Here is a 72089-nt window from a genome sequence, read left to right as displayed (position 1 = left end):
CAGGGCCACATCAAGCCCTGTTTTGCCCCACTAATGTTTTTTTTAAAAGTAATTACAAAAGAATGTTTTTTGTTACAAAATTTCCCTTGTGAAAAGTGTGATACAAAAGTGCTCAAACAAGCTGAGCGACAGAAGCATATACATGTCGAAGATATACAACATTGTTTGTTACAAAATTACCCTTTCGAAAAGGGTGATACAAAATCGCTCAAATGAGCTGACATACAGAAGCATATACATGGCGAAGTATATGCAAACTACTACTAATACTACTACTACTACTGCTCATCCGAATCGTCATCCTCGTTATCGTCCTCGTCCTCGTCACGATGGTCTGATCCCTCATGAGTTGCACCTAATCTCTAGCCCTCATGAGTTGCGCTTGATCCTTGGCCCTCGTCGAAGCCATGTAAGCCTAATCCCTCATCATCACCCCTCATTTTCGCTGCAGTAGTGGTTTCTTTGCAATAGACTCCACCAATCTTTGGACCGATGAAAGTGATACTTTTGTTCTTCTCGAGCATTGTGAGCAGGTGCATACTAATGATTTAATTAATCGAAGCTTTCGTTTTCAAAGATCCATTAATACATGAACTTAAGCATAATTTCATATATATAATTGATGGCATTTGGCACCCATCTTTAATATAGGTGGTTTTTCATGCGGATCGTTTTGATCCAAGATGGTGGTACGTGATCCAAGTTGCACCACGAAGTAAGCAAATTTTTGAAGATAGAGATGTGGATATGGAGATGCCACTACCAATGCCGGATCTAATTGATCCAGATGGATCTAGCGAAGAAGATGAAGATCACAATATGAGCCAAGAGGAAGATGTGCATAATGGCATCGTACGGGAGGAAGATGGAGATCACGATATTGAGGAAGAAGATGATGATCATCAAGAATCACCACACTTTATTGAAGAAGATAATCAAGTCTTAGGTGAATGTACTATGCTAGAGTACGATGACGATATAGGAGATCAACTTAGTATAGAGTTAGAGATAGGCTTGTTTGGCGCGTTAGACTTGGCTCAGGATGAAGCCATTGATGTAAATGCTCTTCATTGATTTTTTTCATCTCAAACTTGGACATGAATATATGAGCTTCAAACTTGATGTACATGCTCTTGTACTTTTATTCTCTCAAAGGATCCAACATGTATCAAAAGGAAAAAAAATTTGTCATTGTGAAAAACTATCTTTAAAGGTCGATATGGGAAAAAACACTCTCTGTAAAACACTCGTAAAACATCGCTATAGGAAACTATCTCAGTGTCGCTCTATAACGAACAATCACAAGTCTAGTAAGTGTTGCTATATAGCGACTCCCTTTAAAGGTCGCCATATAGCGACACTTGTTTAAAGTCGCTATATAGCGACACTTAACTAATCCCGCTTTGATTATCGACGATTAGCACCCCACGCATGCTAAATGTCGATGCTTAAGTGTCGGAATAGGGCCCATGTGTAGTAGTGTATTAACACTAGTTTGGCAGCATAATAGGACATAAAAGCGTCTTTTTGAGGTTTTGGCAAAATAATCACAACTTGATGTAGATGCGCTTTGTGGTGATTTCCTCTCTTGAGCTTAAGGTAGACTCATAGTAACATTTTCTAAAAATATAACGAGCACAAAAAACTATTATATGTGATTACAAAATGCTCACAAATGTATGGTAACACATCATTTCATGCAAACAATAGTCAGATTTAAAACTATATTTAGCATGCTTGAAAATAAAAAAGATTTCAATGAGCTATAACTTTTTGCAAAGTGTTTATAAGTATATAAAACACATGAGTGAAAAAAAGTTATTAAAAAATCATTTTGGCAAGATTGATTCAGCAATTAACAAGAGTGGTTAGCCTAGTGGGTTGCATTGTAAGTCACATTTCATAAAGAAGCATCATTATATACTACACATAATAGCCACATAAGGAAAGTCACCACACCACAATAAAGGCTAAAATTGAAATAGACTATGTGCTCCTAATCTCAACTACCAAAACAAGTTCCATATCAAAACTCACTTTTATAGTTTTGAATTATCTCACATAAAAGTGTTATGCATATAACTTTTTTAAATTGGTATCAGTCATTCATGATTAGAGGAACCCTATAAGTATAATTTAAAGTCTTGAAGGTTCTTATGATACCCTTTAACTCTTGTACCTCGAATTTGTTGGGGTAGCAAGAAGGATTTAACAAGTGAAGCACAAGAGAGAGATTTTTCAAGAGAGATAGGCCCAATATATAGGCTCCAATTACATCCAGTAGTGACATCATATGTGAGCTCAGTAGAGCATCTAGATCCATAAATCTCTCAATCAATTCCATGATTCTCTCACTCACACACCACATACCTAGATTCACTCAATCACACATACTGACACCTAACCAGGCACAAGTTGTGTTCACACACTCACAACCATAGACCTTAGGACCCTAGGTATAATCCCATTACATCAATTTGTCCTTCAAAATTTAGCATGAATTACAACATAATGAACAATCAAAATATGGTTTGAATTTGGTGTTCTACATGATATTAGGTCCCCTTAAAACTCACGCTACTCCATAATATCCTATTCAAGACATATGCAAAGTATGGTTGAGTTTGGGACTTGTTATACATGTCAAAGAATTTGCAAAAGATCAAATTTCGCCTTGCTATCAGCATTCTCTAAAATTACGGTTGAGGCCATAAATCATAATAAGTATAATTGTGTAGCTCCAAAACAATCTAAACAATGTCATATGTGTTTTAGTTATCCTTAGACTCCAGAACTTACAAAATCTAAAAAAACTCATTCTAATGAAGAAGTATGTCCATTTTATCTAAAACCTGAGAAACAACTTGAGATTTTTGGTGTTAAGTTGACCTTAAGTCTTTCGGTAGAACTCAAAGTAATAGGTCCAAGCTCCAATCCATAATAATTCCAACTTTTTTCAGCATATAAGCTATCATGGTAGATAATAAAAACCCCAAAATAGCTTATGGATGCTTTTAAATAATTCTAGGAAGTCGCTAAGTTAACAGGACATAAAAGTGTCCTAGGACATTTTTATGTCCTTCTACCAAACTAGTATTAATCAATTGATTTCTTTTGGGAATATATCATACGTGGTCAAAGCCCAAGAAACACTCTAATTGTTTGAACTCCCAACTAGGGCATTTTTTGGGCCCCTCCTTGGATAATCCATATATATTTTGGAGGAAGGATCATGATCTTTTACATTATTTCTCATTTAGTAATGCCTAAAATAATGTAGTCTAGTTCGATTTTTGGAAATAACATTATAGCTGAATATTTGACTAAAATGAAAATTTATACCCATTTCTTGATAAGTTTTTCTAAAAAATCCTTGGGGATGCTGAAACTTTGCCAAATTTGCAAGATATCACAAAAAAAATGCATTGCCTTTAAGAGAAAGGTTGGTAAATAGTGGAGGTCCATGACTTTCAAAATATGTGGTGTCAGGATAGCAACAAAAGTAATACTATTCATTTAAATGCTAAATATCATATATAAGGGCCTTATTGGGCCTCTAAGACAAAATGAAATCAAATCAAAATCAAAACATGTAGAGATAGTACATCTAATGTTACTTGAAAGGCAAGCTTTGGAAATTAGCCTTCAAGAAATAGGTTTTAAGAGATGAATGCTCCAATCATTTTGTTACGCAATCTGAATCCTCGACAAGGACTGTCCAATGGGACCCGATTGATATGTAAAGAATTCCACGCGAAGGTATTAGAAGCTGAAATTATGACTAGTTCCAATGCTGGAGATAGAGTGTTCATTCCAAGGATTACTTTCCTTCCCAATAGCTTGAAACTTCCATTTGATATGAAAAGCAATTTCCTATTTAGCTACTAGCATTTGCCACCATGATAATAAACAAATTAGAAGGCCAAATGATGTCCATTATTGGCTTATATCTGGCAACACCAGTACTTGATCATGGGCAATTGTATGTGGCTTTTTCATGTGTTCGATCATCAAATTTTGTTAAGGTATTCCTTCCGAGATGATGCGTGTCAGCCAATGCTAATGATGGAGAGATGGTTTCTACCACCAATGTTGTATACAAGGAAGTTTTGCTATTGGCAACAACAACAAGCTAGAGTATGCTATTCTTCTTTCAAACACTCTTGAGACTTTTTTTGGTCACCAAATTCCATTCATATTGTCTTTATCATATTATATAGTGCATAGTATATTCTCTAAATATTATGGCTTAGCGATTCCAGTGGTTTTCTCCTCTGTATATACTTTGACATGGTGTATCTTTATTACAATGTGGTAGGATGAATGAATCATTCGCATTCACCACCACTGACTCAGTGGCAGCTAATATCATAGGGGCATATTTGTTTAATAGCTAGATGCTAACTTGACTTCATATTTGTTGAAACTTAGAATATACAGGTCCCAGGTATTGATCACCTCCAATGACACCACATTTATTGGTCAACTTACTGGAGATGACATCTTACCTTGGGTGAATAAACTATCTTTTTTGTCACATTTATTTTTTGTAAAAAGTGAGACTTATTTCAGCTACATATTAGTGCGTATGATTGATATTATTTTTTCTTATAGATTCGTTCCCAATTTGAATTTTTTGTTGGAACTCTAATTGAGACTATGTTTTTGGGGGATATATACACCAAGAATACTATCGTATTGTTCCTCGGTGAGTTGCGGGGGCCAATGGATCTTCATGTGTTTCTTGGGATACGAAGAGCGTGTCGGATGCCATGCATTTTTCCATGAGCAAAATAGAGATTACATGTACTAATTTTTACATCTTATCCATGCTCCTGCATGTAAGTATTCTAACTAAAGAGTTGCAAAAGTTTTTTGGTTTGACAAGTGTCATTCTTAACTTGATTTGTGTGCCTTGTATAGGTATGATATGGATTTCTGAGACTCCATAGTACAAACCCACGTGGGACTGCAGTAAATAGACGTTGGCTTTTTTAATTAGGACAATTTATTTTTTTTCCCCTTTATGGGTGGACCTCATATATGGCTCTGTTCCTTTGTTATCTCTCCAAATCGGTGACCTACTTTTTAGGGGGCAATTACACTAATTAGGATTTTGTGGTGTGGTTCCCCAAAGAGTTGCTAGAATCATTAGACCACATAGCACCTCTATGTCCCTTTTGGGATATGGGGACTATGTAGGCTTTAGGGTTTTCTCTCTGGAAAGCTTATGTACATATTAAATCTTCGCATATTCATACAGTGTTCTTGGATATATTATTTAAAGTACACTTATTCATAGAACACATTTTTTGTTAAAGTATAATTCTTGCATTTATATATTAGTTTGTTTATTGTGTTTCTTTTGCTATGTTGTTGGTATATAAGAGATCAACATAGAAGACTTGCCAACAGTGCTAGCTCTGACCATGACACACTTGATAAATTTGGTATGTTAGTAGTCTAATTTCAACCCTTTTCCTCATGCATAACAAACATCTCTCTCTCTCTCTCTCTCTCTCTCTCTCTCTCTCTCTCTCTCTCTCTCTCTCTCTCTCTCTCTGTGGGTGGGTGGGTGTCTGAGAGTTACCACAAGGGCAGCTTTGCTGTGTTGCATTTACCGTTTCCTTTAGAGAGAGCCTGCAAGTAGTGGTCGTGTTGGAAAAGCACGAGCCATCGCTAGCTTCGCAACTTGATTGATGGATTGCATCATGTGAGGATTCTCAGAAGGATCAATGAGTGTAGGAAATGTGCCTACTGTGCACCTTGAAATATAAAGCATGCCAAATTGCTTTCTGCCTCCTCTTCTCCCATTGCAAGAGGCTTAAGCGAAGTTATCAACTCAAGTAAGATGATACTGAAATTGTAAACAACACTCTTATCAGTTAACCAGAATGTCTGCACGCATTATGGATCTAAATATCCCAAGGTGCCATGTAATATGGTGGATAACGCGATTTGGCCATTGCGTTTTTGTGCAAATCTCCCATTCTGGGCATTTTTACCCTTTTCCAGGCCTTCGGGCGGTGGTTTTCGGTGTCTCTAGGGTCGATTTGGGGGTTTTGGCCCCCGCTCCAGACGCGCTGACGATGTCAGAATCATCAAATACTACACAAAAAATCAAGGATCTTATATATGCATTTAATGTAAAGCCTGAATACTAGACTGACATGTTTGCAGTAAGTATCTGTATTTTATGGCATTTTCCATATTTTGAGTGCTAACAAAAATAGGTAAATAGTGAATTTCTTAGAGGGCCCCAAAATGAGTTTTCTTCTTTCCTAATGCCAGATCACCCATAGATTCTTGTATTGGACCCTTGAATCCTGCATTTGAAAGCCCTAAGCCAACAAGGCGACTGAAATTGCCCCATAAATTGGGGAGCTCACAGTGAAAGAGGTTATTGCTTAGTTGCAAAATCCTCAAGTCGCACAGATTGCTTAGGGCAAGTGGCAATTTGTCCGAAAAATTGTTCCCGCTAATGTCCAACAACTGCATTGCATGAGCCGGAACGCTTTCGGTTAAGTTGTTACGGCTCAAATCTAGTTTCTCCAGCTCCCACATCCTTCCCAGAGTCACAGGCAACCTTCCGTCTAGTCTGTTCCAACTCAACTTGAGAAGTTTGAGTCTTTCCAGAGATCCCATGCTATCAAGAATAGCTCCCGTGAGTTGGTTCCGGCTTAGAACAAGCTGTTGGAGATTGGTTAGGCCACCCAACTCCAAAGGAATAGGCCCCCTCAGCCTGTTATCCACCAAGATGAGACGTTCAAGGTTGCTCAGCATGGAGGGTGAAGGCGAGGAAGACATGGAAGCTCAGTGGGAAAGCCTTTGCGAGCTTTGAATTGGATGGCTATAGTAGACTCCAAGCTTCTAGCTTGTGCTCCAAGAGGAAACGGTGGAGACAAAAAAGCAAAAATCGATTGCAATCTCTCCCACCAGATGGGTGTAGTGAAGAACTTGCCTGATTTTCGAAAAGCAATTGACAGAGCCAATTCCTATGCTTTTACTCAATTTTGGAAGCTTGTTTTAAGCCTTTGGATCAATCTTAAATCTAAGGGCCCAAGATCAGATACGTGGTTCAAGAAAGGCTCAAAAAAATCGAGCGAATCTACACCATTAGATTTTCATGAAGATGATTGTCTCTACTTGTGACAAGTGGTTTCATTAGAGCTCAAAAAACTAAAACTTGCATCTAAGCTGCCTACCTTAAAAAATTAATGTCATTAAAAATTCCCATTAATTGAAACACGAATTGCATACATATGTGGAGAGCCCATCTTTTTAATTTGGAGATTTACAATTTATACTTCACGTTTAACATGCCATAACCATCTATACTTCACCTTTAAGTTACTATGCCATAAGCAAGCCACACATGCCTTTATTTGAAATTCTATTTATTGAAATTAATTACATTGTACCATCTTGAGACCTGGGGGAGCGGGTCTCAAACCGATTGTAGACGGGTCAAGCTACCCGTATTCATATGTACTAGAGAGTAGAGGCTGGGTAGTGGTGATGAAATACGTGTATGAAGCTCTTTTGCAGGTGCCTTATTCATGAAATACGTAAACGAAGCTTACGATTTGTAGTAGAGAGCGGTGGAGTACGCAGTCTGGGTAATGGTGAGAAGGAGGAGGAGGGTGGCGGCCACAACTGAGGCTGCCAGCCATGGCGCCGACAGATATCTATGGCTGAATTCTGCGTAGAGCTCCCATAGCTTCTTGTATCTCATCCTCCTCCTCAGATGCCCTTTGATCCCCGCATACGCTTGCTTCAACGCTTCCGACTCGTACAGCGCTTGCAGATTCTTGCACATTCCGTTCCATAGCTCTGCCACCTCTTTGTCGTTGCGTAACGCATGCACCAGAACCCCGCTTGTGCGTAGTATCTGTACGTCTTCTTCTGTGTCAATCAGATCGTCCATCAATGCCAGGTAGCACCCGACCTCCGCCCTCTGCAACGCCACAATCTCATACGCTGCTAAGTTGCGCAGTAGCGACTCGCTCTCTGGAACGATCTTGATCTTCGGGAGATAGAGAGTTGAAGTCCGGTCGTCGAAACTGATCGATTGCACGGTCGCTCCTCTTGAGCTCTTGAAAACTATGCCCGCTCTCCGCAAATGCACTGCCGACTCCACAGCCGATGGTAATCCCGTCTGCAGCTCCACATCTACAGCCCACTGGTCCTGCTGTCGTATAGTCACCGACTTTGCGTATAGACGTCGGGAATTTTCTTCTTCGTCCTCTTTCGAGCCCATAGTTACAGCTGTGTAGAAGCAATCCAGCAGATGTGCATGATTTGTCTCCACATAGTGATGCCAGGAGCCGCTCGCTGGTGTAATGTCGTCAAAGTGAAAAGGATTGACACGACTGAGCATGGAATCGATACACCTTATAAAGTCCCCTTCTCCCGTTTCTGCTAAGCCACAGCTTGTAGCAACAACTCTTCTCAGCAGGAGCAGTGGAATTTGGTTCTCAAGCAGCAGTAGATCCCTCAGGATGCCGCTCACAAGGCGCTTGGGAATCTTCAGCTCGCTTGATACCCGTCGAGCAAACTCTGTGCGCTCTCCGGAAGTATTGCAACCTAAGTAGACTACGAAGCAGGCCACGAACGAGGCATCCAAAGCGAAAATGGCCGTCAGAGCGTCATTCTCATAGGTTGGGATTCTCTCGTATCGCATGATCAGGTCGTCTATGTTGCCGACGACTTTATTCGCAAATGTTTGGAAATCCTCCGGCCCCAGATTCTGCAGACCGAGCAGAACCTTTGCAGCCGAGATCCTGATGTAGCTCTCCGTAACGGAGGGTTGGAGCTTTCTACCCTTCTTGTAGGGGCCAACCGCTAACACGAGAGGATCATATGCCAAAGGACTTACCTCACGTAGCTGCCTTGGGACTCGAAAGATGGTGTGACCAACAATGTTATTGTAGCTGTCTTTTCGGCGGAGTTCGTCTTCAATAGATTTTAACCAGAGGTCCGCTTGATAGACACCAACGTGCTCTTCCATGCCAATTAACAAGAAATTTGCTCTTACGAAATCTTGAGGTATGCTTAAGCTATCAACAAGATAGAGCTCACGATGCCGAGGACAGGACTTCGATCGGATAGATAAGCCGAACATTAGCGGATGTTTGCAGACGCGTCCCTGAGTTTTGTACTTCAGTGAAGAACGACGGAACGCAGCAGAAATCATCAGCAATTCAGGCGAGAAACGAGTGCAAGCAAGGCTGTGGCGGAACGTAGGTGCTAAGGAAACGGTCAGGCCGAGAGGCCGATAAGGTAAGATGGGTGATTCTTAAGCATGCTTGAATCTCTAGCTTGAAGCCATTTCCAAACCCTTAATTGAACTTGCAGCAAGATGTAGAAGATGAATGGAGATTGTGAAGACTTCGATCACGTTTCCCATTAAAAGGTGCTTCTCATTGATCAGAATGCCATTTGATAGTTTATGAGACAACTTCGGAAAAAATGCTCCTCCAAAAAATATCGCAATCCTTTGTTTTGGGCAATGAGCTACCTTGTGCTTGTGAATGTTGAATTTGCTGATCTTGTCAACTACATTCCATTACGTTCCTTTTGATAGGCATGCCACCTTGTTGCAAATTCTCCTCTAGTTACTAGCTGTTTTCATCATGAATACAAAGGAACCAAGTGAAGTTCCTAGGTGGTATTCATTCCTCTCCCTTTACATATATTTTCACTTGATTGCGTATTTTCAAGTCAAAGTAGAGCACAAACTCCATGCATCTTCATTTACAACGGTTGAATCCAGCTGCATAGAGCATGTTTGTTCCATCTAACACTCGTTTTTATTTTAAATGCATCTCCATGAATCCTCTTTCCTTTAGGTATTTATAATATCCTCGCTTTGATCTTGGTTTGCCATGGATTGCAATATCATTTGCATCAAAGGAAAAGGCTAAGAAGCCCCTTGTGTTGTTAACATTTGCATACTCTTTAAAGTTTTAACTTCATGTGCATTAATGCCATTGACCTTGTTTACCCCTCATAAGACATTACTTTTGTAATTCATGTAAGCTTGAAGAACCATATCAATTCTCGTGCATCATCAGTTGGTCTAGCATAATCATCATGTCCCTTTGAACCATTATCCATAATATGCATTATCTTATTTATTAAAACATCACATGTTTCTCTCCTTTGAGAAATGGCATGCAACATCTCAACATGTTTCCTATCTCTAATGAGAATGCATTGTCAATGCTACAATCCTTAGTGACTTTTGCGATCTTCATGTTGGCAAAATGAAGTTCCTCTAGCTTATTCAAATTCTTACAAGTTTAATTCTGCCACACTTCATTACTAAATCAAAACATCTGCAAAATATTTCCAACTCCATAATTTTCTTCTCATAGACTTACGCTCATTGAATACCCTTTGGATAAATTTATTCTTTGTCCCACATAATATGTCTTGTTGAATGTAATGTTGCATTGCATCATTCTCCAAGGATTTCCATAATCTGGACACACCCACCCCCCCCCCCCCCACACACACTCACAGCGCACGCGCACGTGCGCACACACACACACACACACACACACACACACATGCACATGTGTGTGTGTGTACACTATGTTTGTGTGGCTGTATAGATGTTTGTATCCTATATAAGAGGGCGGGAAAATCAAAGGTGGGGAGTCTAGAAAGGGAAAAGACCACAAGTGGTGAGAATGAAGGATAAAAATACTTTAATTTGCCTTTTTTTCTTAATACTTTTGTGAATGGAAAAAGCTTAATGGTAGGAAAAATGTACATTCAATAGCTGTCGGTGTATACCTTACACATGCATTTGTTGGAAGTGTAGGCATTTTGTAATAGCTAAGACGTAAAGGTTAAGATAAAACAAAGATTATGATTTCCAACACTAGCTTCGCCACTGATGAGTTATTTACTCTAGCAAGAGAACAGGTGGCATATGCCCATTTGTTTATGGCCTTGTTTGACCATGAAACTGGCTGCTTAGGCCCTTATTGATGGGAAAGCATGATTTCTTGGGGAGTTTGAAGAACTGGCACTTTGAGGCCCATGAAATCCCTTATATTTGGCTTACTAGTTTGATCGACAGCATTGCTCTTGATGAGCAGCACCATATAGAGGTATTTTTTGGGTAGTGAACTATGGTATGTACATCCTCAGACACATACTAAAAATTATGCATGATATCTAGTTGTGGCAGTAAGATGGCATCTACTTGCATGTTTTGGACTCTGGCTACTGTAAGGTCCCTAAGCATGAGGATCTCCACTTGCTGTCCGATATCTGTAAATGCCTCACTTACTGGGACTACTACACCTCCTTGATCCTCTTACCCCTGCATTTGTAGAAGTTTGTCACATGAATAGACATCAATGAGTATCCATGTACTGTAGGCAGTATTTCTCCACAAAGATCCATTCCTCAGCACGACTTGTGAAAGTGCATGGTATGGAGTAGCCCCCCCGATCATATCTACTAGGGAATGTGCATGCCAATAGAATGCTGAACCCTTGGGAATGGGATAGGGAAATCCTGGAAACGGGAAGGGAACACTCTGTCACCAGACCCATCAACAAATATACTATATTTTATACTTTAGAAACCTTGAAAGTTGGGAAATTGAACTCAACATCCTTAGAGCCATACATTCCACATTTTCTATAAAAAGCTAACTCATCCTTCACCTTCAATGTCGGTACAGGCATCAGTATATATCGACGTTTTAACAGAAAAAAAAAATTGTGGGGCCAGATGGGGCTTATTTCAGTCCCATCCTACCCCACATATATATTTTTTCATTAGAATCATGATTAAATGTTACAAATGAGGTGTACATGTTACAATTTTGCAAAAAAGGTCTACAAAGTGGCAAAAGTAGTGCCGAAGTCGAGAATGGCAAATTTGTTGAAGTAATGCACTACAAAATGGCAAAAGTGCCAAACTCCAAGTGGTAATTTTGCCGAAGTAATGTGCTACCACAAAAGGGAAAAAGTGCTAAAATACTAAACGACTAAATGTCCTATCCTACTATTGTGCTCCTCCTCGTCCTCCTCGCCCTCCTTGCCCTCGGTCTCTCTATGTGTGCCTGCTGATCCCTTGTCCTCATCTAATTCTGCGAGCTTGATCGCTTCTTCTTCAAATCCAATCTCTAAATTTGGATCTTTGTTGTGATCTTTGGATGGGTCGAACGTGCCTCCCTAAGAATGAAACAAGTTAGAAAAACTAAGAGCATCGATTGTAAGACAACAGTGATAGTCAAATGATAACGATGAGGATTAAGGTATACTCACATTATGTACCACTACCTTGTGCCAATTGATGTTGTATCCCTCGCCCTACTTCTCCTTAAACCAAGCATGGGCTCTAATCCTAAACACCCTTCTGTACTCCTCATTGGTTGGAGGCCTACCAATCATAGATTTCTATGGATCCAAATTCAAGGAGTGAGATATGAATGAAAAAACATTTGAACTATTGAACATATTAGATATTCAGTAGAAGATAAATATGTACTTACCACCCATGCCTCATTGCCTAGTCTTCCACCTCTTTCGAAGTGTGAAGGACCTACAGTCTCCAGGCAAATCCTTGTCACCCTCTGCGGAGCCTCGAACACTCAGGAGGTTCACCTAAAAAATTGTTAGTATACCACATACACTCAAAAGGAGGTGTATTTTAATTCAACTTTTTGAAAAAATTTAACCGGATTACAATAACATGAGGGGTTTTTTAATTCAATCTTAGAAAAAAACACTTAGTTCATAAGTAAAGAGGTGTATTTTTATTGGGGGAAAAGTATTATTTGAGGGGTTTTTTAAATACCCCTTGAACATACATGATACATAGGGTTTCTTATTCAGTGCACCCCCCTAGCTCGAACGCATCTGGATTCTCCTTGTACTCCTTCGCTATCTTCCAATGTTTTGGGTCCTCCCACCCTAGCTTGTTCTTACCCCCCTTAGCAGCCAGCCTTAAGTCATATCTATGAGAATTTAGGAGATCCCTCATGGACGTAAGCATGACACCTCAATCAAACTCATATCCTCTAGGGTTGGGAAATTCTCTTGAGGGCATTTATAATAGCCTCCTTGGCTCTATTGTCCTGTTGTTTCTAAGGTTTGAATATATCCTTGGGGAAGTGGGTGCGTCCTCATGTATGTTATGACCTTCTTTCCATCATCGTCTTGTATAACTTCCCCAATGTTGTTCACTTGGTAGGATATGTACTTGAGCAAAACAAAGTTTGAAGGATGCAGGGTGGATGGAGTAGCAGAGCTAGAGCAAGGGGTGGAGCGAGCACTCAATTAAGGAGTGAGGAGTAGGGGAATGATTGGTCTCTAGCGTATTGCGGCCTATGAGAGGGGAGGGCAAGGGACAAGACTGGTACTATGTCTCATGAATAAGGGGAGACCTAGAGCAGTGGGAGTGTTCTGACTCATCTACATCTCCCATGCCACCACAACAGCCTCCGCCCTTACTACTCTTTTTACCCAGGTGATGATCCCTCAGAAGGGGAAAGAGGTTACAATGTCGAGTAGGTATAGTCGTCGATGTCCCTAATCTACCCCCAAGGGGTGTAGGAGAGGGAATAGTGGAGGTCCTTTGAGACAATAGAGAGAAGAATCTCACTATTGTCCCTGATCTACCCCTAAGGGGTACAAGAGAGGGAATAGTGGAGGTCCTCTAAGATAGAAGAGAGAAGAATCTCACTGCATCCACATCGTTCATGGCTGTAACAAACTCATCAGGAGTCCCAATGAAGCCATGGGCTACTAGCAAAGGAGTTCCCCAAGGGGTAGTCCCTTGAGGATTTAGCCCCTAGGGAGCCCACCTAGGGGTAGTCCCATGCGAAGTTAGCTAAGTGGAATCGAAGTCCTCTGGAGAGTAGAGCGCATGACGTCTCCTCATAAGAGGAGTCCCATGATCATGGGGAGTCTGCTCTCTAGATGTGCGATGTGAGGACATGTCTAATTTAACAAGATTGGACAAATGTAGACATAAACAAGAAAACAAATACAACCACAAGAGCATGTAAGAAGTGAAAAAAACAATAAATACTTACAATTTACCTAAAAGACAATTTACTACTTAAAACTGAAGTTCAATTTACTAAAACTATGATCAATTCGTATTGATAACAACATTGGTCTCCATAAAAAGACATTATCATATATTATCATAGAGTCTCCATAAAAGACATTAGCATATGTAAAAAAAAAGAGTATTTATAAATAATATTTGTCTCCAAAAGAGACATTCTCATGCATATGTTAAAGAAAGAGGTCTATTGCTATGTGTTACTATCACTCGTACTATCCTCCTCCTCACGGCTAGAAGCGTCACTCGGGGCCTCATCTTGCACATCATCTTCTATATGCCAGTTCTTGTCTTGGACAATGTACCCACACTCCAAGAAGATGTGAACACAATCCATAATATCCTTCATGGTCTCCTCCTTATTGATTTTTGGCTCGAACTAGTCCCTCCAAAGCTTACAGAGATCCCTCATGTATGGTTCTTGTGACCCTCAAGAAATGCTCCTCCCTTGATGATCTATCTTGCCCCCACCCACATCGTGCATGCACTTCCACATTAAACTTAACCCATTCTTCATCATGCTTAATTTTCTCTACTACATGGGATAGCAAGGTATCGAAATGCCGAATGGTGGAAAAATGAGGAAGAGGGTTTGGATTTAGGAAAGACTATTGGAGATTTGGATGGTCCATTTCTAATACTAAATATGGGCATATAAAACACATTGCAAATCAAATCAGGGAAATCATTTAAGGATATTACTCAAGCTGTTAGAAATTCAGGGTACAAACAAGCTATAATCACATTAAAAAATATTCAAAAAATTAAGGATACCAACAAGCTAGAATCGCATTCAAAAAAAGCACATGTAAAATACAATAACCTCAAACCAATATATTCAAGATGATTTGACCCTAATATATATCGCACTAGCCTCATGCGAAATACAAACTCAACCATCCACATCAAAGAAATCATAATTCTGAAAAACTAGGTGTGGAGAAAGAGGAGCCCGATAGTATGAAAAGGATTACATCCCCAATCCTTTAATCCCCAGTCACTCTATTTCCCAATCCTTTATTCCACAATATTTTCCAATCGCATCCCGTTCGCTTTATCCTCCTTAGCTATTTAGTTTGATTCTTTGGAGATACTATATGTTTAATTGTTTGCTTTTCCCTTCTCCACTTCGTTCTCCTTCAATCTTGAAAGTCTCCTCTTCTCTTTTCATTGTCTCACACCACTCTTCTGATACATCTATCGTCATTCCCTTTTGGTCTATTGCTCATTCCCTTCTCATTGTTCCCCTCCTTCCACTCTGCTATGCCTCTCATCGGTCCTCTCCTACTCTACTACTCCTCCCGTCATTCCTCTATCTCTGGTTGTTCTCTTCTCCCTCCCTACTCTGCATCTCCTCTCTCGTTGTTCCCTTCTCCTCTCCTACTCTCGTACTCCTCTCATCATTCCTCTATCTCTTGTCACTCCTCTCCTACTCGACTGAGAGAAGAGAAAGGAAAAGAGAGGACAGAAAGAGAGAAAGAAGATGAGGGAAAGAAGAGGAAAAGATAAAAGAGGGAAAGAGAATAAAAAAGAGAGAAAGATGTGAAAAGAGAGGGGCTCTGAAAGAAAGGACAAGAGAGGAGGGAAAGAGAGGAAAAGAGAGGAGAGAAAGAGTGGAAAAGAAAGAAGAGGAGAGGAGTGGAGTGGTTACTCTGGTGATAGAATTGAAGAGAGGGGAGAGAGAGGGAACGAGGGAAAAAAATAGAGAAAGAGAGGAAAAGAGAGGGGGGAAAGAGAGGAAAAGAGAGGAGAGAAGGAAAAGACAAGAAAAGAGAGGAGAGAAAGAAGAGGAGGGAAAAAGGAGGAAAGGTAAAGAGAGGAGAGAAAGAGAGACTCAAGGGGTTCACTACAAAGAAACCCTATGTATCATGTGCATTCAAGGACTATTTAAAAGACCTTCCCCCCTGAATAAAACAACCCCTTTAGTTGGGCAGAGGAGCTTTGAGCATTAAAAGCCATGGTATGTCAGGAAACTCAAAGACAAGAATGTTTGTTGTTGCAAAACACACATAGACTTTGACCTGGCCTAGCAAGCTATGAATGACTTGAGATCTCGTCGTGTTGGAGGATTGCTTCATGGGGATTGATGCCCATGTCTCCCCAATGAATGTGTAGTCTGTAGGCCACCTAGATCCTCATCATGTGTTGCAAGGGAGAGCGGGTTTTGTAGTGTAAGGTCTCTATGCAAACCAATGGTTTTTTAGGGAGACTGTGAATGGCACCGCATTGAATGCATTCGTGGCACATGCAAGGATTGTAGTTTGAAGTTGAAGAAGAAGACAATTCATGTCTGTCCCAATGAAATGAGGGAAGGGACCATGTTGCTCTAAAATGGAGGAGATTTGAAAATTTCAATGAAGGATCCGATAAAAAGAGATGGCTACTATTGGATAAGAGCACTCAGCCAAGGGAGCTCATAGGTCATGTGGTTCCATCCATCCCAAAATATGTGCTTCATAATTTCATGGCCAACTGGCAGGATAAGTAGTTTAGAATGTGCCTTGTCAATTTTCCCCATGACACTATTGTCTCTCTCTGTCATAGATTTTGCTAAAAATTATTCATTTCAAGAACAAGATGAGATAAAAGTGCTCACATGGTACAACAAACAGATAACAATTCTTGTGCATATCATGTACAATCATTTTCTTGATTCTTCTACGACTGATGCCAATCTACTTGCTGACTCATAGGATTCTAAGTCAATGCAACACACATACCATTTCTATATGATTTCAGATGATAGGGAACATGACACCTTATTTGTGTAGCATGCTTTTCTACTGCATTGGAAATGGCTAAAAAATGAAAATCCCCATGCAAAAAATATAAAACAACTTTGGGTGTGGTCAGATGGTACTACCTCTCAATTTAAATCAGCCCGTGGATTGTACTTTGTCTCAAGGTTCAAATCCTTGACCGCCAGTCTAGACATGATGTGGATTTTTTTTGGGTCTAGCCATGGCAAGGGTGAACATGATGGATGTGGTGCTGTTATTAAGCAAGATCTATTTAAACACCAATTAACATGCCCTCAAAAAAACTCAATGATGCCCATGATGCTTTAACATGGCTTACAGGCAACCTCTCCACATGCATGCATTCAACATACAGTAAACAAAGCCTTAAGAATATTGTAGTATGCAGAGTGTTCCATGAAGTGAAAGTGGATGAAGTGCAAAGGAGGAGCTGCCACAATTGTGAGAAAATTAAAGGAGTTCATGGTTTTCATAGCATATGGGGAGTTCATGGTTTTCACAGCATATGGGGATTTTTAAACAACCAACTGATTAAAACAAGAAAACTTTCTTGCTTCTATAGTGTGTGCATCATAGGGGATAATGGCGATTGTGAGAACATTGCAATTGTGAAGACATGGGATCAAGTTCAAGTTTTCCCTCTATGTTCAGATGGAGTGACAAACAATGGAGAGACAAACAATGACTTGCCATCGTTTGGGGAGAGTTTTGATGACCTCACTGACTGTCTAGAAGAGGGGCATAACTTTGCAGTTGTCACTGCCTCTGGGGAGAATGGGGAAGATGACCCATACTTTCTATTGCAGTGCACAAAACCTAAGCACAAGAATGAGAAGTGGGATGTAGTAGTCAGAGCTTTTTAATACAAAAAAACATCCAAGAGAGGTCGGAATTACGAATTGCTACATAAGAGTCCACAAACATTTGTGTACTCTCATCTAGTAAGAGCTACTAAGCTCTAGGTGCAACTTGTGCCAAAACAAAAGAAGGGCAAGTGTCTTCAAATTGGATTTAAACATGCATGAGCACATCTTGGTTAAGAAAACAATACAACGTCTGTGCTCAATAGGTAACAGGATCTCGTACACAAGAGAGAAGACAGATAGTATGGAGAATCAAAATTTAATTACTATAAAACTGATACAATAGATAGCACTGCCTCCCAGCCATGCGCTCCTGTGAAAGAAGCTTCGATGGTGAGCTGGAAACAGTAGAAGACAGAGGTTGAATGCTAAAGAATCAGGGTTGCTGTAGCCAGATGATGAAATGGGCTTCACGGGCTTGCTCTTATATAGCCACCACAAGTAGTCAGTTAGAGCCAATTGGGTGACAGACCTAGTCCACCCAAAACGGCCGACTGGGGGTTGGTCCCAAAATAGGCCACCAACCACACGATAGAACCGGTGCGCAAAATAGAGCAACTAACCTATGGACACCGTTCGGGCCAGAGCCATCCAGGATCATCTGGGGCTCTAAACGGGCCCCACAACCCGAGAGTGGGCTGCCTCGAGAAATGCTCCATCTACCCTCAGTGCGGTCAGTCATGGGATGCCTTCCCACACTTGCATGTAGCCTAGTTGGCAGTGTGCCAACTCTATCTGAAGCCGTCCAGCCATCAGGCCACACATGGCCCCCATCTGGTGTCCAAACCAGGACCTACCAGATAACCGAGCTACTCAAATGTTCTCCTCATATGGGGGGCTTAGAAGTAGAGTTAGCTGGTTCCTATGTAGTTACATGAGAGTGGATCATTGATATCTAACACCCCCCCTTAATGTTCACCTGCAAGTGAACTTACTTTTTTGGCCCAATGCCAAGTGGATGAAGATGCCTCTCTAGCAAGTCTCTTCCAAGAGCCTTTGTGAAGATGTCCGTAGCATTCTCTGTAGTCGAACAGTATACCAAGTCGACCTCTCCATCCATGATGAGCTCGCGTACAAAGTGATATTGAATTCAATGTGTTTTGTGCGAGCGTGGAACATAGGGTTCTTCGCAATCGCCATGCAACTCTGATTGTCACATGATAACTGCGTAGGCTTGTTTTGCACTACACCCATGTCCCCTAAAATCCTCCTCAACCACACTGCTTCGCAAGAAGCAAAGCATGCTAATTTTTACTTAGCCTCGGTAGAAGAAAGGGCAACTGTGGGTTGCTTCTTGCTGACCCATGACACAGCTCCAGATCCAAGTGAGAAACAGTAACCTATGACTGATCTCCTGCTGTCCACGTCTCCTACCCAATTCGAGTCACAGAATCTGCCCTTGGTATAGGTGATGCCATAATCAAGTGTGCCTTTGATGTATTTCAGCACCTGCATCCCTGCCCTCCAATGGTTCTCCCAGGGCTTATTGGAAAACCTGCTTAGTACACCAGTCGCAAAACTAATGTCCAACCGCAATGGCAATAGAAGGGATTGAGTGGCAGGGTGGGGCGAAGCGGGGGGGGTGACGTGCAGGGAGTGTTTGAGCTGGGGGGGTGGTGTGCAGGGAGCTTCGAGAACATGAGCTTCGAGTGGAAGGGTGGCGTGCAAGGACTGTTTGAGACGAGGAGGCTAGGTGAGGAAGAGTGGGTGAGAAAGAGCTGAGGAGCAAGGAGATAGGGTGAAGAAGAGATGTGGAGCAAGGAGGCTAGGGGAGGAAGAGCACAGGGGGGGGGAGTGGAGAGCATAGGGGCGGGTGGTTGTGTGTGAGAGAGCTAGGGAGACGGAGGGGATGAGTGGGGGGGGGTAGGGGTGGAATGGAGTGGGGGGGACAAGAGCGGAGTGGAGTGGAATGGATGAGGAAGTGGGGGGTAGGAATGGAGTGGAGGGGGGGGGTAGGAAAAAATCAAATTTGAAACCTTAACAAAAAATTTAAAGAGCCTCAAAACAATTTGGACAACAAGGCAACGAGTCAAAGGTGGAGTTAATGATGGCAACGCAAATTGGAGTGTGGACCTCTGGGGACTGCTTGAAGGGGGGTTGTCAAATTGGAGTGTGAAGTCAAATTGATGAGTGGCAAGGGAGGAGGGAGTGGGGAGGTCAGAGAGTGCCCAATTGGCAAGAATTTGTTTTTTAAATTTTAGTGTAAAAGAGAGGGGAGGGGAGAGAGAGAAAGAAATGCAATTTGGTGGGAAGATTTTTTTGAAAGTGAGGGCTCTCTCTCTCTCTCTCTCTATATATATATATATATATAGAGAGAGAGAGAGAGAGAGACAGAGAGAGAGAGAGAGAGAGAGACAGAGAGAGAGAGAGAGAGTCAATTGGTGTCAGTCAGTTCACAAGTACTATTATTGGGAAGTCTTCCAACTTCTAGCGTGATTCTACAAAAAACTCCAAAATCCAAATGAAGGGAAGTGGAACATATGGCGCACACCATATCTCCTTTTTTTTAAACACTTTAGGTGCTACGTCATTTACATGTACTTAGATTCTTTTTAAAACATAGATTTTTGGCACCAGGAGCCCTCCTCCTCTTTTCCTCTCTAACAAGGGCTGTAAAGAGATCAAAAAAGGAGAGGTCTTCAGACTCTTGGGAATTCCTATGGGATTTGGTTGTTCTATGTAGGACAGATGGGACTAGGTCCTAGACCGGGTCAAAAGCAAGGTAAATAGATGGCAAGGGCTTCATCCAACACTCGCAAGAAGAAAATTTATCCTCAACCACTACATCTATCCCTCCATCATTCACTTCATTTCCTATTGGTACCCAACAAAGAAATTCCATAGACAACTCAACAGTCTATTTAGATCTTTCCTGTGGGGAGGAGATGTTGTCAATCACAAGGTTCCTAAAGTTAAATGGCAAACTTGCACAATGCCAAAGACAGTAGGACGTCTTGGTATTGTAGATGTGGAAAAATCTGCTACCAGGTTCATGCCTCAATGAATCCTCAAGGCTATATAGAATTTGGAATAGATTTGGGCATACTTAATCCTTAGAAATGTCAGGTAAAGTCAAGGTAGACAAATGCAAATAGTGGAAGCACCTCTCATTAGGGTCAGCCCTCTATGTCGTAAGGAAGTTTGTATACCAAAAGGATCATACTTATGGAAAGGTATGTGGTCAGCTTGGGAATCATTGAGACCCTTTTGAATTTGGAAAGGATTCTCTAGGAAAATGGGTACCTTTTTGTCGAAATATTCAATTTGGTTCTCAGTCATATGGACAAATGCTCTTCTACGAGATGGTGAAATTAAGAATGCTTTGTGCCTGAACAAAAATCGTATTCGAATCTAGGAAGATATTTGGGACAGAGAGCAAAGAAAGTGGACAAATAATGATACTTTAAGAATCATATTTAAACTCAACAGATTTGACTTAGAACTACTCTCTGAGCGATAGGCCCTTTGGAATAGAGAAGCCATCTCGTGGATGGGGGGAAGGTCTGCTCCTACTACTAGAGAACTTTCTCCTATCCTTATCTTTGTGGAAGGTCAAGAAGAGATGATAGATCAATTAAATCAGAAGTGGCACAAAAAAGACATGGAAAGGACTTGGGTAAAGAGGTTTCAGAAAGTTTGGGACAAAAATCTCCAGAGAAGCAAACCTGCCTTTTATGGCTCATCCTTCACAAAGGGGTTTGGACTCCTAAAAGGGCACTAAAAATTGAGTAGGGAGATGGGTTATGCCAAAGACGCTATAGAACTTAGGAAGACATTCCCCACTTATTCTTAAACTGTAGATTCTTGAGAGATGTTTGGGATACTATGCACAAACTCTATGCTTTTTTCCCGGTTAATTATATTTATCTTTTGTTGGGAGACACGTTGAGTAGAGCACCAACCAGTTGGAATTCCATGCGGAGCTCGTTATTATGGTCTCTATGGTTGCAGAGATGCTCTAAGCTTTTTAGCAATGTGCATGTTGATATTAATGAAATTGTGATGAATTTATGGATGACCACAGGAAAGAAGAGCAAATCTTGAGAAGATTTCCCCTCTGTAGTAACAAATCCAAGAAAGTTGCAAGAAGGACGAGCATTTCGTGAGAAAAGAGACTGCCCTCTTGGCTCAAATGCAACAACAAGTTGGAAAAGATGCTATGCCTTCAGAAGCTAGCCCTCAGATACTAGATAGTGGAGATGGAGTTTTCTGTTTTTATGTTATTGTTACTGATGGTTCAGCTGAACAAGTCCCTATTTTGAAGTCTTGAGGACTTTTTGGAATTCGTATATATTTGACTCTTTCATATTAATATAAACCCGCATTTTCAAATTTAGAGAAAAATTACAAAATTAGGCATATGATTAATTAAGAAGATTAATTAATTAGATTAATTTAAATTAAAACATAAGTGTTTAAATTAAGTAATTAATTAATTAGATTAAGTAGATTAACCTAAGTTGATTAATCAAATTAATATAAATAATTGATTAATTATATTAATCTAATTGGAGCAATTAATATATTTAATTATATTTATTACTTTAATCAGATTAATTAACTAGATTTATTAAATTAATTAATTAATCAATTAGATTAGGTAAACTGAGAACAATATAACATATGGTGTACGTGATATGTTGTTTTTGAAGTTTTGGCTCAAGCCAAACCTTCATCTAAATAGTTCTACTTTTGAGAAAAAAATCAAAATCTTTACATTTTAAATTGAGAACAATATAACATATGACATATGCTAGATGTTGTTTTTGAAAGTGTGGCTCAAGGCATGGCTCAAGCCACACCTTCATCCCAATAGTTCTACTTTTGAGAAAAAAAATGAAATTAATATTAAAAAATGAGGGTTTTTAAGAAAATGTTTCTACATTTTGATCTTTGAATAAAGTTTCCCCCAAAAATAGAATTTCACATTTGGAAGAATTTTCCAATTTTATACCTAAAAATTATTTTTTCCAAATTAAGAGAAAAAAAATGAGGGTTTTTCAAAAAACATTTCTAGATTTTGACTTTTTTTTTTGTTTTTTCCCAAAAAAATAATTTTGGAATTGGGTTTTTTTCCAATTTGATAGCTCAAAATGGGGGTTTTCTAAAACAATTCTTTACACAACTCAAAATGGGGTTCTTTTAAAGAATACTTGTATATTTTGGTTTTTTCCTAATTTTATACCATTAAATTAAGGTTTAGGGTTTAGGGTTTAGGGCCTAGGGTTTCAGTAAGAAAGCAAGGAAACATGCATGTCCAACCATGCAAATGATAGTCCATGGGTATGATACTTTGTACATGACTTAATCTTGCTTACATTAAGGCCTATGCAACGTGTCATGCCCATCCAAGATATAAGTAGCATGCTTTATTTTTAATACTCATGCATTACAAGTAAGTTAACGAGGGAATATGAATGTCCAACTCTACAACTGATATTCCAAGTGTATGATACTTTGCATAGTTTAGTGTGCAAATGATATTCCAAGTGTATGATACTTTGCACAGGACTTATTCTTACTAAAGTTAGGCTTGTCACTTGTGCAAAGTATCATGTCCATCAAAGATAGATACATAGGCTAGAAGTATACCCCTGCATGATTCATTGGAAGAAAGACGAGTAATAGAACCTATTTACAACGAGTTAGAGATCTGCTCTACCGCTGTGTCTCAATGTTGGGATCATAGAGTGCCTTTACTTTCCAAGAATAAAATCTCTCTCTCTCTCTCTCTCTCTCTCTCTCTCTCTATATATATATATATATAAAAACGATCTTAGGGAATTTTCATATAGTTGGAAATTCCCAACATGGTTAAGATGTGGCGACATGGTCAAATCTAACCCATTCATTGGAAGTGCAGTCCACCCCAAACACTATATAAGGGAATCCTCCCAAGTCCCACTTTGAAATAAGGGGCCAAGTTTTTGCCACATGGTCAAGTGTTAACCCATATATATATATACATATATATATCTTTCCTACATCTCTCTAAAGCACATGCATGTGTATACATATGATTAATTAATTTTCTCTCTCTTCTGTGTGTTTCTCTCTCTCTCTCTCTCTCTCTCTCTCTCTCTCTCTCTCTCCATTCTCTCTATCTTTCTTCTTCACACATACACACACACACACACATATTTTATATATATATATATTGTGTGTGTGTGTAATATATTATGTAATATAATATATTCTAATATATAATACATTCTCCCTCTATCTCACTCTCTTTTTCCTCTCCCTCTCTTTTATTTATATATATATATATATAATAATAATATATAATCCTCCCTCTCTCTCTCCCCCCCCCTTCTCTCTCTCTCTCTCTCTCTCTCTCTCTCTCTCTCTCTCTTACTGTTTGTAGTGAGCCACATCCGATCCATAACTCCCTTTCCTTTGTTAGGATCTCAAAAAGAGTTGAATTTTTTCTCCTAGTCAACAGAACTAGATTCAACCTTTCGGATTCAATAATATATTTTGAGTCATCATTAAGTAAGCATATGTAATAGATGACCCATTGAAACTTTTGTAGATACTCAGTCTAAGTCCACGTGGCATCCCACTACCACATAATAGATCTAATGATGGTAGTATTGATAGACCTAATGATGGTAGTAGTAATGGTGTAGTGGATGAGTTTGGCTCATAATTTCTTTTTTGTGGTGAGCATTGGGGCCAAACCTTTCAAATCACCAAAAAAATATGATGAGCATGTGGGCTATTCCACATTTTCTTGCCCCATCATCGATGTTGTAATCCCCCCACGAATGCACATCACGATGCAACCCAAAATGTAGTTCTACAATTGCCTACACCCAATCTTGCGTTTTGACCCATATACTAAGAGCTCTTTAATGGTCTCCCTACAAAATTTTATGTGTATTTTTTAGACTTCTTGGTGTAAACATCAATGTATCGCATGTGTAGGTAAGGACTATACATTTTTTGTAGGGGATATAATTTTATTTATTTATTGATCCATGCTACACAAGACATTATAATATTCCTTGCTTTTGTTTATGTATCTTTGGATGTTCATAGATGCATAATTACTTTAAGACTAAAGATCATGGAGATAATGCTATACGAAAGGGAGATTGTGTCTTGCATAATACCATTAAAGATAGGCCTACTTAAAGAGGCCAAATTGTAAAGTAAATGATGCAAAGATGAGAAATTGGGACCACATTGATAGCAATTAGCTATTGAATGCTCCTATACTAAGAAATTAGGTCATACTATTGGATAGATGACATTTAGTATGATACAAATAAATTGTGTCACCTTGAAAATCTCAATCATGTACAATGTGTATTTTTTGTGATCCTAGACTTATAGGCAGTGAGGTCTATAAGACTCCCATTCATCTTGGAGACTTGGCAATTGTGAAGTAAAATTTTTAATCAAAACTTTATAGTATAGTGTGTAGTGCTAATGGTAATAATCTTTGTTTCTAAGTTTTAACAATCCTAATTAGTACTAATGGCAATTTTCTTCAATGCTTTTTACTCACCATGATAAAAAATAGAGAGTTTTAAAGCTTCTTTGGCTCCAAAAACTCTATTCTATGTATTCATACACTACAAAACCTCTCATGCATAATAGGTCAAAAGTGGTTACAAAATACAATGTGAGATATCATATGCAAGTAATCATCTTGTGCACAACATGAGTAGCACATGTGGTTTTACTATATTGGAAATTGACATAGATATATCCATATAAAAGTGTTGTGGTCTTTGAAGTGCTTCCACTACTACTACTTACAACCTCTATCCTCAGGGAATTTACTAAGCAATATGTAATATAGCATGTGACTTCAACAAAAAAGGTTCTATTAGCACTATCTACTAGAGGTAGTGCTATGGTGGAGGGTTAAAAGTCCTTTTGTGAATTTACAAGTCATTTTTTTAAAAATCAATTAAGTCGTGTGTTTCAAGACGTTGCCATCCTACAAAAATTGCAGCCCAATGCCCTTTAGAAAATCATTTTCTTTCTCTAAGTTCTCATCCAAAAGGACTTGCTTTACCACTATACTAGGAGGTAGTTTCCACACACACTCAAGTGTACTCTTATTCTCTTATGGAGCTTTGAAAAATATACATATATAAGGGGTAGTTAAAATCCCTTTTGTTAAGTGCACATGATGTGGGGCGTTTTGACATAATGAACCCTTGGGGCCTCTATTACCTCTAACATGCCTTAATTTAGTATTTATTCACTATGTACAAACTTTACATGATGGTAGGTGGGAGTGAGGTGGGGACCCATGTGCTAGTGTAAAGGTAGAATGGTGAGAATGAATGAAAATAGCTCTATGATAGTGACAATAATAGATGATTTCATGAGAGGAATATAATTTTAAAAAGTCTCATTGCAACCAATAATGTACACTCTTCCCCTTTCATATATTATTACAACCAAAGATCCTTTCATGCCTTGACCCCTTCGATGTAGACCATTGGATGTTAAATGGTGGACAAACTTTAGATAGGAGATCCCATGTTTTATGAGCATAGCCTCACTGGAGGAGTGTGCTACTTTACATTTCCTTTGTATTTAAAGAATGATAGATAAGTAGTTGCATTATTTCTCTCCAATGTTGCTCTTTCAATGGTCTCTCTTAGTTGAAGTCTCCCTCTTCTTTGTGGCAACGTGTGCATGCATGCGTGTGTGATTTTCACCTCTTTTCAAGTTTCCCATGTAGTCGTGTAAAGAATTGCTTTAAACAATTATGCATACGTGTATGCACACACACGCATGGCACGCGGGTGTGTCCACATGGGTGTTTTACTTTCCTCTCTTTATCTTTTTTAATCTTATAGAATTTCCTCTTCCAAGTGAGCATGCATTTTCTCTTTCTAAAAAGAGATATTACAAAGTCTCCAAGATTAGAGGTGGGCGGTGAGGGGATTCACTTTTAATCTTATACTAATTACATGGATGTAAGGAAAGGGGGCTTTCTTATAATGGGGATTCATGGTAATAGATACAAGGGATTTCTATCTGACTTGCATGCATGTAAAGAAGCTAGTTTTCTTATAATGAGTATTCATGGTAAAATACAAGGGATTTCTATCAAGACTCCAAAAGACTCACATGCATGTAAGGAAAGGGGGTTTTCTATCAAACTCCGAACACCTTGGGTACTTTGACCGGCCACATGAGGAAATAAGGCCTGCATTTTAAAGCCTTATGTAGAAGCTAATTAATATTTATCTTGAAAAAAATATACAAGGGATTTCTTTATATAGGGGAGAAATATACAAATAGATGGGGGGTCCAAGTGCATCGTCAACAAGCACCTTGATCTCATATGTCATTGCACGAGAGTCTCACGACATCATCCAACGTATGGAGTAATAACTCGTCGTGAATGTTGTTCCCGAATCCCAATTCTTGCGACGCAAAGAACAAAGTTGCGAGCTCCTAAGTCCATGATTTTGGCATCCACTTCGAGACCTGCAGCGAAAACGCAACCCAAATTTCATCACTTTCGATTAACCAAAGCAAAGCACATGACCGTCAATACACCTCGTCTATTCTGTTTTCTTCATGTTTGCTTAGAGCTTTGGAATCCTGCACCGACAAGCATTAAACGACCAAACGACAATATATTTGACTGTAGCTTCTGCGTTATCTATCACTTGAACCTTGATTACAGACACGAGCAACAAGTGACAGAAGAGACGATGTACAATTTCTGTGAGAGAAACCCGACAATTCTGAAAGCTCACTTCCAACTTACTTTTCATCGAGAATTGGGAGAAGTATAACTCGTAAGCTTTTGCATCGTAGCCCGCAGAAAGCAATCTGCCTTCCCTTGAATACGCGGTCAGAGATGCCTGGATCACGTCCTTGACAGTATCGTGCGCTCTTACGATAAGGCGAACGTCCCAGATGGTTCCCAACAACGTGACGGACACTAGCATTCGCAGAGCTGTATCCGACGGAACTCTCTGTAATTATAACCCATCACAGATTGCATGAGCCTTTCTTAGGTCGTTCCATGCCGGCGTCGCCGTGTTCAACACTCGACAGTTTACGGAAATCCACTAGATGTTGCAGGACCGATACATCAATAATTAACCTTACGCCCATCGACTCTCAGAAATCATCGCATCGAGCAAAAAAAAGCGATCCAAGCTCTCGTTTCAAAGTAATGCGAAACAACTCCGCGTCTCGAGTTTTCCGGTGCCGGGACTAACCTGAGTAGCGCTGAAGAGCTGCATTAGAGGCAATAGACTTCTCTTTGCGCCAGGGCTATTAGAATCTGCCAGGGCCCTCTTTATCCTCTCGTCCTCGAGATCGCAGTCTTGCCATTCTGGTGGAGTGCCTGCTTGATTATAGTAATCGTTAGAGGAGACTGGCAACTTTCTGAACTCCCTGCTGGACGCTGCTTTGTCTTCAAGACGTGGTGCCTTGTGCTCCTTCGCGGTGTTATTTCCCTTCCGCCCACTTGAGCTGGTCGCCTGCGGCCTGCCCCTGCTGAGAGCGGAGCTCCTTCCGTTCCTAGACGAATCATAGCCCCAGATAAGCAAAGGCTTTCTCGATCCCGAGTTTGCCATCTTCGCACTACGCACTTAGATCTCTCGGAGGAGGCACATGATTTCGAAGAGACGATTAGCGAATAAAATACGGTTGGATCGAGCTTATTGCAGGAAGCAAGGCTTTAAAGATATCCAACAAAGCAACTTGGAGAATGGTGGGGAGGCTAGTCCTGCACTGCAGTAGTGTCGAACTTTTGTAGCCCCATTGTGAGGTTGTATACTTTCACCAACTTTGAGTCTTTCAGAAAGCAGGCCACATGACACAGTACGGTTTGTGTATTTTTATCAGTCGAGGTTGAACCCGGGGGAGGCATTCCAATATGATCGCCCGGGTAGAGAGAAAATCACTGATAAAAGTATTCGTGGTAAGCAATTGGCCAGCTAATGGCATGCAGTTCATTGGCATCTATCACCACCCAAAAGTGGCGGGGGGAGCTAGATGGGGCATTCAGACAGGGATGTTGAAGCTGCAGCTAGCAAGCACGCTGGCGCGGAGAAAGAATGTGAGTAATTAACTGTACTTTGAACTGGTGATCGGTTGCAAAGGCAAAAACACGATGGTAATCAGTGCTAGCTTCTACGTCCGATATGGAAAGGAAGCTCCACACATTTCTGGGATTTGTGATTTAGAACAAGCTCAAGTGGACTGCAAAAGATAGATGTACTAGTTGCGTGCAAGAGAAAACCGATGAATGCAGCTGAGAACAAGACTCCTATGAGCAAGCTCTGCCTGTCCAACTAGAGTACTTGTCATGCTAAAATTATAAACTAGAGCAGGGGCGACGGTTTGCCAAAAAAAAAGATGCTGATAGAACTCAGGTAGCGGTTGAATTTTGCATTTTTTCCAGAAAGGTTCGAGGTTAATTTCAGTTGCTGGCCTTGCATCGACATGTGGAGGTAGAGTTTCGACTTTCAACCGTGAGAGGCGGTCTGTTCCAAAATCGGTCCCGTTTTGCAAAAAGCTGATGATAGTGGAGAGCAGCCAGCCCCAAATCAGAACTGGTTTGCAAAAAGCTGATGGAACTTGAAAGAAGCCCAAACGTTCAGTTGCAGCCTGCCCAATATCAATCATTGAAACCTTGCTGGCCACAAGCTCCTATCACTGTAAACTATGTATGTATATTTATACAAAAATATGAGAGCGAGAGAGAAATTGGGAGCTCTTGATACACACACTAGCGCACGCGCATGTACACACTCACACTCACACAACACACACAACACACACACACACATACACATATATGTGTGCACATGTGCGTGCACACACACATATATATATATGTGCGCGCATGCACACACTCTCACTCTCACACACACACATATCCACACACACACACACACACACACACACATATGTTGTGTGTGCATGCGTGCACATATATATGTGTGTTTCACACCACTCTGCAAATTATAGACCTAACTATATCATTAAGATTCATATACCTTCAATTTTGAGCCATCCTAGTTATTTTTAGCCCAAAAACCTCCAAATTTGTGGTTCAATTTATGTTTTCGTAAACATAGGTGTGGAGACAATCAAACTATGGCACCTCCCCTATGTAATCCATTTTAAGGCCACATGGTAGCTTTCAATAGAGATGTCACATGAATCAACTATTGCACCTCCCCTATGTAATCTCTTCAAGACCACGTGTGAAGCAGCTTTCAATACAGATGTCACATGGTATGCTCTTATACTATGTCGATGTTGCCCCTCCTACCCACATGATTCACTTGCATAAGATATAAAACAAGTGGGCCACATGTGACCTAGACATTAGAACCTTTGAGAAGTGTTTGAGGGTGGTAACAAGCTAAGGGTGTCCACTTTTTCACCACTTTCCATGGCTTGGGAGGGGGGAGAACATCCTTTTTTGCACACAAATTGGGAAATCTGATCTAGTTCCCTAAGTATTTAGTTCTTGAAGTCTTAAGACAAAATGTACCATACATGCCTTTGTGCACATAATGGTGTGATCCGATCGAAAATTGGAGTTACTCATCATAAAAACTTTGTTTGTAGCCAACTTCGGGTCATAACACCTGTCACACTTTTTCATAAACAGACACTATGACACTAAATTCACAATTTCTCCCTTGTTATATATCAAATGGATAGGAAGTGTGTTCACATATGGTGGAACTTAACTTGATTTTTTGGAATTTTTTAGAAGGGCTTATATAAATAATATTAATTTTTGTAAATTTATGAAGGACAAAAAAATGCATATTTTTTTGTACCACATCATTTTTTAAGTATTATGATTAATTGAACAAATCCAATTTGATAGAGGGTGGACACATAAGGTTATGTGCTGGAATTGAAAGATCACAAATTTAACGGTTGGATTTTGAGAGATCTAAGATTAATTTTCACTTTCACTTGTTAGAGGAGTGGTAAAGGAAAAATGAAATAAATATAATAATTTGTGCACATAACCAATTATGTCAAAATTCACATATGTTAACCTCCTCCACGTGATGAATGCAAGGAAAAAAATTTGGTTAAAATTGACATAGGGAAGGGTCAATTTTGGCCTCCCCATGTTAAAATCCCTCCTTTTAGGGAAAAGTGGCCAGCCAAGCCAAATACCAAGCCTAATTAGGCTTGGTAGATCACCAATCCTAGTGGCCGCCATTTGGGGGGTGGCATGGTGTACATGTGGAAGGCTAACTCATTAGACAGCTCATCTAAATTGTGTCATCATCCCGCCATGTAAGCAAGTTTGACTATGGTCACCCATGCCACCTCCCCACCTCTTGCCACCTCACACATCATCAATGTCCACCTCATCAGCTCACCATCTTCCATATCATCACATGAGCTAGCACATCAAACTTGCCACATCACAATGATTTGTCACCTCACCATTCTACATTTCTGCCACCTCAGCCACGTGTGCCACATCATTAAGCCACATCATAGGCATGGTTGGAGCCTAGTCATCAGTCAGTCGCCACCTCAGTCTTCCACCTCATCTTTGCCAACTCATCATTGCCACCTCGTGCTGCCATATCATAAAGCCATGTCACATGCTTGGCCACCTTAGCTTGCCACCTCATGCGTGATGACCTTAGAGGCATGACACATGATGTGCCACCTTAGCAGTAAGCATGGAGCCACATCACCCATCAACCATGCTCATGCATGCATGCATGCCCATGCCAATCTTCAAATCGCATGGTTATGCCAATATTCGTAGAATTTCCCATGCCAAAAAATATGCATGGAATTTCCCCCGCCAAAAATTATGCGTGGAATTTGATTCAATAATTAGCATAGGTGAATTGTATTGCTACATAACTATACCAATACACCATTTTTAAAGCATAGGTTGACGTATAATACTTGCAACATAATCAAGATGTTAGTACATAGCATTAGGTTAATATGGAAATAAAATTAAGTGAAAGCATAATATTTGCATAACATAATGAGAACATAATCAAAATGTTAGGACATACCATTAGGTTAATTTGGAAATAAACTAAAATTAAACATAATAATATACCATTATATTATGCACACATGAAATTTGATAGGATTGGATTCCTTTAAAATAAGTGTAAAAGATAAAATTACGTCAAATTAGAAGAGCCACTTATTTTGGTAAATCACCACAACCACTAGATTTAGCCAAACTAAATCCAATCAAGATTCAGATTAGAAGAGCCACCAAAACACCAGAACCACTAGATTTAGCCAAACTACATCCAATGAAAGCCAATCAAATCCAATGAAGATCTAGGGGAGGATTGTCCAACCTCTCTATAAGAGACTACTTTTTTAGAACTCATTTCATGCATTCTTGTTTGGAGCCTCTCCATTCTTGCCTTCCCATTACTTGTCACTTTCTCCTACCTTCATTGAGATGGGTTCTCAAAGCCGTAGATCTGATAGACGTGATAGAAGCAAGAAGCCCCCTACTCATACTCTTGTGGATGAGGAGAGGAAGAGGAAGGCACATGAGTGAAAGAGAGCCTTGAGAGCGAGAGCAAGAGCTCGTGCTGCTGATGATGCACCCTTACCCCCACCACCATCTCCCACCTCCACCTCCACCCCCAACTCCCTCCCTCTCTCCCCCCCCTCTAGCAATCCCTCCCCCCACCACCTCCACCTCATCACTCCCCCCCCCTCCCATGCATACTCTCTGCCCTCCCCCTCCCCCCCATACCCTCTCCACCTCTGTACACCCCTTCACCTCTTCTCCCTCCACCCTTCGTCACCCCCCTCCCCCATCCACTTCCCTCCACTCCACCGGGTCTCCGTTTTCCCTACATCCCTCCCCGCCCTTCTTGTTCCCCCCTCCATTATTCCCTCTAGCTCTTCCCCCTCCACTCTATCTCCCCCCCTCCCCCCTCTAGCTCTACTCCCTCCACTCTACCTCCCACCCCTCCCCCCCCCTCCCCCTCCCCCCTCACCTCCCCCTTGTGATGGATCACGACGTGACTTGCCTAGGACTACCATTCGTCATCGTGCTAGTAGGATAGTGGAGTCATTCTTTAGTGACATTACACAAGCTTCACAGTTAACTCTACTATCGTGCTTAATAGATCACCTTGCCTTGGTGGAGTGTAGGAGGCTTGCTGGTCTTGTTGCATCTAGAGATAGGGCAATATGTAGCGAGGTCCTTTCTAGTGTTCGTTGGTCCTATGCATCCATCAAGTGTAGGAACACCGCAGATGCCTTGGTAGCACATCGTGCCATTGTGGCTCCCATTAGTAGCCCACAGATGGCTGGCCATGTACGCACCACATTGCGTCTCCTTGACATAGTGATTAGGAGGCAGAGTCTAGAGGACCATGATGTTGATGCTCTTTGGGCTTCGAGTGGCTGTGCACCTTGTAGGCTTCAGTTGAAGACAAAGAAACAGTTGGCTATTTGTTTGACAACCATGTGATATAGCACCTTGACTAAGGAAAAATGCACATCCCTATGTGGATCTCCTGGTCTCATGATCTCCGGCATAGTCACTGTCACATCTTCCATGCAACCGTGGATAACTTCCTATGTATTCTATCACAAACCGTCTTGTACCTATGATGTATCTCAAGGCTCTTTTGGTTGCATTCCAGTGAGACTATTTTGAATTTGCCATAAACTGTGCTAGTGAGCTTACTGCATAACAAATATCTGGGCATGTGATAGTCAAATATATAAGAGATCTGATGAGTTACCTGTAGTATCTGTCATTGACTGTAGGCTTTTTTGAACCTTTTGTAAGTTTCAAACTCTATTCCTCGAGGGGGTCAGTATGTATAAACCCTTTATATCATGTGATAGGGTTACATATGATGAATGACCCCCCGAGCTCTGTTCCATGGGAGTGAGAGTGCTCTCAATGGAAGCGGAATGGAAGAGGGAGAGAGAGAAATAGAGAGCCACACGAGTTTTTGGTGGGTGAAGAGCACCCTAATCTTCTTTTTCATTCATTTATATATGTGATTGAGTATTGTACATAACCGGGGTAAAGGCACAGTGACCTTTAACCCCACAACCTCCCACTTAAAGGACAATGTGCCTTTAAGGGAGAACAACCAGGGAGCATACTATCCAATGCCCATTAGTACACGACAATACTCAAACCGCTGACTAGGTAGACTCTTCGTTAGCATATCTGCAGGGTAATCATCTATATGAATCTTGACAAGCTCTATCTGCTTGTCCTCAAGTACCTCCCTGATGAAATGGTACCTGACCTCAATGTGTTTGGTCTTTGCATGAAAGATCGGATTCCGTGCTAGCTGAATAGCACTCATGGAATCACTATGCAATGTCGGTACACCTGATGAATCCCCAAATCTCCCACTAGTCGATCAAGCCATATAGCCTCCTTGTAACCCTCTGTGGCTGCAACATACTCAGCCTCTGTGGTAGACAAAGCAACACACTTTTGTGCACGAGACATCCACGACACTGCACCACTCGCAAAGGTGAACACATAACCAGCAGTGGATCTCCTACTATCCACATGCCCTGCATAGTTAGAATCTGTGTACCCAAGTACATGCATGTCTCCTCTACCAAAGCAAATGCACATCTCCTTGGTACCCTTCATGTACCTCATGATGCACTTAACTACGTCCCAATGCCTCTTTCCTGGATTAGCCATATACCGGCTAACAACTCCCACTACAAATGCAATGTTTGGTCTAGTAGCTATCATAGCATACATAAGACTCCCAACCGCTGATGCATAAGGAACCTTGGCCATCATGGCCCTCTCCTCATCTAATTTGGGACTATTTGTATGACTCAGTTTCACATATGGAGGCAATGGAGTACTCACTTCCTTCCCCCCCTCCATATTGAAATGTTGCAATCCTTTTGTAACATACTCCTTCTATGAAAGCCAAAGAAGTTTCCTAGTCCGATCACGTGTGATGTGCATACCAAGAATATGACCTGCAAGTCCCAAATCCTTCATATCAAAGGCCTCATGGAACTTGGCCTTTAATGCATCTAGCTCATAAGTATTCTTGCTAGCCAATAGCATATCATCCACATATAGTGCCAGGATTATCAGGCTATTATCCTTAGCCCCTGAGCATAGGGACTCTTCTTCAGCTTGCAAACTAAATGCCCTTTTCTTCAAAGCCTTATCGCTCCACCATGTAAATTTCCTCATGCAGATCCCCATGCAAGAATGCTGTCTTGACATCCATCTGCATAAGCTCCATATCCTCTGCTGTCACTAGTCCAAGCATGCATCTAAGTGTGGTCATCTTCACAATCGGAGAGAATATCTCATCAAAGTCCACACCCTTCTCTTGCTTGAACCCTTTAGTGACCAAACGGGCCTTGTACCTAGGCACATCATCACCTGTGACCTTCATCTTGTAGACCCATTTACATGGCAATGCTTTTTTTCCATGTGGCAAAGAAACCAAGTCCCAAGTCTTATTCTTCATAAGTGAACTCATCTTTGATTGCATAGCATACTCCCACTTGCATTGATTCTTGTGCATCATAGCCTCTTTGTAGCAAGAAGGCTCCCCGCAATCAGTAAGCATCACAAAGTCTACCCCTGGAACAAACCTATCAGGCGGTCTAGACACTCTAGATTATCTTCTCAAGGGCATTTTAGCTTGCTGTCCCACCTGCATATCAGCCACATTTGGCTCATCATTTCCACCAATAGATGATCCATCATTTACCCTTGATTGTATACTTGTGGGAGTACTTGGTGGTACCATTTCTTTCACATTTGGTGCATGGACAACTTGCTGTCTATCAACATATGCAGGTGGATTCACATCCTGGAAAGTGATTCTCCTCATTTCCACATCCCTCATGGGTGCCTTATGCATCTTATTCTCATTGAAGACTACATCATGGTTGCGTATGATGTTCTTTGCTTCTGGATCCCAGAGACGATAGCCCATCTCTCCACATTCACCATAACGTAGAAAGATGCATTTCCTAGACTTAGGATCTAGCTTCTTTCGAAGCTCTTTTCGCACATGTGCATATGCCTCACACCCAAATATACGTAAATGAGAGTAAGAGGGCTTCTTGCCACTCCATGCCTCTTCAGGAATACCACCATCCAATCTCTTACTAGGTGATCTATTGATCACTTGCACTGCAGTCTTCATTGCCTCAGTCCAAAAACCACCAGAAAGACTTGCATTGGAAAGCATGCATTGCAACCTTTCTTGAATGGTACGGTTCATCTTTTCTGCAACTGGATTTTGCTCTAGAGTACGAGGGGATGTGAACTCCCTCTTAATCCCACGTGTATCACAGAAATGCTGAAACTCATGAGAGAGATACGCTCCACCATTGTCAGTCAGTAGGCATTTAAGCATATCTGTGACCATGTCTTGTTCAAATCCTAGGTCTTCCTCACTGATCTTGGAAGAGGTCATCTCATCATCTTTGTTAATGTCCTCTTCAAAATCCTTTGACCAGCTTGGCTCTATTTGAGAATCCAAATCCAAATTCTGATTTTTCTTTATCCACTCTTTAGTTTCACTCTCTACCAGGGTATCAAATGCATTGTTAAGTGCTAGAGTGTCATCTAGCTTCCCTTTGCCTTTGTCAAGAAAGAGCATGGGCTTGGTAGGGTCTTCCTTCTGGAGAAGGATTTTTTCAGGAGTAGCTGGGACCTTCGGGATCCATCTTTCAGTTTGCTTACTACTAATAGGTGCAGGAGGATCCTTAGGTTTGGCTTTGGCTCTCCTTTGTGGGTAGTTTGTAACTGCATGATTGAGAGTCCATAGAGAAAACAGGAGTTTGGGAGATTTTTATAGAGAAGGGGCTGCTCCCTATACACACTACCATTCCTATTCACCATTACCAATGTGCTGGACAGTTCCTCAACAATGTCCATTTTGATACAAACCTGAGGATTAGCTCTAGGATTAATGAGATTTTCCTTCTCAACCCCAACTATCTCTCCCAAACCATTGCACAGAGAGGCTATTTGGTTGCATAGAGAGAGGGGCAGATCTAGGAGCTCAACCCACATAGGGGTAATGGTGGACCTAAGTAAATCAGGATTGAATTTCTGCTTCCACTTCTCTAGGTAGAGAGGTTGGTGTCTAATAGTCTACAGAGTATAGTTGAGAGCCTTAGAGGCCATGCTAGGAGACTCAAAGAGGAGACAAACGGGCCTTTCCTCAGAAATCTAACATTGGTAACACTGATACCTTGTCTTACCCAATTTGTTCTCACCCAACTCTCAATGAAAGCTAAAAGAGGCCTGGGTACTGGAAGGAATCCTATCAAAGTATGGGTGCTAAGCCATTCAATAGAATTAGATAGGAGATCTGCATTGATGAAGGTGGTAATTTGCTTACCTTTTGAAGATTTTTGGCTCTCACCAACAATAGCCTCTTTCTCTTCAGCAGGTTTGGAGCTATTATCTGGAGCCTATGGGTCATCATTTTCCTTCTTGTGGTGAACTTGCTTTTCAGATCCTTCTTTTTCTCTCCCATGCATCCAGTCATTCCCACTTTGGGGGTCTCTTTGGTTTGCACTTGCGCCTAGAGATCCTCTAGCTCCTTCTTTACTTCCTTGCCACCTCCAACACTTTCCTTTCCTCTTTCACCTCTTTCGCCTCACTCGAGTTCTTAAGTTCTACCCTCGTTCTACCTTGGGGATCTTTGGTTTCTTATAGCTTTGGAACGGAACTATCATGTCCTTCCTTGTCTTCATCTTCAGTCCATCCTAGATGGGAAAAGCGAGAAGTAATCTCCTTTCTCGCTGGGAGGGAGAAGAACGCTCCTCTAGCTTTCTGCGCTATTGTCGCGTAAGATACCATGGCCCCCCCTCTCCCAGCTCTGAAAGCTAACAGGGAGCATCCATCTCTGTCTTGTGGTGTTGAAGTTTCTTTCATGTTGGAAGATACTCTACCTTGTCTTAGGGCCCTTGTGCCACTTTTCAACATTGGTTGGAGGCGTTCAGGTGCGAGTATTGTCTCTCTGGGAAGTTCAGGGAACGCGTCTTCAAAGGTCCCATCAGCAGACCACTTTGGATGGGATCGAAGACCCTGTCTAGTCAAGCCATCCCTTCTGTCTACTACTTCCATGTCATCATCATAGTCTTTTCCCACATCATTTCCAATGTCAGATCCAAGTGGTGGGCGGGGGAATCTAGTTTGAATGCTTTCGTCCTCATCTCCTTCACCATCGTCTATCTCCATCTTTGAAAAAAAAGTTTAAATTATTTTTTGAAATTTTTATTTTTTTTGAGCTTATTGCAAACAAGAAAAAGAAGCACATAGCTCCCTGGGCCTAATGGGAGATGAAGATGGTCATCCATGAACAAAACTTGCATCTCCGCCCACTAAAAGGAGTCAATGATGCCACCTATATGAGATATAATGAAAAATAAGTACCACAGGCTTCAAATTCCAATTAGAAGGAAAAGAAATACAAAAAGAGATCCAAATCATGTTGATGGGATTCTCAGACATTGAAGTACCACTCAACACATGCTGAATGTATTGAACTACCTATTTGACACCCACTATGATCTGGGTCCCTAGCACCTATACAAAAGATGTTGACACAAATTGATGCCTCCCTCCTATGTGTGGACCACAAGACCATGCACAACTAGTCATGCACACTGACTTGTAGGATTGTCTTGCATCCTCCCATTACAAAGATATTATGAGCTCCATTACCAAGTTGTATGCTACTATAATCTACCTTAAGTCCTAATATAAACTTTGCATACAGTTGCATGCCAAAGTATAACAGAATTCGTTGATTATAAGGAATTCTTCCATGGTTAGAAATCACCCTATCACCAATAGATATGTGATGCTACCAACGTGTGAGAATTGGTAGATATTGTCTAGGACTTTTGCCTTGCTAGCCTATTTCCATTCTTGTTTAAGGACATGTGTAAGACAACATCCCCAATCCCAAACAAATTTCCCACATCCTCATATAAAAGGCCCTAGATGTAGGAGGTGCAAGGTAGCTAGTCAATCCTCCATGGTGGCTGTGATACATGAATTCACCATGAATTATGCAAGGATGCCAACATGGACTCTACTTGGTTGAAAGTTTATCAAGCTTGCTTTTCTAGTTTCACAATATCGATAGGACATATAACAATTGTATATATTCTCTTTTGAATTTTGAAGTTAAAATGTAAATCTTGGAAAAAATTCAAAGTTTTTTGCATAAAATTTTCAAATCCTAGTAAATCTTTTAAACCTTCAATTTTATTAGAGCATATACAAAATTTTGCTCCAATATAAAAATCTAGCTTCTTAACGAAAGTAAATTTAAAAAATCATCACATTATAGTTGTTATTAGGATTAGTTATAGTTACTAGTAGGAGTAGTTGGGATTAATAATAGCCATGTAAATAGGATTAGTAGAATTAGTAATAGCTACATAGTAGTAGTATTAGTTGTTGTGATTAGTAATAATAGCCACATGGTAATAGGGCTAGTTGGGTTAGTAATAACCATGTAATAGGATTACTAGGATTAGTTGGGTTAGTGATAACCACATAGTAAAGTCGTGTAGGATTTGTTGAAGATGCCTTAATAGAGGTAGTAGTTACCACGTAGGATAGATCATGAGGTAGCCCACATAGGATATGTTGTAGGATAAGCTGCACATCTGCATTGGAGACACCTTGATCAAGGTGACAACCGCGATGTAGGATTAATATGATTAGTGAGAGAAGCCATGTAGGATAGGCCATGAGATAAGCCCACATACCTAGATTGAGAGACACATAGGATGCCACCTATGTCAAAGATACCTCGATCAAGGTAGCATCTTGCCATGTAGGACTATTATGATTCGTTGCATTGGATACAATGCATGTTGAAGCTACCACAATCAAGGTAACAACCACCACATTAGATAGCTGTGACATGAAACCATGTAGCATGATTGAGGCCACAAGATAAACTACATAGCTCAATTGATGTAATAGCATTAGTCCTCTGGGATATTACATATGTCAAACATACCTTGATCAAGGTAACATCCACCACATAGGATAGCTGCAACATGAAGCCATGTAAATGCTCTTTTTGCCATGTAGTAGAGCCATGTATCTCAATAACCATGTAATAAGCACCACTAGTTGCTCGATACATAGTCCAATGCTCTCTTTGCCATGTGTAATACCTTGAATGAGGTATTTGATCATTAGCTTGTGCCATATAGGATAGATTTAGACACTTAGGATATATTCACATGTGGACACTCTTTACCACATGTCATACCTTGATCTAGCCACTTATGATATAGAATAGATCTAGCCACATAGGATATATTCACATGTAGACACTCTTTGCCACATGTCATACCTTGATCAAGGTAGGATAGCTAGATGCCATGAGATATTGCCACATGCAGTGTACGCTCTATAGAATGTGTAACACCTCAATCAAGTTTTGGGACACGTAAGGTTTTCCATTTATGCTCTATCTAGTACATCCATGAACAGGTAGACTATCTACATAGGATTCTTGCCACTACCTTGATTGAGGTTTTTGGTGCATATTTGCCATGTAAGATTGCTGAAATACATCAATTGAGGTATTTGACTACCATGCAGGCTTGTTATTTGTCATGTTATGTAGGATACTTAATACCTCAATCGAGGCATCCAAATGCACATGACATGTAACATAGGATTAAATAATACCATCGGTCAAGGGACCAAATTCACATATCTTGCCTCGAACCTAGAGCATGTGCCTCCTCATTGATTGAGATACCTTGATCTGGGTATAGCTGCCTGCTACCTAGTTTTCCTCTTCCTTTGTATTTCAAGTGTCCCATTTTGTTTGAGACTAAACAAATGGGCACCCTTAGCTTGCAACCACCCTGTGCAATAGGGTATGTGCATGTACACACAAAAATTTTGCGCATGCACACACACACATACATGCATGCATATGTTTATACGTACTACATATGTATGTACATATGTAAAATGTAACGCATGATATTTTCTAAAACTAGGGAGGCTATCCAAAGGAAAGGGTAGCCATAAGAACTACTTGTGATTAAAATGATGGCCATAAGAGCTAACGTATTTGAAAGGGCAGCCATGGACTACCCTATTTCTTGCCTTATATTCAAAAGGGTAGCCATGGGCTGCCTTATTTCTTACCGTATGTTCAAAAGGGTGGCCATTAGATCTACCCTATCTAAAAGGGTGGCCTTAGGCTTCCTATTCCTTGCCTTTAATATTCAAAATTGCGACCATGAGCTATACTGTTTCTTGCCTTATGGTCAAAAGCATAGTCATAGGAACTATATAAATAAATAAATTTAAAAATTAAATAAAAATAAATATATATATATATATATATATATATGTATAATCCAGGAACATGCCCAAATTTGTCCTCTTAAAACAAACCATATACTGACATTTCAATCTCATGATTCTCACTCATAAGGTCTAAAACCATAAAGTCCCTCATGCATAGAAGGTACTAGCCCTATACCACCAATGTGGGTGTAGACCATAATATGAACACACATTTTGACACATACAAATCCACATACGCACACATATTCATTTATACAAAAGTCTTCATACAAAGTTTCTGTCAACACTCCAAAGGTGAAGGGTAGACTTAGCCATGACAAAGTGTACCACGAATAAAGAGTGCCAATAAAAAAGTAGCCCACATTCTCTTCATTCAAGCTACAATATCGTGTGAAGACCACATGAATTTAGTTTTGTCTCTCTTGAACAAGCATTAAGCAAAAAACAAGTGGCCATGGTATGCTATGTTTCTTGCCCTATTTCGAAAACAGTGTCCATGGCTTGCTCTCTTTTGTGTCTTAAGTCCAAAAGGGTAGTAAAGGGCTGCCTTATGTCCAAAAGAGCAGCCAAATCTGCCCTACTTTCATCACTTGAGACATGGGCCAACATGGCTGCCCTTTATGTGGTCTAAGAGGGAAGCCTATGCAAGAATTGCTCTGTTAGCTTGCCAATTTAAACTACTATTCTTGACCTAGTTTAAAACTATTAATGTTTGGTTTTCCTAGATATATGATTAGCTGCATGTCCCATAGAGTGGTGGCTATGCAAGGGAGTGTCCTATAATGCCAATGACTTCACAAGAAAGGAGGTGATAATTTGAGTATATACACACCGACACAATTCACTAAATCATGCTTGCAACTTTGCCATGAGAGCATTCACTCGCGTACAAGGCCATGCGTACATGTATACACTAGAGATAATTGGTTTGGTGAAAAAAAGTGCTTTTAGCATGGGCAAGATCCTCGAGTAGGATTGCCTTGTCATGCTAGAAGGATAGTATAAGATAGCATATGAATATGTTCCCCTAGTAAACTTTTAAAGAAAATTCAATTAATTAGCTTCCCTCCCCACTTCACTAATCAATGATATTAACCTAAGTTGAGCTAAGCTAAGTACATGCGAATAATTAATCTTACACGGGCTTAAAAGTCTTGCCACTCAAAAGTCTGGTAGTCTTTGGCTCACTCCCTGTGCTCTCCTTTTTTTTGGGACTCCTTACTCGCATAGAATTAGGCCCTAGTGTTGGAGTCTATAGCTATTCTTCCCTTGCCTACTCCCTCCATTGTTGGATAACATTAGGTGGCCTGTCTATTATCCTTCCAAGGTCTCATCTATTGGGGTAAAGGCACTGGCCACCCTATGTAACAGTTTTTAGTCTAGTACTGCTAAGTACACTAAGTATGCATTGTACTTAGTGCCTAGTGGTCCTAGCCTTATCCAAAGATATATATATACTACTGTGTGTACTTGGGGAGGTACCACTCATTGTTTATCCCCACCTATTGGTGTCTACTGTGGGTGTGTCTCCTCTTCTCACTCCCAAACTCCTACTCTCTCCCTCTTCTACGTCAACTGGTATCAGAGCCACTGCTCTACTACTCCTCTCCCGATCCCCTCCATCCTCTCCATCCTCACGGGTCACGCTTGTTCTCAGCCAGCCAACGTGCAGCGTCTTTTCCATCACGAAAGATTCAACTCGCAGCTCTCTCACTTAGCCAGCCAATGGGCGGCTTCACCATAGTGAGGGAGCAGACATTCAGCAGCTAGTAGCTAGTAGCTAACAGCCGACAGCCAGCCATTGTTCACAGCAACAGCACGCATATGTGACAGGCAAGCGAGCAGCAGCACGCATATGCATCCAAGAGGCGGCAACAACCAACAACCAACAGCCGGCAGATTGCAAACGTGTACGATAGATATCGTGGGAGCTTTCAGACACATCATTGCACAGGTATAAGCATGGGTGGTGTAAGGGCATCGAGTGCCTAGGGGCATGCATTTCTGCGTTTTCTCATATCTCGAGGGAAGCACACATATTGTGTTTCGTGTCTTCCTGCTTCTTGATGGTGATCTTTTTTTGTCATCACACGTGGAGGATCTTCTACTAAGTCCTACTTGGGCTCATATATCGAGGAGGGGAATTTCTTAATTTTTCATTGTCTACGAGACAACATTACTCTATCACATTTTTCCATTGGCATTTGAGCCAGGGGTTCTACTTGTGGCAGGGCTTTTACTCGCACTGAGGCTTAGCTTATGCCGCAAACAGTGTCGAGACAGGTCTATCACCTAGCCAGTGATTGTACGTCAATGAAATCATTCGAGTACACCCATTAGTGCAGTGTATGCATTTGCATGATCTGTTGATTGTTGACACTTGCAGTGTATGGCTTTGTTGGATGCAATTAAAGGGATTTGTAGTCACATGCCTTGTATAAGCTGTGGAGGACATTTGCAGTGTTTATGCACGGAATGTGCCATCCCAACATGGGGCTTTTGATGCTACAGTGATTTGAAGTATTGCTGTATTTTTTATGCGGAGAGTACCTTCACGCCTTTGACTTTTGTCAAATTGGGGCTTTTGTAGCCTGACCGACAATTTGTCCAGTGGGAGTACTCAGGATGAATTCTCTTGTCTCGTGGAGCGCATCTATGCCTTGAAAGTGCAAAATAAATTTGGGGCTTTTAGTCAAAAGTCAAATTTATCAGGTTTTACGATCAAATATCTGATTATCTTCACGCATGCAGAGGGCTTTTGAGCCACTTCACCTCTAGACTGTATATTCAGTTGGGGGGGAAATTACTGGAACATTTGGAGGTCTAAAATCAGGGATTTTCATCAAAAATTAGAGATTTCCTGTTTTTTTTAAACAGTCTGGGACTGTCACACAGCAGGTTTGACCAGTTTTGACCATCAGAGAGCCAAAAAGTACTGCTATTTTTTATTCGAACTGTTCTGGGATTTTTTTGGAGCATCTTGACGCAGCTGTACCGCACTTTCACCAGTGAAAATCACAGGAACAGCTTGCTGTACCTTTTCTGCAGCAAGTGGGAGAAAGACTTTAAGGTGGTTTTGTGCCACTGAAACAGTGAAAGATCACTTTCAACTTCACTTCCGCTGCGGGAGATTCATTTGGAGTGACTTGTGCTTTAATTGCACGCCTATACAGGGAGTCAGGCAGTTCCATTGAGGAACAAACTCTTCTTTCTTTACCATGAGTTCTAGCAGCGACGTGCCGTCCTTGTTCCAGATAAAGAAGCTCGAAGGAGCTAAAAACTACGACATATGGAGGACACAATGCTACAATGTGTTGATGTAGAAGGACCAGTACAAACCTATAAAGGAGAAGGGTGTTAAGCCCTCCAACATTACTGATGAGCAGTGGGAGAAGATGGACAACTTGGCCATGTCAACCATAATGCTTACAGTTGTTGATTCACTGGTTGTAGGCATCAGAGATGAACCTACTGCATGGAGAATGTGGTAGCGTCTTGAGGATACATATGCCAAGAAAAGTGCCACGGGCAAAGCTTACTGGTTGAAGAAGCTTGTTGGGCTTCAGATGAAGGAGGGGACACCTATGTCCACTCATATTATTGAGTTCAACAGCATTTTCAGCCAGGTGATCAACCAAGGGTTGAAGCTCGATGATGAGCTAAAGGCTACACTTATCCTATGTTCTCTTCCTGAGTCATGGGATACATTCACGACTTCTACCAGCAATTCGAATACCATACTATTATTTGCAGAGGTGGAGAGCGCTCTTCTACAGGAAGAGATGAATAGAAAGAATAATGCTGTTGGGAAGTCAAATGCCTTGAATGCACGTAGCAGGTCAAAGACACGTGGTAAAGACAAAGAAAGAGAAAGGAGCAAGTCGCGCTCGAAGAAAGATCTTGTCTGCAATTATTGTGGCAAGAAGGGACATGTAGAGAAAAAATGTTTTCAGAAAAAGAACAATGAAAGAGCCAAAAACTACGACATATGGAGGACACAATGCTACAATGTGTTGATGCAGAAGGACCAGTACAAACCTATAAAGGAGAAGGGTGTTAAGCCCTCCAACATTACTGATGAGCAGTGGGAGAAGATGGACAACTTGGCCATGTCAACCATAATGCTTACAGTTGTTGATTCACTGGTTGTAGGCATGAGAGATGAACCTACTGCATGGAGAATGTGGCAGCGTCTTGAGGATACATATGCCAAAAAAAGTGCCACGGGCAAAGCTTACTGGTTGAAGAAGCTTGTTGGGCTTCAGATGAAGGAGGGGACACCTATGTCCACTCATATTATTGAGTTCAATAGGCTTCTTCAACCAGTAAGCTTTGCCTGTGGCACTTTTCTTGGCATATGTATCCTCAAGACGCTGCCACATTCTCCACGCAGTAGGTTCATCTCTGATGCCTACAACTAGTGAATCAACAACTGTAAGCATTATGGTTGACATGGCCAAGTTGTCAAAGAAGGCAAGGCTCAAGGCAAGTCAAAGGGCAAAGAAAAAGAGGAGCTGCATGTTACTTATGTTAGTGACAGTGACAGTGGACGTGAGGTATGCTTCACTTCATCATTGAAGGCTCATATACTTCATGCTGGAGATGGATCAGATATGCTTTCCTAGATTATAGATTCAGGTGCTTCCTTTCATGTGACACCCTATAGAGATCTGTTTGTCAGATATGCAGGTGGGCAAAAGGGAGTTGTTTTTCTTGGTGATAACCATGCATGTTCCATCATTGGCATAGGTGATGTCAGGCTTGTTCTTGAGAATGGCCAGCAGTTAATGCTCAAAGGGGTCAGGCATGTTCCTGAGGTAAAGAAGAACTTGATTTCCATAGGGTTGTTGGATGACGATGGTTATCATACCACCTTTGGTAATCAGAAGTGGAAAATCAGCAAAGGGGCAATGGCTATAGCCAGAGGTCCTAAACTTGATACTTTGTATTCACTTCATGTAGGACATTGTCCGCATTCCGATGTAAATGCCGCGGAGCTGCCAAAGATTTCATTGTGGCATAGCCGGCTTGGCCATATGAGTGTTAAGGGAATGGAGCAACTGGCTCATTTTGGTTACTTGCTGAGTCTAAAATTTTCAGATTTAAAGAAATGTGAATTTTGTCTCTACGGTCGTCAAGTACAGATTCCTCATAAGAGGGCATCAAATCAAAAATTACAGCTCTTGGAGCTTGTCCATACCGATGTATGTGAGATGCCTACTGTATCTTTAGGAGGAGCAAAGTACATTTTGTCATTTATAGATGATGCCACCCGCAAAGTGTGGGTTTACACTCTTAAAAGAAAGAGTGATACCTTTACTGCTTTCACTAAGTTTGTTGCACTGGTCGAAAATGAGACAGGCAAGAAACTGAAAGCTTTGAGGTCTGACAATGGTGGAGAGTATTTGTCCAAAGAGTTCCAGGAATTCTATGAGGCAAAGGGCATTCAAAGGGTGTTATCTGCACCGTATGATCCACCACAGAATGGTACCGCTGAGAAAATGTTCAGGACCATTCAAGAAAAGGTCAGATCTATGTTGTCACATGCTACGTTGCCCCACACTTTTTGGGCTGAAGCTGTAAAGACAGCTGTGCACCTTATAAATAGGTCACCGAATAAGAGATTATGTGGTGGTGTGCCTAAAGAGGCATGGATGGGTAAGCCTCCATCTTACAAACACCTACGGGTGTTTGGTTGTGTCGCGTATGTGCATGTATGCAGGGAGGACAGGACTAAAGTAGATCCAAAGTCTCTGAAATGCATTTTCCTAGGGTATGGTGACAAAGGTGAGATGGGCTACAGACTATGGGATCCCACAAACAGAAAACTTATACGCAACAATGATGTGTTTGATGAAACCATCATGTTCAAGGAACCTATTGTACAACAGGGACCTTTAAAAGTAACTATTGATGATGACAGGCATCATGGGCAACACAGACCGGCTGTAAATCAGCCACAACAGCAGCATAATCAGCCATTAAATGATGCTGCAGCAGGTCCAAATGGACAGCCAGATATGGCAGATGATATCCCAATGGATGTACCACAGTTAGATGATCTTCCTGACATGCAAATGCAGCCAAAACTGGGTGATGAACAGGCTGGACAGCCACCTCATGATGATGATCATCAAGTTAGAAGGTCAACCAGACCGACACGGTAGCCAGACAGATTTATTCCTGGCTTTGATTGTGGAGAGCCTTCATGCTACAGAGAGGCTAGGCAGAGGGCAGACAAGGTTCAATGGGATCTTACTATGAAGTCTGAAATGGACAGTCTTCACAAAAATGGCACTTGGGAATTGGTACCCTTGCCTACTGGTAAGAAAGTACTGCCATGCAAATGGGTTTATCGACTTAAAGTCACACCTGGTGAAAAGCCAAGGCATAAAGCCAAACTAGTTGCCAAGGGGTTCAAGCAAGAATATGGTGTTGACTTTGATGAGATATTCTCTCCTGTCGTTAAGATGACAACTCTCAGAACTGTATTAGCATTGGTTGCACATGCAAATATGGACTTGGTCCAAATGGATGTCAAGACGGCATTTCTTCATGGTGATTTACATGAAGAGATTTTTATGCAACAGCCAGAAGGTTTTACAGTGAAGGGAAAGGAGAAGCTTGTGTGCAGACTAAAGAAAAGTCTTTATGGTCTTAAGCAGTCACCCAGAGAATGGTATCATAAGTTTGATACATTCATGCGAACCCAAGGTTATAGGAGAGGTGACATTGATCACTGCTTGTATACCAAGAAAGCTTCAGATGGCACTTTACTGATCCTCATTTTGTATGTGGATGATATGTTGATTGCTGGAAAATCTCATAAGGAGATCTGGAAAATCTCATAAGGAGATCGATGCCTTGAAGAAAAGATTGCACCAAACCTTTGATATGAAGGATCTTGGTGATGCCAACCATATACTGGGCATGCGGATACTTCGGGATAGGGAAAAGCGGTTGCTATACTTGTCTCAGAAGGAATACATTGGCAAGGTCTTGCAGAGATTTCACATGGAGGGGGGGAAGAGTATTGGTACTCCATTGCCTCCTTATGTGAAAATCAGTGCTTTGGACAGCCCTTAGACAGATGCCGAGAGGGCTGAGATGTCAAAGATTCCGTATGCATCAGTGTGTGGCAGTCTCATGTATGCTATGGTTGCAACTAGGCCCGATATTGCGTTTGCATTGCGTTTGCAGTGGGAGTGGTTAGTAGATACATGGCTAAACCTGGCAGGAAGCATTGGGATGCAGTGAAAGGTGTCATGAGATACCTGAAGGGTACACAGGACCTGTGTATATGTTTCGGCAGTCAAGATGCAAAAGTGCAGGGTTATACAGACTCTGATTATGCCGATCACCCTGATACCCGGAAGTCTACTACTGGATATGTTTTCACTTTCACTGGAGGTGCAGTGTCGTGGGTATCTAGAATGCAGCAGTGCATTGCTCTGTCTACTACAGAAGCTGAATATATTGCAGCCACTGAGGCATGCAAGGAAGCTATATGGCTATCTCGACTAGTGGCAGATTTGGGCTAGTCTAGTGATACTCCATTGTTGCATTGTGATAGTCAGAGTGCCATACAGTTGGCACGAAATCCTGTTTTTCATGCAAAGACGAAGCACATCGACGTGAAGTATCATTTTATCAGGGAGGTGCTTGAGAACAAGCAACTTCAGCTTGTGAAAGTTCACACTGATGACAATCCAGCAGATCTGTTGACCAAAGGATTGGCTGCTGAGCGGTTTGCACATTGCAGACGGCTAATGGGTATAGGTTAAGGCCAGTCTATTGGTCTTGTATATTATGATGTATATGCTGTTTTTTTTTTCTTTTCTTTCTCTTGAGGGCACATTGCCTTTAAGTGGGAGGTTGTTGGGGTAAAGGCACTGGCCACCCTATGTAACAGTTTTTAGTCTAGTACTGCTAAGTACACTAAGTATGCATTGTACTTAGTGCCTAGTGGTCCTAGCCTTATCCAAAGATATATATATACTACTGTGTGTACTTGGGGAGGTACCACTCATTGTTTATCCCTACCTATTGGTGTCTACTGTGGGTGTGTCTCCTCTTCTCACTCCCAAACTCCTACTCTCTCCCTCTTCTACGTCATCTATGCTTTGCCTCCTTCACAGCACCTCCTACCGCTCCTTACACCATCGCCTTGCTTCTAGCTCCTCAACTACTACATCTCCTTTCCCTCGTTGCTATGCCAATGCCTGTAACATGTCAACATTGTGGATGGCTTCCTCAATGAGGTCATCTAGGTCTCCTATGGCATGAGAGGCCTTCCTCAAAGAAGAAGAATAGGTCAAGGACTCAAGAGGTCCTCTAAACAGATTCATTTGGGGCATCGGTTTGCATCTTACTATTTAAACATCTGTTGAGGGGCTTTCTCTGAGGAAGTGGTATAGGGATCCTTTTGTACTTGGGGTGGAGATAGTATAATTACTTGCGACCACTGCTTTCGAAAAAGCTTTGTTTAGCCTCTCTTTTGCCCTACCTTAAAATCAAGGTTCTGATTCTCTATTTGCATGTTTTGCTTGATGTATGAGGACCTCTCTTATGCTGTTTATCGATGGAAAGCTCTATGACGGATTTGCTCAGCATGAAAAAGCAAGCTTTCAGTGAATCTCTAGCCTAGTTGAGGAGGACATAGGATTAAAGGATAGTGCACTGGCGCTGTTGAATGGCTGAACTCACACAAACCCTACTGAGGTGACGGACAGAGGCTAGGTGGACACCGAAGATGCAAAAGAGGTGAGGATTGATTAGCAGTTATAATTCGAATGTTATAGTCCCCGTGTATCACAAGATGAATGCACACATTGAATGATATGCTACTTGATGATGAGACCTTGTGGTGTGGATTATCAAAAATTCAATTTGGGTTGTGAGTCGTCACTCGATTGTTGCATTGGGAATGATTGTGCATAGAGCCAGAAGGGTGAACAGTTAGAGAGACCTTGGGAACTTGAGTATGGGGAGTGATGTCGATGTGCCAGCACAACAAAAGCACAAGCAAAAGTCGGAGGTATGCATCCCATTGGGAGCTGGGGTATGCGGAGTGATGAGACGATGAGCTAAAACAAGAAACGAGATGGCGAGAAGAGAGGGGAGGGATCAAATTAGGTGGGCTAAGGAGAGGGACTAGGTAGGTTCAAGCTAGACTAGGTTATCTTAGTTTATGTTAATCAATTATAGTCAAGCTTACTTTAATATAGTTTAGTAAGCTAAGTGCCAAGTTCACTTAGGCTAACATGAATTGATGTGAATCAATCTAAATTTTCAAGTTGTAGCTCTAAATGCTTTTTTCCCATGGCATTTTTATAGGCATTAAAAAAAAATGTTGGCTTTGGAATCATGCTCATTGGACCTTTACATTGCAAGTTACATATTTTATAATGAATTTGACCCATTATGTTTTATGTTGATGTACCACAATTATGTTAAATTATGTACCACAATGAGTCATGTTACAAGAGAAAGGAGTTAGCCGCATCTTATCCACACACCACACACATAATATAAGTTCGGTTGAACTCTTTCTTTACGAAAGGAAAATACTATTGAACAACTTTGACCACAGCATACAAAATGAAACAGCCAAATATCTTCTATATAACGACGATTTACGATCAACCAAAGGGTGTTGACTAAACGATGACCAACTCAATTTCACGTATCTATGGATTCGGCTAAAAACTGCAAGCAGTTTGACGACTAGTTCTTACCATCACCCGTGCATTGTCTGCACGCCAGCCATTAACGTTTCAAATCTGGATCTCAAAGTCTCCCCAGAATCGCCTTTTTCCCCATCTCCCCGACACCGGCCAATCCAAGCCATTAACGTTTCTCTGCACGCCAGCCAATATTATCTGGAGCTCAAAGTCTCCCCAGAATCGCCCATTTTCCCATCTCCCAGACACCATCCAATCCAAGCCACCAGCAATAATATAGGTCCAGCGCTACGACTTTCTTCTATTTGGCACCTTGCTCAATGCCCGGACGGTTCCAAACTTCCGACTCCCGAGTGGGCACGAAGTTGAAAATTCCTCACCCAACTAGAGTTCTATCATGATTCATAGCTTCGAATCTTCCAGAAATTCAAAGTCGTGAGTCGTGCACCCCCAAAACTTTCCATGAGTTTCCAAAGAAGACCGCATGGCGCATGCTGCCTAAATATCCAAGGACCCAACACTTGTCACCCCGGAGTCGATCTCTTCCTCAAGCTTCGCATTGCGCATTATGATGGCCTTCGTAGAAAGCTCCTTGATCAGATAGGGACCTCCGATTTGTCAGACATTATTAGTCCACCCACTATGTAAAAGCTATAGCTTATCCACGAGTTTGGGAGTAAAATGTCATCGTGTCACGTATGTGCAATTCTTTGCTCTTCTGCCATGACACGATTCTCGAAAACAATATTTGTTCAACCTTCTTCATCAGGATTCTTAATCGAGCAAGTAGAGCAAAAAAACCCAGCGAGGCCCGTCTAGACTCTCGTCTAACCTCTCCGGTCCCTTTCACCTTGTCACCATTGATACATCATCTTGCCAGCTTATAATTACCCTGTGCAGCATCGAGGTGACTCCTTTCCTTCATGCTGCACTTTCGTTTAAGAACGCTTTGTCATCCCGATAGAGAAACCTCTCATCTCAGTCAAATATGTGAGCAGTCAATTGAGCACTAGAGAGAATGACTGGTCGCCGTAACTTCTTTCTACACACTAAGCTCGCTTATTGTAATTTTCAAGATTGCGTTATATATATTTTTTCCAAAGACGTCACACTAATGCGCCATTAAGCTCGCTTGTTTTCTAAATCCAAGTTGAAAAACATAACCTCCTCATATATATTTTTGTTGAACATTTGGTTATACATCTAGCAGCTTTCTATGGCTCCATTTTTCTTTGCTCACGATAGTCTATGTGCTCACATGATGAAAGTTTCAAAGAGCTCCAATTTTGATTTTGTATATTTTACAATGAATCTAGAAACAAAAATCCATTGATGATACCTCCGTGATACCTCTTTCTAGACTCACAAATGAGTTCTATGTGGGCTAATTGCTTGCTTAAATCATGAAGGAACGAAGTTTTATTGAATTACTATCATGTATTGCACCATGTGAAACATAGTAATCTTGTCTCAATCTTGTGCATCTTGATTTGTTGAGTTGGGTTGATGTAGTACTTAGAAGTTGGAAAATGGTCAAAAGAGAATGGTAATTGGGTGAAAAGATGCTACGGTGTATGTAAAAAGTACTTTTTTTGGCAAAAAATGGTGGAGTTTTGAGAAGCCATATAGTACAAAATAGTATAGTAGTATTTTGTAAAATGAGGAATCCTTCCCCGCACATCAAGGATTCTATGATGTTCCCTCACACAACGAAGATTTTTTATTTCTCTCTCTCCCTCCAGCCTCCTCTGTGTGTGTGTGTGTGTGTGTGTGTGTGTGCAGTCTCTCTCAATGCCTCCAGTCTCTATCATTGTCTCATAGGCTTCATCTCTCTCACTCGCAGGCTTCCAATCCCTCTCTCGTTATCTCGCATAGGTCCCTCCTTTGCTCCTTTCTACACCCTCCCTCTCTTAAGCCTCTCTCTCACACAGAGGTCAAGGACACAAATTCTTGTTGTTTGATGTGATTTGAAGGCAACACTAGAAGGTTCAATAGACGTGATATTCTCTTTTCAATACATAATATATCTTCACGAAGCATACTTGTATTAGTTCATCAATATTTGGTGTCACCTTTCATTAAGTTGAGATTAGCCTCTTAGACCCTCATTTGTATGTAAGATAGATCGTTGAAGTGTAACCATTGAAAGGTTGTGCGTAGGATGGATCATTCAACTTCAAATAAGGTGAGTTTAACGTTAATGTCATCCCATTAGCCTAGCCATCTAACATAGTTTAGCCAAGTGAAGATGAATCCTGCTCATCTCTACTAACGTTGTCCAAATGGAGCATGTGACACATGACTTTGATAAATTGTGCAACATTTTAAACAAGTGACCAGAAAACTTGACTTGAGTGCAGAAGAAAACATTTTAACTAGGATAATATGACGTCCAAACATGAAACAGGTTGTGAACCAGACATTCTTTCCAAAGGAGTCAATAGCAAAGGCGATTCATTAGGGGAGAAATGGGGTCTCAAAAGGGCCTCCAATAAGTGTTTCCTAATTTCAAGGGATTAGAGAGGGATTTGAGGTGTACCAATGAGAGTGCTAGAAGGTGTGGGGCAATGGTATGTTGAGGTGGAGGGTGGGTAGGCCTGCAAAGAGCCCCTATTGGTTGCTCCCCTTACACTAGGGACCACCAAACCATCCCCCTCCCACTCTTAACCCATGTTTGACCCTCCTACCAGGTGCACCTTCCCCACATGAGCCCAAGTCTGCCTTCAATGAGATGGTAGGCCCCTTGTGGCAAATTTTGCTTCTCCCCTACCTCTTTCTAGGGCCTTTTCCCCCCACTTTTTTGGTCCAGCCTGCCAATTCACTCCATTTTTTAATTGCCTCCCACACATTTGCCCTCTTCCCCCTCTTTCTCTACTTGCTCTCTCTCTCTCTCTCTCTCTCTCTCTCTCTCTCTCTCTCTCTCTCTCCTCCTGTAGCTCCTCCCCCCCCTCTCTCTCTCTCCCTCTCTTGCTCTTGCGTTTGTTTTTGTTTTTGTGTTTGTGTCTGCGTTTGTCCGAGGTTTGTCCAATCCCCCCAAATTAGACATGGCATCATGTCGCACGTCCAGAGAGTATGTAATCCCTCACAGGAGGAGACATTACAAGGCATAGGTCCTTTTCCGACAAAAATACTGATGATTTTACACTAAATTTTTTTTTAAACGGGCGCAAAGGTCGTTATTTACGTCGTTATAACTGTCGAAAAAGAACGGTCACTATAAAGCGTCACTATATAGCGATGCTAACAAACGTTGCTATATAGCGACGATTAACAAAAGTTTAAAAAAAGCATTCGTGGGGCTAAACAAGGCCACAGCAAGCCCTGTTTAGCCCCACTAATTTTTTTTTATAGTAATTACAAAAAAAAAAATTAATTATAAAATTTCCCTTGTGAAAAGGGTGATACAAAATCGCTCAACTGAACCAATCAAGCAACAAAAGCATATACATGTCGAAGATATACAACATTGTTTGTTACAAAATTACCCTTTTGAAAAGGGTGATACAAAATCGCTTAAACGAGCCGATATACAAAAGGATATACATGGCGAAGTATATGCAAACTACTACTACTACTACTCATTTGAATTGTCGTCCTCCTCCTCGTCCTCGTCTTGTTGGCCTGATTGACCTTGGCCCTCATGAGCTACGCCTAATCCCTGGCCCTCATCATCGCTCGCCTCCGGTGATGGGACGCTTGAGCTTTGACTCTAAGAGTGAAACCATATTAATTGGAAATTAGATTAAAACTTAAAGAATAAAACAATTTAAAAAGTGAGATTATAAGTAGGAGTAGACTTATACCGTGCGAGTAGCCACCTCAACCTAATCAACCATCACTCCCATTGCCTCTTGCTCAATAAACCACCGCTTTGTTCCTACGCGAAACGCGCGTCGTGTCTCTGCATTTGTAGGAAGGCGACCCATCGCAACTTGCTATGGACCCAATTTACAAGAGTTAGATAAAGTGCATGTAAGATGTAGTAAAACAAATAGAACAATACATTAAATGAGAAGAAGTAGACTTACCATGGTTGCCTCGAATGCCAACCGTTTGCCTGCACCAAAGTGCAAAGTACCTACAGCGTCCAGCCATCTCCTCGTAGCCCTCCTCTGACCCTCGAACATTATGGTCCCTGTTCTGCTTCTTGAAAATTTTCCAATCAGCTTTGTCTGCCCAGCTGGGTTTAGCCCTCCCCTTTGCGATGGAAGTATGCAAGATTGATCTATAATGCTTCAAGACCAAACCCATGCACTCTCACATGTAATTCTCTTTGAACTCCCAATTTGGGGGGTTAGGGTATTTTTCTTTTAATTCATCGATGACTGCCTGCTTCTTTTGGTCATCTTGATACTGCCAATCAGTAGCAATGCTGCTCTTGAAGTGATGGCTCATCAACCGCCTCATGGTGACCATCACTGCTTTCCCCTTTTTATCTTCTATTATCTCTTCGGTAGCCGTGATTTGATAGGACATGTCCTCAACTAGGTAAGGAGGACTCATGGTAGCGATAGAGTTAGAGCGAGTGGTACTTGTGTGAGTGCTTCTGAAGCGAAGAGTAGCAGTGGGAGTAGGAGAGGGCAAGGGAGCTAACTGGTACTGGGTCTCGAGACCAAGTGGAGACCTATAAGGATGTGAGTGTGCTGACTCGTCTACATCTTCCAAGTCAGCACAACATAAGCGACCCCTCCTACTCTTCCTTCCCTTACAATGGGCATGCCCAGGTGATGATCCCTCAGTCAAAGGGGCACGAGGGGACGATTGGGTTGTAGGTCTAGCTATCGGTGTAGGAGAGGGAATTGTTGAGGTCCTCTAGGATAGCAGAGAGAAGAATCTCGATGCCTCCTCATCGGCCATTTGTGCCACAAACTCGTCGAGACTCCCAACAAAGCCATGGGCTACTAGCAAAGGAGTTCCCCAAGGGGTAGTCGCAGTGCTACGTCCGAGAGGAGTCGGGCCAGGGGTAGTCGTAGGGGTAGGCCCCTGAGGTGTCACCTGAGGAGAATCAAAATCCTCTGGAGAATAGAGATCATGATGTCTCCTCCTACGAGGGTTTTTGTACTCGTCGGATGTGCAACGTGATCCCATGTCTAACGTAGACACAAACACGAAAACAAAAAAAAAAACAAGAGAATACATTGAGAAAACATATGAGAATACATTGACAAAGCATAAGAGAATACATTGAGAAAGCCATATGAGCTTATGCTCATGCATAAGCATAAGCATAGGCATAGGCATATGCTTATGAAAAGAAGAGAAAAAGAGATGAAAAATAGGAGAAGGAGAAGGACATGCATAGGTATAGGCATAGGCATAGGCATATGCTTATAAAAAGAAGAGAAAAAGAGAGGAAAAAAGAAGTGAAAGAAAGGAGAAGGATATGCATAGGCATAGGCATATGCTTATGAAAAGAAGAGAAAAAGAGAGGAAAAAATAAGAGAAAGAAAGGAGAAGGATATGCATAGGCATAGGCATAGGCATATGCTTATGAAAAGAAGAGAAAAAGTGAGGAAAAAGGAGGAGAAGGAGAAGGAGAAGGAGAAGGAGAGACGAAAAGATGAGAAGGAGACATATGCTTATTCTTATGCATGAGCATATGAGCATAAAAGAAAAAGAGAGAAAGCTTAAGCATAGGCAAATACATATGCTTATAAAAAGAGATCGAAAGAGGGGAAAGAGGGGGAGAAAGAGAGAGGAAAAGAGGAGAAGGAGACATATGCTCATGCATAAGCATAAGCATAAGAGAAGGAAGAAGAAAAAAGAGCATAAGCATAAGAGGAAAGGAAGGAAAGGATACGCTTATTCTTATGCATGAGCATATGAGCATTTTAAAAAAAAGAGAGAAAGCTTAAGCATAGGCAAATACATATGCTTATAAAAAGAGATCGAAAGAGGGGAAAGACAAGGAGAAAGAGAGAGGAAAAGAGGAGAAGGAGACATATGCTCATGCATAAGCATAAGCATAAGAGAAGGAAGAAGAAAAAAGAGCATAAGCATAAGAGGAAAGGAAGGAAAGGATACGCTTATTCTTATGCATGAGCATATGAGCATAAAAGAAAAAAAGAGAAAGCTTAAGCATAGGCAAATACATATGCTTATGAAAAGAGATCAAAAGAGGGGAAAGAGGGGGAGAAAGAGAGAGGAAAATAGGAAAAGAGGAGAAGGAGAAAGAGAAGGAGACATTCATGCATAAGAGAAAAGGAAAGAAAGGATATGCTTATTGTTATAAATGAGCATATAAGCATATGAGCATATGGCATTCATGCACAAGAGAAAAGGAAAGAAAGGATATGCTTATTCTTATGCATGAGCATATGAGCTTATTCTTATGCTTATTCATGCATGAGCATATGAGCATATGAGCTTAAGTATAGGCATAGGCATAGGCATATGCTTATGAAAAGAAGAGAAAAAGAGATGAAAAATAAGAGAAGGAGAAGGAGAAGGAGAAGGACATGCATAGGTATAGGCATATGCTTATGAAAAGAAGAGAAAAAGAGAGGAAAAAAAGAGAAAGAAAGGAGAAGGATATGCATAGGCATAGGCATAGGCATATGCTTATAAAAGGAAGAGAAAAAGAGAGGAAAAAAGAAGAGAAAGAAAGGAGAAGGATATGCATAGGCATAGCATAAGCATATGCTTATGAAAAGAAGAGAAAAAGTGAGGAAGGAGAAGGAGAAGGAGAGAGGAAAAGAAGAGAAGGAGACATATGCTTATTCTTATACATGAGCGTATGAGCATAAAAGAAAAAGAGAGAAAGCTTAAGCATAGGCAAATACATATGCTTATGAAAAGAGATCGAAAGAGGGGAAAGAGGGGGAGAAAGAGGAGGAGACATATGCTCATGCATAAGCATAAGAGGAAAGGAAGGAAAGGATACGCTTATTCTTATGCATGAGCATATGAACATAAAAGAAAAAGAGAGAAAGCTTAAGCATAGGCAAATACATATGCTTATGAAAAGAGATCAAAAGAGGGGAAAGAGGGGGAGAAAGAGAGAGGAAAATAGGAGAAGGAGACATATGCTCATGCATAAGCATAAGCATAAGAGAAGGAAGAAGAAAAAAGAGCATAAGCATAAGAGGAAAGGGAGGAAAGGATACACTTATGAGCATATGAGCATATGAGCTTAAGCATAGGCAAATACATATGCTTATGAAAAGACATTGAGAGAGGGGAAAGAGAGAGGAAAAGAGATTGAAAGAGGGGATGAAAGAGGGAGAAAAGAAGAGGGAAAAAGAGCATAAACATAAGAGAAGAAAAAGGGGAAAAGAGATTAAAAAAGGAGAAAAAGAAGAGAAGGAAAGGAGGAAGAGGGGAAAAAGAGATTGAAAGAGGGGATAAAGAAGAGGGAAAAGGAAGAGAAGGAGGAGAGGAAGAGAGGGAAAGAAGAGGGAATAGGGGAAGAGAGGGGAAGAGAGGGTTCCTACACCCATCACTGCAGCTAGTGCTTAAGGCGCTAGTTGCACGCCAATGCAAATAACAAAAATAACAAAAGGAAAAAAGAGAAAGGACTTTCTTACCTAGAATAATCCCGCTCGGTGTTTTGTGGATTGGCCCTATAAAAGCGAGAAAACATACCATTTTTCAAATAACTAGTTAGAGGAAAAGGAGTTTAGAGAAGCAACTTCTCAAAGGGATTGGATTGAGGAGAGAAGCATAAGCCTACAAACAAAGAGAAAGCATAAGCCTACAAACAAGGAGAAAGAGGAGGAAGAGAAATACCAAAAAGACTAGAAGAGGTGAGTCTTCTTTCTTTCACAAAATTTCATTTTTTGTTTTTAACCCTGGAAAATCAAGCATGAAAACTAGCACATAGCCTTAGCAATACAAGAAGAAACATGCTTCAACACTCACAAAACGAAATCTCACAAAAATTCAACCTACATTGCTTGAAGAGACTCATCTTCTTGAAAAACTTCTTTTCACACAAGAAAAGAGAGAGAAGGGTGGGAGGGAGCACAAGTGTTAGGAGAGGAGCTGAGTAGTGATGAGGAGTGGAGAATAGAGAGGAGGAAAGAGAGGTCATCGAATATAAGGTGGGAAGAGAGATTTTTGCTTTTCTCGCAATAGAGATGCTAAAGAAAGCATTGGGCACAGGGTTTCGGGATTAAACCCATAGCATCGCTATATAGCGACACTATTCCGTCACTATATAGCGACGTTTATATTAAAAACATCGCTATATAGTGACGGAACAAGCAAAGCATCACTATATAACGACAGAACAGGGCAAAAATTCACTATATAGCGATGGTTCACGGCAAAAAGTCACTATATAAAAAAGAAGCTCATGGGTGGCTATTTTTTGGCTTTTAATAGATTTCCTTGCAACTCATGTTGTGATTTTGGAAGTGTGCAGATGGAAGGGATGAGTGGAAGCTCGTCAGATGATGCGCCAATACCTAGGAGCACAAAGTGGCTTACGGAGAGGTTGTATTGTCATTGCACTCATTGCAAGCGAGAAGTACGACATCAACGTTGTATTATCATATGCACTTGCAGATGTATGGGGAGGAGCCCGAACTAGTACCCACCGTTGGTGTTACATGTGGTGATGAATTATCGGTTAGTCAATGCTATTTGAGTTCGTGATTGATATTGGATACCATTATGACACGAAACCTTGATTAACAAGATCTTACACAAAATCTTAAAATAGGATGAGGAGGGTGACGAGGGTGCACATATACCTTCACACTTTGAGCAAGACTATAGTCTCTCAGATGATGACAAGGGTATGGTCGACATGATGGATTCTATTTTTAGGGGCACTACATCACATGTACACGTGATGTCAGAATCTGAGGTCAAAATGTGAGTTGCAATCAACACAGTTGTACGAGGGTGCTAGGATGTCTAAACTACGTGCTTGTCTCTCAATCTTGAATTTGCAAGCAAAGTATGGGTGGTCGGAGACAAGTGTCTCGGCCTTAATGAGGTTAGCTCCTGCATTAATTTGACTCATTATTTGGATATCATCATGTATGTTTGAGAATCATCATTATTTGAAGCCTTTAATTGTATCCTCACTTTTTCTCTCTTTTATCCCCACTTTTTCTCTTTTCACTTTCTCTCTTTTTCTCTCTTATCTCCTCTCTTTTCGCCTTTTTCTCCTCTCTTTTTCTCTCTTATCTCCTCTTTTATCTCCTCTCTTTTGTCCTTTTTCTCCTCTCTTTTGTCCTTTTTTCCCTCTCTTTCCTCCCATGTGAAGCTTCAATAGCCTACTATTGAGCAAACAAATACAAACTTTTGTCACTCTAATTCAAAGACTGCAGGAGTCTGTAAATGTTTGGGCAATGTCAGGTTGTAAGATTCTAAGCTTGCTCAATATCTTACAGGGATTCTAAGCTATAGGATTAGTGTACCGAATCATCATTATTCGATGCCTATGTATGTTTGAATTGTGATAGATTGCTCCAGAAGATGTTGCCTGCACCAAATACCATGCCCGCATCAAGAGATGAAGCGAAGAAGATGCTAACAATGGTGGGTATGGATTATGATACCATCCATGCTTGCCGTAATGATTGTATTCTCTTTTGTTGTGAGCATGGAGATTTGGATAGTTGTCCGAAGTGTGGGGAACAACGATATAGAGATGACTTACAAGGTGAGCAGATACCAGTAAAGTTCTTGTGACACTTTCCCATCATTGCAAGAATACAGCACATGTTTCAATGCAAATCCATAGCGGAGTTGATGACATGGCATGCATCTCATCAGTCCACTGATGACACATTGAGGATTCCCGCAGATTGTGCAACTTGGAAGCACATAGACAATCAGTGGCCAGACTTTGCGAGGGAGCCACGCAACTTACATCTTGGGCTTGCCATGGATGGAGTGAATCCTTTCGGGTTACACTCGACATCTTGGTCGACATGGCCCATAGTCTTGGTGAATTACAATATCCCACCATGGCTAACAATAAAGAAGGGACACCTCATGCTTGCACTACTTGTGCCAGGGAAGTACAAGGCCAAAAATATGGACGTGTACATGGCACCTTTGATAGAGGAGTTATAGATCTTATGGAGAGGAGTGCGGGTCTTTGATATTTCCAGAGCTCCTAGACATACCAATGATATTTTGGTCAGGGGTATCTTGATGTGGACCATGCATGACTACCTAGGATATGGAGAGTGCGCAGGTATGTGGTTATGTCTTTACATGTATAATATAGGATTATGCTTTTATGACTCTCTTTCACATGCATGTCTTATACTAATACATTCATGCACGCATGCAAGACTTGTTACAAGTGGGTACCATGCTTGTCTTGTTTGTGGACCGGTCGCTTGCATGATACTCCAAACATATGAGAAAAAATGTTTATGAAGGTCATGCTCGATACCTTCCACTAGACCATCTCGCACGTGGAGGTTAGCTTGATCCACCACCATCATATTTGAAGGCAAGTGACTGGATTCAGGCTTGGAGGGTGAATGGAGAGGAACCTCCTCCTGGAATGAAGAGGCTATCAATCTTTCACGAGCTTCCTTATTGGGGTTAGTTACAAATCAATCATCTCTTGGATCCCATGCATATCTTTAAGAATGTGGGGGCTACTATTTGGGCATACTTGGTTGGTTCCAAAGACTCGAGAGGAGTGCGAGAAGACTTGCATGCTATGAATAGGATGTCTCATTTGTGGCCCCAAGTGCATGCTTTGGGAAAAGTTATCCTCCCAAAAGTAACATGGATCCTCTCTACGAGAGAGGAGGCAGCGGTCAAGGTAGACATTACCTCTTTTCAAACACCCACAGGGTACATGCGTTACTTGAAACAAGCATTTTCAAATGACAATAAGCTTAGTGGGCTCAAGTACCATGATTGGCACAAGGTTTTACAGGTATTCTTTGATGTAGGATTAGTGTATCGATAATCGTGATGTGTTAGCGTAATTATGATTATGTTATATTGTTGACATGACTTCTTTGTTGCTTTGATAGTTCATCCTCCCAATTACAATAAAAGGGTGCTTACAAGAAGATGTTAGAAATGCTATATTCAAGATTAGTGGTATTGTGAGGTATGCTTACTATCAAATCACATTGATTGCATTTTTTTCAATTTAAGTTGAATAATCTGTAGAGTGATTATGAATATATCTTACATGGGCATGTGAAATAGGTGGATATCTCAAAAAGAGATCTCCATATCGAGCATCAAGAAGGCTAGGGTGGAATCCATCAAAGCCATATGCTTGCTTGAGAAGCACTTTCCCTCCAGTATTATGACAACTCAAGTGCACTTGCTTGTGCAAATAGTTGATGAGGTGGCCATTGCAAGTACCATTCATAGTCGGTGGATGTTTTTTCTCGAGCGGTTTATGAAAACTTTGAAGGGATTTGTAAGACAAAGAGCAAGGCTAGAAGCAAGCATGGTAGAGGGATGGCTTGTGCAAGAGTCATTAGCATATATCACTGAGTTTCTTGCATTAAAGGATCCCGATATGCCACAAGCTTGGCATAACAAGCATGATGATCGCATCGTTGGCGAGGTTCCCCAAGGAAAAGGGATTGAAAGAAAGATGAGCGAAGAGCAAATGGAGAAATTCAATAAGTTTTGTATCCTCAATAGCAAGGACATGTAGAAGTGGATTGAGAGATATGAAGCGAAGAATAAATGCAAGAACGAGATTTAGAGTAATGTACATACGATCACAACCATATCCATGGGATCTGGCTCTTCTCCCCACTCACATGTCACTTGATTGGCTACAACTGTCTCTACATAAAGCCGAACACGATGGAGAGACAATAAACGAGCGCGAGCAAGAGTTATCATCTGGATGTATGATGCATGTAAGTTTCTGACCTCTTGATGTAATTAAGTAATTATTTGTGGCAATATATGCTATAAAATAGATGCATCTTCATTGTTTTAATGATGCTCTTTTATAGTACAAAAAGTACAGTGCATTATGGTCATATGGACGACATTTTTGCATGGAATGCATCGATTCAAAGAGAGTCACGTATGATTATGGAGTCATGGCTAACTTCACACAAGATAACCGAGCAAGTGCTTCGGATACCAATCTTCTCTCCTCACAGTTGGATTATTGTGGAACCATACACAAAATCTATGAAGTTGATTTCAGACGATTTAGTATTTTCATTCTTGATGTAAAATGGTTTAAAACTATTTTCAATGGTCCCCATGTGATAGTGAGAAAAGACAGTAGCAATTTCTTTGCAAGAGACTCCACCAAACCGATGAAAGTGATACTTTTGTTCTTCCCAAACACTGTGACTAGGTGCATACTAATGATTTAATTAATCGAAGCTTTTGTTTTTAAAGATCCATTAATACATGTACGTAAGCATAATTTCATATATATAATTGATGGCATTTGGCACCCATCTTCAATATAGGTGGTTTGTCATCCAGATCGTTCTGATCCAAGATGGTGGTACGTGATCCAAGTTGCACCACGAAGTAAGCAAATTTTTGAAGATAGAGATGTGGATATGGAGATGCCAGATCCAATTGATCTAGATGAATCTAGCAAAGAAGATGAAGATCACAATATGAGCCAAGAGGAAGATGCGCATAATGACATCGTACGGGAAGAAGATGGAGATCATGATATTGAGGAAGAAGACGATGATCATCAAGAATCACCACACTTTATTGAAGAAGATGATCAAGTACTCTTAGGTGAATGTACGATGCTAGAGTATGGTGATGATATAGGAGATCAACTTGGTATAGAGTTAGAGATAGACTTGTTTGGCATATTAGACTTGGCTCAAGATGAAACCGTTGAGGTAAATGCTCCTCATTGACTTTTTTCATCTCAAACTTGGACATGAATATACGAGCTTCAAAGGCTTGATGTACATGCTCTCGTACTTTTATTCTCTCAAAAGATCTAACATCTATGAAAATTTTAAAAAAAATTATCATTGGAAAAACCTATCATTTAAGGTCAGTATGGGGAAAAAACTCTCTGTAAAATGTTGCTATAGAAAACTATCGCAGAGTGTCGCTATATAACGATGATTACCAATCTAATAAAACTCGCTATATAGCGACTTTAGCAAACGTCGCTATATAGTGACGTTTTACTAAAGTCGCTATATAGCAACCATTAATGAAGCCAACTCCCTATACTGACGATTAGTGCCTCACACACACTAAATGTTGGTACTTAAGCATCGCAATAGGATCCGTGTTAGTAGTGAGACGTCATGATGTGTACTCTTCAGAGGACTTCGATTCCCCTAAACCAACTCCTTAGGGGCCTACCCATGCGAGTACCCCTGGGCCGACTCCTCGCAGGCCTAGCACTGTGACTACTCCTAGGGGAACTCCTTTGCTAGCAACTCATGGCTTCCTCGGGAGTCCCAACCAATTGTTGCATCCATGAGCGATGTGGACATAGTGAGATTCTTCTCTCTGTTGTCCCACAAGACCTTAGTTATTCCCTCTCCTACACCCCTCGGGGTAGATCAGGGCCATTGACAGCTAGACCTACTCGACAGCAGCCGTCCCTTGTAGCCCCTTCGACCGAGGGGTTATCACCTAGGCATACCCATCGTAGGTCTAGGAAGAGTAGGAAGGGTCGAGGCCACTGCGGTGACTCGAGGGGGGATGTAGAGACGAGTCAACACACTCACATCCCTATAGGTCTCCACTTTGTCACGAGACCCAGTACCAGTCAGGTCCCTTGCCCTCTCCACTCACAGGTAAAGGCACCCCAGATCCCACTCCCTCTACTACTCCTCGCTCCGTAAGTGCTTGCAGTACCACCCTTTGCTCTAGCTCTGCTACTGCCACTCCCCCACCTGAGGACATTTACTATGAGCTCACTATGGGTAAAGAGATCATAGAAAATAGAATGGGCAAAGAACTGCTTGCTACCATGAGTCATTTGATGAGCCACCATTTCCAGAGTGGCATAACAATTGACTGGTGGAACCAGAATGACAAAAAGAAGAAGGGAGTCACCGAGGAATTGAAAAGACAATACCCTAAACCCCCCCAAGTGGGAGTTTGATGACACATACATGCAAGAGCGCATGTGTGCTATCTTGAAGCATTGCAAGTCAGAGCTGCAAGATGCCATCGTGGGCAAAGAAGCCTAAACCCAACTGGGCGAATAAAGGTGACTAGAAGTTTTTGAAGGAGCTTAGGGACATGCCCACAAAGCTTGACAATTAGAGGAGGGCTGCGAGGAGATGGTTGGACATCGTAGGTGCTTCACACCTCGGCAGTGGTAGACGGGCCACGTTTGAGGCATGGGTGGTAAGTCTACTTCTTATTTATTGTTCTATTTGTTTTATTACATATTGCATGCACTTTATTTAACTCTCGTAATTTGGGTCCACAACAATCTACGCTTGGTCGTTGTTCCACAAACGAAGAGACAAACCGTGCATTCCACATAGGAGTGAGGAAGTGGTTTATTGAGATGGAGGTGCAGGGAGTGGTAGTCAATTGTGTTGCAGTGGCTGCTCGCTTGATGTAAGTATACTCTAACTTGTAATCTCACTTTTTAAATTGTTTTATTCTTTAAGTTCCAATCTGATTTCAAATTAAAATGGTTTCACTCTTAGGGTGCAAGCTCGAACTCCCCATCAACAAAGACGAGCGATGATGATGAGGAGGCAGTTCTCAGAGGATTTGGCTTAGACATTGACAAGGGCCAGGGATCAGGCGGAGGTCACAAGGGCCAGAGTGACGAGACGATGACGACGACAACGAGTCGAATAAGTAGTAGTAGTAGTAGTAGTTTGTATATACCTCGGTAGGTATATGCTTTTATTTGTCATCTCGTTTGAGCGATTTTGTATCACCCTTTTCAAAATGAAAATTTGTAACAAACAAGGTTGTATATACTTCGGCATGTATATGCTTTTGTTTGTCGACTCATTTGAGCGATTTTGTATCACCCCTCTTGAAAGGGAAATTTTGTAACAAACAAGGTTTGAGAGTTTTATCTCACCTATTTGCTTGTAAACATTCTTCTGTAATGCAAAAAAATAAACATTAGTGGGGCAAGATGGGGCCATAGCAAGCCCTATTTTGCCCCACTAATTTTAATTTACCACCCATGCCTCGTTGTCGAGTCTCCATTGCTCTTGAGATGCAAACCTACGGTTTCCAGGTGTATCCTTCATGCCCTGCGCTGAGGCTCAAAAACATATGGATTCTCCCTATAGTAAAACTTCTTCGCTTTCTTCCAATCCTTCGAGTCTGCCCACCCTGGCTTGCGCTTACCCCCCTTAACAACATCCCTTAGCTCATATGTACGAGACCTAAGCTTCCCCATGCGAGTAAGCATGGAATTTGTTTCAAACTCAAACCCTTTAGGATTTTGGAATTGTCTTCTATGCAAGCTTCCTTGGCTTTACTTGAACTGTAAAGATTATGATTTTTTTTTCAAAAGTAGAACTATTTAGATGAAGTTGTGACTTGAGCCACACCTTCAAAGTAAGCATTCTTAATTAATCTAATTGTAGAATTATCTAATTATTTTGATTATTTGATCTACTTTAATTAATCTTATTAATCAAATTAATCAATTATACAGGTTAATCTAATTAATGAATTACTTAGGCTAATCTAATTATTAATTAATTAATCTAGTTAATTAATCTAATTAATTAGATTAATTGATCTATTGAATTAATCAAATTAATCAATTACTTAGGTTAATTAAATTAATTAATCAATCTAATTAGCATAATTGAAATAATTAATTAGATCAATTAATCTATTTAATTAATTAAATTAATTTCATTAATCAATTAATCTAATAAATCAACTAAATATTTATGTTGATTAAATACTTATGTTTTAATTTAAAGTAATCTTATTAGATTAATTAATCTCTCAATGATTCTAATTAGATTCATTTAGATGATCTCCTTAATTAATCTAATTAATCAATTATTTAGATAAATCAAATTACTCAATTACTTAGGTTAAAGCCCTATTGGTTCCAAGGTCTGATATATTCTGAATATATCGTTGGGGAATGGGTGCTCACCAACCTCCTCATGTATTTTGTGACTGCCTTCCCATCCTCATCCTGTATAACCTCCCCAATGCTATTCACTTTGTAGGAAAGGTCCTCGGGTGAAACAAAGTCCGAAGGATTCACGGTGGATGGAGTAGCAGAGCTAGAGCGAGGGGTGGTGCGAGCGCTTAAGGAGCGAGGAGTAAGGGAGCGAGTGGTCTCTGAAGTGCTGCAGCCTATGAGTGGAGAGGGCAAGGGACTTGATTGGTACTACATCTCGTGAGGAAGTGGAGACCTATGCAGACTTGTCTACCTCGAGCCACATAGCAGCCTCGACCCTTACTACTCTTTTTGGACCTACGATGGGTACGCCCAGGTGGTGACCCCTTGGAAGGGGCTACAGGGGACGACTATCGAGTACGTAAAGCCATTGATGTCCCTAATCTACCCCCGAGGGGTGTAGGAGAGGAAATAGTTGAGATCCTCTGGGATAGGAGAGAGAAGAATCTCACTGCCTTCGCATTGCTCATGGATGTGACAAACTCGTTGGACTCCTGACAAAGCCATGGGCTGCTAGCAAAGTAGTTCCCCAAAGGGTAGTCACAGGGGTAGGCCTGTGGGGTGTCCACCCAAGGGTAGTCATAGGGGTAGGCCCCTCAGGAGTCAGCTCAGTGGAAAGAAAGTCCTCTTGAGAGTACAGATCATGACATCTCCTCCTATGAGGGGCCCCATGATCATGGGCTCCGTACTCTCTGAATGTGCGACGTGCTGACATGTCTAATTTGGGGGGATTGGACAAACACAGACACAAACACAAACATAAAGACAAACACAAACACAAGAGCGGGTAAGAAGCGAAAAGACAATTTACTTAAAAGACAATACTTACACTTTACTTAAAAGACAATTTATTAGTTGAAACTCAATTTCAATTTACTAAAACTATGAAAGGACAATTTACTGAAGACCATCATATATTATCATATATCTCTATAAGTTACATTACCATATGTATCCAAAAGAGTATTTATATACCAAATTTGGGTCCAAAAGAGTGTTTAGGTACAAAATTTATATCCAAAAGAGTTCTCATACACAAAAATTCTCACAAAAATAGTATTGTTAAACAAATTTTGTCTCTAAAAGATGTTAAATAAATTTTGTCTCTAAAAGAGACACTCTCCAAAAAATCCAAAAGAGAGGAGGAGGTCTACTGCTCTACATTATTATCCGAGGTACTTTTGTCCTCCTCACCACTAGATGAGTCACTCGGGACCTCATCTTCCACTTCTTCTAATATATAATTATACTCTTCTTGGACTATGTACTCGGGGTCCAAGAAGACATCTACACAAACCATTATGTCTTTTATAGTGTCCTCCTTGCTAAGTAGTCGATCGAAGCGGTCTCTCCAAAGCTTACGGAGTGAAAGAGAGAGGGGAGAAAGAGGATGTGAAAATAAGAGAAAGGGAGAAGGAGAGAGTGAAGGAAAAGAGAGGATGGAAGCGGAGAAGAGAGTAGAAAAGAGGGAGGGAAAAGTGAGGAAAAAAGAGAGAAAGGAGAGGAGAAGAGAGAGGAGATAAGAGCAAAAGAGAGGAAATAAGAGAGAAAGAGAAAGGGAAGAAAGAGGATGTGAAAATAAGAGAAAAAGAAAAGGAGAGGAGTGAAGGAAAAGAGAGGATGGAAGAGGAAAAGAGATGGGAAAAGAGGGAGGGAAAAGAGAAGAGAAAAGATAGGAGAACCTCAAGGGAGGAAGTAAGAGAAGAGAGGAAATAAGAGAAGAAAGAGACGAAAGAGAGGAGAAGAGAGAGAAGAAAAGAGAAGAGAGAGAAGAAAAGAGAAGAGAGGAAATAAGGGATGAAATAAGAGAAGAGAGAAAATAAGAGAAGAGAGGAGAAGAGAGGGGAGAAGAGAGGAAATAAGACAAGAGAGGGGAAGAGAGGAAAAGAGAGGGGAGGAAGAGGGAGGGAAAGAGGGGAAAAGAGGGAGAGAAAAGCGAGGAGAAAAGAGAGAGAGGAGAAGAGAAGAGATAAGAGATAAGAGATGAGAGAGAAAGAGAGGAAATAAGAGAGAAAGAAAGAGGGGAGAAAGAGGATGTGAAAATAAGACAGGGAAAAGGAGAGGAGTGAAGAGGATGGAAGAGGAAAAGAGATGGGGAAAGAGGGCTCAAGGAAAAGAGAGGAGAATCTCAAGAGAGGAAATAAGAGAAGAAAGAGAGGAAAGAGAGGATAAAAGAGAAAAGAGGAAATAAGAGAAGAGAGGAAATAAGAGAAGAGAGGGGAAAAGAGGAAATAAGAGAAAAGATAGGAGAAAAGAGGAGAGGGGAAGAGATGGAAAGAGAGGAAAAGAGAGGGGAGGAAGAGGGAGGGAAAGAGGGGAAAAGAGGGAGGAAAAAGAGAGGAGAAAAGAGAGGAAGGAGAGGAGAAAAGAGAGGAGAAGAGAGGAGAAGAGAGGAGAAGAGTTCCTACACCCATCACTACAACCTTAAGCGCTAGCTGCAGGCCAATGCAATCATGGAAAAAAAAAAAGGAAAAGAGAGGAAGCACATTCTTACCTAGAAATGACGTGTCCTGCCACCAGATGATTCCGCTCGAAAGAGGAGGCATTTCGTGTCTTGGCCCTATAAAAGAGAAAACATATCATTTTAAGAAAACTAATAAGTGAAAGGAGGAGTTTGGAGAAGCAACATTCCAAAGGGTAGGATTGGGAGACAAAGAGAAGCCTACAAACAGGAGAAAGCATGAAAACAATAGGTAGAGCTTTCGTACTCTTCTCTTTCATGATTGTTTTTCGTGTATTGTCTATTCCTTTAGAGAAAGAAAAGGAAAGGAAAGGAAAGGAGGAGAGACACTTTAGAGAAAGGGAAAGAAAGGGAGGAGAGAAACTTTAGAGAAAGGAAGGGAAAGTGAAAGTAGAGAAAGGGAAACAAGAGGAGAGATAGAAAGAAGGACAAAGAAACCAAACAAACTTGAAATAGAAGGGGAAGAGAGGAATTCTTACCTTGAGATGGAGAGTGAGCTACAGCAAGTCTTGTAGGTATAGAGGGACAATGTAGGAGAGGATGGAGAGGTGGGAGGGGGAGGGAGGAGGTAGGAGTGAGGAGGTAAGGGTTGCAAGTGATCGTGAGAGCTGAAAGCAAAAGCGAGACAGGAGAAGGCACGAAAAAATGAATGGCATCATGGGACGGGCAGTGCGGGTTTTTGGTTCCTAGAAATCATCGGTAAGGGTGTCAGTATGACTATAGGTATATAAAAGCAGAGCATCGATATGGTCGTCAGTATATACCAACGCCCATACTAATGAAATAGGGCTTTTCTGAGGGTTTAGGGTTTAGGGTTTTTCGAGGGGCTTGGGAGATTTTGGGGGGTGAGTGGGTGTTTGAAGGGATTTAGGGGGGATTTAGGTCCCAGGGTGTTTGGTGAAAGAGAGGCAATTAGGGGGTTTGAGAGAATTTGGGGGATTTGGGTGTTTGACTTGACTTGGGGGATGGTTGTGGATGTGTGCAGGTGGAGAGGATGAGTAGTGGCAACTCATTGGATAGGGGGCCACCTCTCGGGAGTTTGGAGAGGCTTTGTGAGAGATGGCCTTGTCCTTGCACACATTGCAAGTGAGGGGTTCGTCATTAGTGCCATATTGTCATGCGCCACTTGCGAATGTATGGAGAGGCGTCACTAGAGGAGGATATTGGTCGACATGCTAGTGCATCATTGGTAAACCAATTATATTTGAATGATTCATGGATATTTATATTGCTTGTCCTTGTTGCACACACTAACCTTGTGTCATTACATTATACAGGATGAGGAGAACAATGAGGGAGCACATGCACCACCACCATAGTTCAATCAACATGATCCTGAGGATGATCCTCTAGAGAGGACGAGGGTATGGCGAACATGGTGGATTCTTTTTTTGGAGGCACCACGGGAGATGGGGGTGACATGTTTGAGCATGAGACTGTGATGCGAGATTTGGCATCAACACTATTGTATGATGGTGCGAGGATGTCAAAACTATGAGCTTACCTCTTGATCTTGAATTTGCAAGCAAAGTATGGATGGTCAGACACAAGTGTCTCAGCCTTCATGAGGTTTGGAGCCTTGATCTTAGTATCTCATTCCTAAGTGTTTTAATTAGTTAGTATCTCATTCACAAGTTTCTTGGATATGAAAATTGTAATAGGTTGCTCCAAAAGATGTTGCCTATCCCAAATACCATGCCCAATTCCAAAGATGAAGCAAAGAAGATGTTGACGATGGTTGGGATGGATTATGACACCAGCCACACTTGCCCTAATGATTGTATTTTGTTTTGTCACGAGTATGGTGATTTGGTTAATTGCTTGGAGTGTGGAGCACTACGCTACAGATAGGACTTGCTAGGGGAGAGGATCCCAGTGAAGTCTTGAGGCATTTTCCCATTGTCCCCAAAATACAGCACATGTTCAGATGCAACACCATTGTGCAACTAATGATGTGGCATGCTATACACCGGTCCACCAATGACACTTTGAGGATCCCAGCAGATTGTGCTACTTAGAAGCACATAGACAACATGTGACCAGTCTTTGCGAGGGAGCCATGCAATTTACATGTTGGGCTTGCAATGGATGGCATGAACCCTTTCGACTTACGCTCCACATCTTGACCGACATGGCCCGTAGTCTTGGCAAACTACAATATCCCGCCATGGCTAACAATAAAGAAGGGACACCTCATGCTTGCCCTACTTGTGTCGGGGAAGTACAAGGCCAAAAATATGGATGCATACATGGCACCCGTGATTGAGGAGTTGCAGACCCTATGGAGGGGCATAAGTGTCTTTGATATTTTTAGAGCCCTTAGGCGAGCCACAAACATGTGCATCAGGGGGATTTTGATGTGGACCATGCATGACTATCCAAGATTTGGGGAGTGCATAGGTACATGCTTTTGCATGCCTATTGATAGCTTTATGATTCTATTGTGGTGTGATCTATGCATGTCTAATGACCTATGTGTCCATGCATATATGTAGGACTTAAAACACAACGGTACCATGCTTGTCGTCTTTGTGGCCCTAGTTTGAATGCGCGACACTCCAAACATATGAGGAAAATGGTTTATGAAGGTCATGCGCAATATCTTCCGCTTGATCATCCTGCACATGAAGTTCAATTGGATCCACCACTACAGTCCGTAGGAAGGCAAGTAACTGATTCGGTTGGAGAGATAATCGTGAGGAGCCTCCTCCTGGTATGGACCAGCAATCTATCTTTTATGAGCTTCCATATTGGGGCGAGTTACAAAAAGACACAAGACTTGCACAAGGTGGGTAGGATGCCTCACTTGTGGCCCCAAGAGCATGTACATAGAACTCAAGAGCATGGTTTTACAACTT

General features: G+C 41.2%; 2 protein-coding genes across 2 annotated transcripts; both read right to left on the bottom strand.

Annotated features, from left to right (window-relative positions):
• Nucleotides 1-7579: 7579 nt before the first annotated feature.
• LOC147891762 (putative UPF0481 protein At3g02645) lies at nucleotides 7580-9010 on the bottom strand. Its single transcript, XM_087388507.1, has one exon. The coding sequence runs from the start codon at nucleotides 9008-9010 to the stop codon at nucleotides 7580-7582; it is 1431 nt and encodes a 476-aa protein (XP_087244633.1).
• Nucleotides 9011-26764: 17754 nt separating this feature from the next.
• On the bottom strand, nucleotides 26765-28651 carry LOC147891761 (uncharacterized). Its single transcript, XM_087388936.1, has 3 exons — nucleotides 27934-28651; nucleotides 27474-27684; nucleotides 26765-27187 (listed from the first exon to the last, which is right to left on the bottom strand). Exons 1-3 carry the CDS (start codon nucleotides 28291-28293, stop codon nucleotides 27069-27071), a joined length of 690 nt encoding a protein of 229 aa, XP_087245062.1. The 5' UTR covers nucleotides 28294-28651; the 3' UTR covers nucleotides 26765-27068.
• Nucleotides 28652-72089: the final 43438 nt, after the last annotated feature.

This window comes from Dipteris shenzhenensis, chromosome 17 (assembly GCF_047967505.1).
Source record: "Dipteris shenzhenensis isolate YYH24624 ecotype China chromosome 17, Dip_SZ_1.0, whole genome shotgun sequence".
Lineage (NCBI taxonomy): Eukaryota > Viridiplantae > Streptophyta > Polypodiopsida > Gleicheniales > Dipteridaceae > Dipteris > Dipteris shenzhenensis.
Note: the sequence above shows the minus strand (reverse complement) of the source record. Positions and strands in the feature narration are given on the sequence as shown.

Excerpts from the sequence above, each read along its gene's own strand:
- LOC147891762 (XM_087388507.1), bottom strand. The coding sequence starts at position 9,010 with ATGGAAGAGCACGTTGGTGTCTATCAAGCGGACCTCTGGTTAAAATCT.
- LOC147891761 (XM_087388936.1), bottom strand. The coding sequence starts at position 28,293 with ATGGCAAACTCGGGATCGAGAAAGCCTTTGCTTATCTGGGGCTATGAT. Across the intron at positions 27,685-27,933 it reads AGCTCTTCAGCGCTACTCAG|AGAGTTCCGTCGGATACAGC; the intron begins GTTAGTCCCGGC and ends TTATAATTACAG. Across the intron at positions 27,188-27,473 it reads CTCCCAATTCTCGATGAAAA|GTCTCGAAGTGGATGCCAAA; the intron begins GTAAGTTGGAAG and ends TTTTCGCTGCAG.